The sequence below is a fragment of the Somniosus microcephalus genome, chromosome 2 (genome assembly GCF_052327205.1).
Source record: "Somniosus microcephalus isolate GS21.2 chromosome 2, FLI_Smic_1.0, whole genome shotgun sequence".
Taxonomy (NCBI): domain Eukaryota; kingdom Metazoa; phylum Chordata; class Chondrichthyes; order Squaliformes; family Somniosidae; genus Somniosus; species Somniosus microcephalus.
In genome coordinates, this window is record NC_140988.1 from 203,231,272 (window position 1) to 203,303,360 (window position 72,089).

Below are 72,089 nucleotides of genomic sequence, written 5' to 3' on the forward strand. Positions count from 1 at the left end.
TTAAGTCCTCATTGTTTGCAGGTAGTTTGGGTCTGAAACTTCAGGCAGCAATTTAGTAGTTTCCAAATTTCTGTTCCCAATAATTGGTATAATCGAATGGTTTTGTATCTAAATTGTATTTCCTCTATTTTCTGAAGGAAATTTCAGCATTAGTTTCCAGAGTAGAGCAATGCACCAGTTTGGAATCTTATCACGGTGGTGCGGCAGGGAGGTTATGATGGCTGCAAATAGTTTGTGATAACATTGTGTTATTTCAATCAAGGGACAGCTACTTTGTAACAGTTTGAGTATTTTCATACTCTCCATTGTGTTAGGTAAGTTTCCATTGTGGAAATTGACATTGGCCCAGAAATTCGGGTCGGGGGCTTCCCGCGGGTGCAAGCCCCCGACCTACACTTACCTAGCGCGCCGGCAGTTGAGCTCTGGGTCTGCGTAGAATTCCTCTCCGGGGCCTGGCCCAGAGGCCGGCGCGCTGTGCTGGCATGTCCCAGGGGCGTAGTTAGTGCGATGTGTCCCCTGGGATCACGTGAGCCATGGGCAGCCAATCGGAGGAGGGAAAAGCCCATTCATAAGATTGACAGAAAGACCTGTCAAAACGTATGAATGCTGAGGGCCCAAAACCTTCAAATAATTTCTTTTTAAATCACATTTTTTAAATAAACTATAAATTACATTAAATAACTATTTTAAACAATACTTTCAATTTTTGAAAAAAATAATTTTATAAAAAAACAGGGCTAAAAATAAACTTACTTTGCTTTAAAGTATTTAAAAATAACAAACCTGTGGAAAAAATGTTTTAATTTTAATTAATTGACCACTTACCTTTTAAAATGCAGTCCTTATGCCTGGTTTTTACATTTCTAAAATCTAAAGACTTACCCTCACGGAAAAAGCTGTAAAAAAACATAAGTTCAAAGTGCACGCGCAGACTCCTGCATGCACACGTTCGACCTCTGAACCCCTTCGTTCAGAGGATCAGAAGTGCCGGTTTTCCGCGCATGCGTACTGCATGCAAGGAACCGGCACTTCCATCGGGTCCACGCGTGAGTACCCCGTGCGTACTCACGGGTTGGGACCCGAATTTCTGGGCCATTCTACTTAGCATGCTGGGTAGAATAAAATGGCCAATTAAAAGAACAAACTTGCTTAGGTTGTAGCTAAAGCAAGAAAATGTAAATGTGTCACAATGTGTCCAGGACCAAGAGATCTTTCATAATACCCACCCACATTGAGGATGTGATAACAGCTATAATTGACTCACTAGCACAAGGGAGGCATAAGGCTATAGAATAGATAAACTATTAATGATTGTCACTAGACAAAGAAGCAAAACTATTGAGTAAGCTAATCATCTTGGTAACAAGATGATTAGACATGAGTAAGTAAATCATTTTGGTAACAAGATTCAGACAGAACATCCTGACAGAATATATGATTAACTAACCTTGCCTGGAGATATTTCTGTCCTGCTGACCTTTTGATTGTCCTTATGCAAATTCTTAATTTGTTTAAAATGATACAATACCATTACACGTGATTTGTGGAACGCTTGCTTGTTTGAGTGTATAAATATGCTGCATTCGCTGATGTTCTTTAGAGATGTTGGCCTAGCCTTTGTCCAGGCAGCTCTCTCCTTGTGCAAGTAAAAATTAAACTAACAATCTGACGGTACTGCTTGTGTTTTAGAGTCTTACTCGGAGTCGAGATTTCGACAGTAAAACTTGGAGGATCCACCGAGATCGCTTACTACCTACTGGTGAGTAAACGGACAAAAACACGATGACTCTCTAAGAACGGACCCTAACTGGCCAGTTATCAGTGGCACTTAGTCACCAAAGGGGTTCCTCCTTGGACAAATACAGTAGTGTAGTCTGTTTGTCTCGGCGGGAGTACTGCGATCTGTTAAGACTCATTTCAGGGTTGAGTTGGAAATTTTTGTTATCACTTCCTCTTTCAGCTTGACAGAAAAGGGAGTCAGATTTCGAAAACCTGAACCATGAAAACAGGCCGGGCAGATTGTTGAAAGAAAGGTAAGAAGAGACGTCTGTAGAGGTCCCTGTTTCTTGAAGGAAAGAAACGATTACCCTTGAAAGAAAGGGAGAGAAACCTTGAAATAGAGGAAAAGTAAAAAAAAAAGGACGCTCGTCCTTGAAAGATAGGACTTATCCTTGAAAGACAGGATTTTAAAGTAATAAGTTTTACTGTTAAGGACTCAGTCTGTAAGGGCGTACAACGCAGACTGAGAATTGACTATTTGTTTAGTTAGAGTATAAGAATTTTGATCTGTATACCCCTCTGGGTTTTTGCAATTTTTGTCATCTCTGTAATTTTTTTTAGCTTTGTATTATTGTGCTACTATTGTCTGTGAGCTCTTGGAAAAACATAACAGGGGATTCAACAGGGGAGGTTGGGTCTTAGGAACACTTAAATTGGTAAAGAGTAAAAAGTGATCAGGGGATCGCAACCAATAAAAATGGGAGCCAGAGCAAGTAAAACACCAGAAAAAGGCACACCTGCCTGTTACATGCTCCAGAATTGTGGTCAGACATCAATAGATGACTTACCCAAATGGGTAAAATGGACCAAAAAGGGGAAAAGGCCATTCCCACCGGATGGTACATTTAATCTAGACCGAATAACGTGTCTCGAGGGGTGTCTCTTAGAAAGGGACCCAGGGAGAAGTGGTAGAAAGAAAGGCAAAACTGGCAATTACAACAAAATGGGGGACAAGGTAATAAATTTACTGAGGGAAACGGTTCTACCCAAGCACAGGCTCACACCTGCCCTGAAGCAAATTTTTCAGTCCACAACCAGTGGGGAGCACAAAATGCTACCCAGAATCAAAGTGGACAAAGTTTAAATTTACCCTATTCAACATAACGCCTGGGACCTGACCCACAGATTGCCCAAAAGCTATTACCCCTAGTACGATTGCCTGCAGTTTCAAGCAATATGACAGAAGAGCCCACCTTAATAATAAATATGGAAGGAAAAGAAATTCCTTTTCTGGTAGATACGGAAGCCACCAATTCAGTGTTGACAAAACAATATGCAGAAGGAATTCCGTGTACAGCCAGTAGTGCCAGTTGCATAGGATTGTCAGGAGTTACTCAGACCATGACTTGGTCAGAACCCCTCAATGTGCAAGTAGATAATTACAGGAATCATCATACTTTTTTACTGTCTCATGAAGTACCAGTGAATTTATTAGGAAGAGAGACTTATTATGCAAAATGAAGGCAACGATTGTTTGCTCTGAAAAAGGACTTGAAGTCCATGTTCCCGTAGACAGATGTGGTATGCACCCACTACAGATCAAATTGTCCCCGGTCCTATACGCATGGCAGATTTGTGAAGATGGTCTTAACAAAACATTGTCAACTATTATGGGCTCCCTCCAATTTGTCCTTAGATCGGTGTCTGAATACCAGAAAGAATTGCATTTGGGCCATTGGCATACAGAGCCCCACTGCACAGCCTTTTATGATGAGACAGGAATGGACAAATACCACAAAAGATATTATAAGCCCATTCTACAACACAGATATTTGCTGAAAATTCAGAAAATTTTAATTGGTCCCGAAGGCATAACCGCCGCTGTTCTTTTACCCATGGAAGCATGGGACCTGTTTGAAGAAAAAGACAGTAAACCACATTGCACCCTAACGGTGGCACAAGGACATGCACCAAGGGACTTGGAACCAATGGTTAAAAGAATGGGAGGACTAGGAATAGAAAAAGAGTGGCAAGTGCCTCAGGGTACCTTGGTCCAGTATGAAGAAAAGCAGGGATACGGGGTGGAATTGCAGACAAGCCTGCTGTTCGAAGGCAAATTTGAGGCAAGGGTGTTGGACATCCATAACTTCCCGCTCCTGCCAGAAGTCGAGAAACTTCTGAGTCAAATCCCCAAGCAAGTATGGTCTAGCCACCCCAATGTGGTCGGAAAGGTGTTAACTGCACAACCCATCAAGGTTACGCTCAATCCTGCAGTCCCACTCCCAAGAAAGGCACAATATCCTCTCTCCCAAGCAGCAGAACAAGGCATTGAACCAGTAATCAAGTCGTTACTTGACCAGGGCATTATAATACCAACAAGAAGTTGGTCTGCCGGGATGCCTGCCTGCACTCGCCGCTGCTTACTATGCTGTACAACAAGCACAAACTGTGACTCTAAATCATCATACAGTACTACATGTCCCACACTCTGTCGAGGTGCTGTTAACTAAATGCGCCACTCAGCACCTAACATCAGCACATACCATTAGGTACGAGGTAGAATTACTGTCCAATTCAAACTTGACCATAAAGCGATGCGCAACCCTAAATCCAGCTACGCTCCTCCCGACCATTGAGGATGGCACACCCCACTGCTGTGAGACGGTAACCCAGCTGGTCACCAAACCCCGAGTGGACTTAAGTGAAACACAGCTAGAAAATCCAGATTTAATATATTTTGTCGACGGCTCAGCCCTCCGAGGTGACAAAGGTACTTCCCGCACTGTCTACGCCATCACGACGGACGATTCAACTGTAGAGGCAATGTCGTTACCAAACTCCTTTTCAGCACAACAAGCAGAACTATTCGCGCTCACAAGAGCATGTATCTTGGCCACAGACAAAACTGTTAATATTTATACAGATTCAAGGTATGCCTTTGGAGTTGGCCATGATTATGGACAGATCTGGAAATTTAGGGGTTACTTGACCTCCGCAGGCTCAACGATCAAGAATGCAGAACATGTTTACAATCTTTTACGTGCTGTCCAGTGTCCACGTAAAATTGCTATTATTAAATGTCAAGCACACACAGGCAATCAGGACCAAATTGCATTGGGCAATGACAGGGCTGACAGGGCTGCAAAAGGTGCTGCTTTGTCAAATACAGGTTCCCAGGTGTCAGCCTATGTTCTTAAAAACACAAAACCCGTTGATTTGCCGCCCACATTGGATGATGTATTGGCCTTTCAGTCAAAGGCCAGTACTGAGGCGGTGTTAGCCTGGGCACAAGATCAATGTGATAAAACACCTAAGGGAGTGTGGGTTCACCATGATGGCCGCGTGGTGGCACCCTGATCTTTGCTCCCATGGATTGCCCGCTGTGTTCATACTTTCACACATGCAGGCAAAGAGGGGATGGCAGACTATATCGCACAGACATGGTATGCACCGGGTATTTTGGCAATTGCAAAACAAATTAGTGAAAAGTGTACTACCTGTCAGACGATGAATCCGGGAAAAACGGAGAAGGTACAGTCTGCCTCCCACCTAAATCCAACAGGACCTTTTGTGAATTTGCAAATGGATTTTATTTAATTACCCGCATGTATGGGTTTTAAGTATGTATTAGTTATTATAGATGTGTTTTCTAAATGGGTTGAAGCTTTTCCATGTAAAAAGAATGACGCTGTTACCATCGCTAAACATTTGTTAAAGGAAATTGTACCACGATTTGGTATACCTGTACAACTCTCGAGTGACAATGGGTCACATTTTACTGGGACAATTATGCAAGAGATGTGTAAGGCTTTGCAAATCAATCTGCATTTTCACTGCAGCTATCATCCACAGTCAGCTGGGCTGGTGGAGCAATATAATGAAATGTTGAAAAATAAGTTAGCTAAGCTATGTGATGAGACTGGACTCAAATGGGTTGAACTGTTATCCCTAGCATTGATGGTAATGCGGTCAGCAACAAACAGAACAACAGGGTTATCACCACATGAAATCATCATGGGACGTCCCCAACGATTGCATTTTTCCGCACCGTTTACTGCTAAACAAATGGACATTCACAAAATGGAAGAAAATATGCTAAACTATTGCATTGCTCTAACAAAATGTATTTCTAGTTTCCATTCACAGGTAAAAGAAGCCCAAGTTGATGCCGAAGGAAGATACCATAGCTTGGAGTCCAGCAAGTTCGTCTACGTAAAGGTGTTCAAGAGAAAGAGTAGCCTTCACCCAAGATTTGAGGGTCTGTTCCAGATCCTGTTAACCACCAACACTGCTGTAAAGGTGAAAGAGAGACCAACATGGATCCACGCCTCGCACTGCAAAAGAGCCCCAGAACCCGAGGAAGAGGAATCGCCAAACCCATCAGTAAATGGAAATGGACATTAGGACTATGTTTCCTTGTGACACTTATAATACCTGTAATGCCCGATTTGCATGTAAACACCTTTTTGTATGTGTCTTACACTTATGCTAGGGGAACTAATGCCTCCAGTTGTTGGGTATGCACACAGGTGTCCATCCATACGAAGGGAGGAATTCCATTAAGACGTATCCCCTTTAATTTCAATAAAATTGCACATTGGCTGTTTCAACAAAATTCAGAAAAGGCAGAAGCCATGGAGTTGGAAAGGCTCCGAAGAATACAGATCTGATTAGATTATTGTCCTAGTTAGGACAAAAGGGGGGAATGTGGAAATTGACATTATACTTAGCATGCTGGGTAGAATAAAATGGCCAAGTAAAAGAACAAACTTGCTTAGGTTGTAGCTAAAGCAAGAAAAAGAAAATGTGTCACGACGTGTCCAGGACCAAGAGATCTTTCATAATACCTGTTGTGTATGTACCTTTAAGGGAATAACTGGTCTCAGACTACAGTACCGGCAGTGACCACCCCTGTATAAAAGGCCCTAGCAGGCTTCTGTAGTTTCAGTTTCCAGGTTGTCTCCATTCAGTAAAGACTTGTTTTAATCAACTCCTGCCATCCGTGTCTCAATTATACACGGACATAATACTGGCGATGAGTAAGAAACGAACTTACCTGCAACTCAGCAGCACCTCAGATGACGTTATTGAAGGTCGAAGCCAAAAGGAAAAAAAAAAAAATAGTCCAAAGAAACTCGAGAAAAGGGCGTTGACCGTGGGCAACCGATCTCCAAATCATCGAATTGAAAAGTGCAGGAGAGACTGTCGAGAGCCAGGCTTGCTTCTCCAGTCTGTGGTTTCCCAGCTAATCGGGCTGGTGGCAGGTAGTGCACTGATCCTTCCTGGGCTGCAGCGGGCTAGAGCTCGATCGGGTGGCTCTGCAACGGGGCCGGGCAGCGAGTCGGGAAGCAAAGAGAGAGAGAGAGGGTGGAGCACACAGGGCGCGGCTGGTGCTTCACAGCCGGGCAGCGTTCGGACCTAAGAAGAGGGAGGGAAGTGTCCCAGAGGGTCCGCTCCACGACAGGAATGGTTCTTCAATTAACGGAGCAAATATTGAAGCGCGATAAAAAAATAAAAATACCGCGGAGCGCGGCGTTGGCAGCAGCGATCGGGGAGGTGCGAAGACCATAGGGCGTCACCATTACAGGATAGTAAAATAAATATAATCGCCAGCAACAGCGTTGGCAGCAGCGGCAGCGGCGGGAAAGCGCGGGAGGCGCCATCTTAACTCGGCAGGGAAGAAGGAAAAGCGCGGGAGGCGCCATTTTGATCCATCGGGGATGAAGGCAAAGCACGGGAGGTGCCATCTTAGATTTTCAAGATGCCAAAGATTGGCGATATCACTGCCTTCGATAATGCAATAGAAGACTGGAACACGTATGTGGAAAGAGTCGAGGTATATTGCGAGGCAAACGAAATAGCCGATGAGAAAAAGGCATCGGTATTGCTAAATTTAATGGGCGCAAGAACGTACGGCCTATTGTGGGACCTGATTACTCCAGCCAAACCGAAGGCGAAGAGTTTTAACGAAATTGTTGTTATCCTACAGGAACACCTAAATCCTACACCGCTGCTGATAGCAGAAAGATTTAAATTCCACAGGAGAAATCAGCATAAAAATGAGAGCAATGCTGATTACCTTACGGAACTACGCAAGCTATCAAAGCACTGCCAGTTCGGAGCAGGACTGGCAGATACCTTACGGGACAAATTTGTCTGTGGACTCCTGAGTGAAGGGACCCAGAAGAGGTTACTCTCAGAGAAAGAGCTGACGCTAGATAAGGCTTTCAGCGTGGCAGTATTGTACGAAGCAGCAGCAAGGGGAGCTGCGGAAATACAACAAAAGCCACAGGAATAAGGCACCCACGAAATGACACGGGGATTTTCAAAATGTTATCGCTGCGGCAGAACAAACCATGACCAGAAGGACTGCTGGTCCAAGGACAAAATATGCAGGCAATGCGGAAAGATGGGACACATTGCATGAGTTTGCAGGTCTGGGAAGAAGACCAACGACAACAAAAAGTCTACTAAGGAACCGTACAGGAAAGTACAAAAGATGACGGACAGTAGTTCCGAAGACCAGATGCGCGATAGTGAATCCGGGAACAAGAGACTAAGCTGTCTCAAACTTCACAACGTAATCGCAAAAGAGGATCTCCGAACCATTTGGGTCACCCTCACGATAGCAGGGTCCCAAATCAAAATGGAATTGGATACAGGATCAGCCCTAACCGTCATGAATCGATGAGACTATGAGTGGCTATTCTCACACATACCCTTGAGAGAGACATCCATTGTCTTGAGGACGTATACGGGGCAAATAGTATACCCCAGAGGAAAAATAATGGTGCCTGTCGAATACAACGGCAAGAAAATACGGAAATTGTATCTCTACATTCTGCAAGATGGTGGACCACCGTTATTGGGACGTGAATGGATCAGAAAGATAAGTTTTGACTGGCACTCCATTCAGGCACTGACGGTGGCTGGTAAAAAGGATGACGACGTCACTCCTGGACGATTGTCAACAATCTTAGCTGACGCCAAAGAGGTATTTCAACAAGAACTGGGCACTCTTAAAGGCGTAACCACCTCGATAAAAATAGAGGAGAATGCAATTCCCAAGTTTTTCAAAGCAAGACCAGTACCATATGCAATTCGCCCAGCCTTCGAGGCAGAGCTGGAGAATCTGGAGAATGCAGGCGTGTTATCTAAAGTAGACTGGAGCGAGTGGGCGACACCCATCGTTCCTGTCATGAAGAAAACGTTAAACAATAAGTCTGAGGAGCCAAGGAATGTTCGCATCTGTGGGGACTTCAAGGTGACGGTGAACCCAGTCCTTCACACAGTACAATATCCTCTTCCAAGGATAGAAGATATCTTCACCTCACTATCTGGATGGAAGCATTTTACAAAAATTGACCTAGCACAAGCATATTTGCAGATGGAGGTTGAAGAATCCTCTAGGAAGTATCTCACGATAAACACTCACAAAGGTCTTTACCAGTATAATCGACTGGTATTCGGAGTAGCATCAGCTCCGGCGATATGGCAAAGAGCGATGGAACAAGTCCTGCAAGGGATTCCGGGGACTCAGTGTAACTTAGACGACATCCTAGTGCCAGGTGAAGATGAAAGTGAACACCTTGCCAACCTAGAGCAGGTGCTCACTAGAGTACGCGAACATGGGCTACGAGCCAATTGCCCCAAGTGCGAGTTTTTTAAGAAACAGATGTCGTATTGTGGCCACGTGATTGATGAAGAGGGGTTGCATGAGTCCCCTGACAAAATTGAAGCGGTAGTTAAGGCTCCAGCGCCTGAAAATGTGTCACAACTGAGGTCATTCCTCGGATTGGTGAATTACTACCATAAGTTTTTGCCGAATTTGTCCACAATTCTGCATCCACTGAACGCCCTACTACGAACGGGAGTAGCATGGAAATGGAGCGATGAATGTAAGCGGGCCTTTCAGAAGAGTAAGGACCTACCTAATCACTTCAAGAGAAGTATTGGCTCACTACAACCCATCACTACCGATAAGACTGGCGTGTGATGCATCTCCCTACGGCATTGGGGCGGTACTGTCACATAAATTCCTTGATGGTTCAGAGAGGCCGAAAGCTTTTGCGCCACGCTCGTTAAATTCAGCCGAGCGTAACTACGCCCAGATTGACAGAGAGGCCCTCAGCCTGTTGTGGGGGGTGAAGAAGTTCAATCACTACCTGCACGGTCAGAAATTTACTCTACTAACTGATCATCAACCTCTCGTCTCCATTTTCAACCCTCAGAAGGGCGTACCGATAATGACGGCACAACGGCTACAGAGGTGGTCCCTTTTCCTAGGGGCACACCAATATGACATCGAGTACAAAGGAACTAAACAGCATGGGAATGCTGATGGATTGTCGCGCCTACCGTTGCCGATGGTGGAAGAAGAACTGGCAGTGGATCCAGTGGCGTTATTCCACTCGACTATAGTCGAATGTCTCCTTGTGACGAATGCAAACATAGAAAAGGAAACATGAAATGACCCGACACTCTCCTGGGCCTATGATTTAACGGTGAAGGGATGGCCAGCACATGGCGAACCACTGCTGCCAGCATTCTCGCCGAGAAGAGAACAGCTGTCAGTGTGCAGAGGAACCTTGATGTGTGGATCCAGAGTAGTAATTCCACCCAAATTGAAGGATAGAATGCTCAATGAGCTTCATGAGGGTCATCTGGGAGGGGTAAAAATGAAAAACTTAGCCAGAGCATTTGTGTGGTGGCCAGGAATCGACAGAGAAATTGAAGAGATGACCAAGAGCTGTACAGGATGCCAGGAGGTCCAAAATGTCCCACCACAAGCCCCTCTACATCCATGGGAGTGGCCCTCATCTCCATGGCAAAGGGTGCACATTGATTTTGCTGGTCCCTTTATGGACTCGATGTTTTTAATTGCGGTGGATGCACATTCAAAGTGGCCAGAGGTAATAAAAATGTCTTCACCCACCACAGAAAAAGCTATCACAGTCTTACGAACCATATTCGCCAGGAATGGGCTGCCTGAACAGATTTGCTCTGACAATGGACCACAGTTTGTGTCTGAAGAGTTCCGGAGGTTCTTAAAGAACAATGGTGTTAAGCATTACACATCCGTCCCATATCATCCAGCCACTAATGGATTGGCTGAGAGGTTTGTTCAAACATTCAAGAAGGCTATCAAGGCAATGTGTAATGAAGATATACCCCTACAACACAAGGTGGATAACTTCTTTTTTGCCTACCGGAATGCGACACATGCGGTTACCAACCAAACTCCAGCCATGATGTTCTTCAATCGAAGACTACGATGCCACTTGGATTTGGTTAAGCCAACCATCAGAAGAGATGTGCAGAACAGGCAGTTTCAGAATATGAATGAAAGGCCGACCAGGAGTTTTAAGATAGGTCAACCAGTTTTGGCCCGGGACTACCGCACAGAGAAATGGCAGCCAGGAACGATCTGTACATGGCAAGGACCTCTAATGTATACTGTGGACGTTGGAGAGAGCATTGTAAGACGCCATGCTTACCAGATTCTAGAGTCACTGGAAAACGTCAACTCCACACCACGATCTGATACACCTGGCGATGAAACCGAAGTACCAATTGCATCTACCGCAGAATCGGTGATATTGGAATCAGACGAACCAAACAACGACATTGATCCCGACTCAACCTTGCCAGAAGAACCTGATATCCCAAAGAGGCGTTATCCAGACAGAATCAGGAAGCCTCCTCAAAGACTGAACTTATAATTGCTTAACTTCAACCAATGTATCTAGCAACTGTAATTGTAATTGTAATTAGTTATTATTTAGTTGTTAAATGAATGTTATGTACTGTTTATCTAAATAGGGGAGGAATTGTTGTGTATGTACCTTTAAGGGAATAACTGGTCTCAGACTGCAGTACCGGCAGTGACCACCCCTGTATAAAAGGCCCTAGCAGGCTTCTGTAGTTTCAGTTTCCAGGTTGTCTCCATTCAGTAAAGACTTGTTATAATCAACTCCTGCAGTCCGTGTCTCAATTATACACGGACATAATAATACCCACCCACATTGAGGATGTGATAACAGCTATAATTGACTCACTAGCACAAGGGAGGCATAAGGCTATAGAATAGATAAACTATTAATGATTGTTGCTAGACAAAGAAGCAAAACTATTGAGTAAGCTAATCATCCTGGTAACAAGATGATTAGACATGAGTAAGTAATCATTTTGGTAACAAGATTCAGACAGAACCTCCTGACAGAATATATGGTTAACAAACCTTATCTGGAGATAGTTCTGTCCTGCTGACCTTTTGATTGTCCTTATGCAAACTCTTAATTTGTTTAAAATGATACAATACCATTACACGTGATTTATGGAACGCTTGCTTGTTTGAGTGTATAAATATGCTGCATTCGCTGATGTCCTTTAGAGATGTTGGCCTAGCCTTTGTCCAGGCAGCTCTCTCCTTGTGCAAGTAAAAATTAAACTAACAATCTGACGGTACTGCTTGTGTTTTAGAGTCTTACTCGGAGTCGAGATTTCGACACCATCTGTAAAATCCCCTCAAGGTGGCTGAAGTGCTAAATTTGCTGGTCAGTTTAGCTTTTAATACTCATTTTTCACAAGCAAACTATGGAGTTAGTAAGAATATTTACTGCCCATTGCACTACACAAAATCAAAGGATAACAATTGAACATCTTGCCAAATTCTTTATCAGCTGCAGCATGCAAAGTAACATCATTCTTCATGCTTTTGTTCCTATGCTGAAAGTGGGATACTACCATCTGAATATGGCAGATTTATGTTTTGGAGGTTGGAGAGGATGATAGTTCCAATTTCAATGTTATCAGACTATGTAATACATTTTATGTCACAGGAATGGGTTAGTATTTCTTTATTAACAACATTCATCAAAATAGTTGTGTAATCCTATTTAAATAAACTTTGATGTTTCATTGTTAAATAAAAGTAAATATCAGGATAAATATACTTGACCCATCACATTAAACTACATTCAAAATATAGGTGTCATCCAATGTAAACCTTGGCTTATCCATACCTGGACATTGGAAATCACAGAAATGAGCCAATAATTGAATTTTATTCTACTTTACTGAAAGCTACAGATAAACACAAAAGGGGTGATTTTAACCCTACCCGTTGGTGGCAACTGGGCAAGCAGGCAGTTAAAATTACCTGGGAGCCTTACCCGCCAATGACTTGCTCCATTCCTACAGTCTTCTATTTGAAACTGTTCTTCTGAGCAGGAGGCACAAAACTGCTTGAAACCACGGAATCCTTCTTTAAATACATAGATTGGAGTCCGACGACATCATTGGGCACTGACCGCAATTTAAACTGCTGGCCTGAGAGGGGAAACCATTGTGGCTTACCCACTAGGTAAAGCTAGCAGGAAGAGTAGATGGGGCCAGAAGAGACCCAAACAGGTAAGTTTCTTTCTTTACTTTACTAAAAATCTTTCCTTGTGTGCCAAGAGGATCTTCCTCTGCCCAGGGATACCCATTCCCAATCATGAGACCCTCCCAAAACTGCTCCCTGTTCCTCCAGCTTCCTCATAGATAAATGCAAGTCTTTCTTTCCTTTTCTTTTTCAAGACCACGACCAGGGTGAGGATGGTGCTGTGGAGCTTGGGGACCTTGGTCAGGTCTAGGGTCCGGCAGCAAAGAGGGTCATTGAGGTAGCAGTTCAGGGAGCTGCGGATGCTGATGAGCAACGAGAACATTCTTATAGCACTACCACACTATGGTTAGTAGACTCCATCTTCTATTGCCAGCAGCACACAACCATGCCTAGAATTAACCAATAGCTGCAAACTATACTCGAATGCTGCTGGCCAGGCTGTGGGCATGCTGCAGGTGAGCGAAGGAGGGAAGCGGAATTGTACTGACTGGCTGTCTGGTGTAAGGTATCAGCAGTGGGCCCTGCGGCTGCTGGCACTGGGTCAGTAACAACAATCCACAGGCTGTGCATGTCTGCACAGAGAAGCAACACGTGGGAAAGATTTACTTGGCCTCGTCCTCACCAATCTAACTGTCACAGATGCATCTGCCCATGATCGTATTGGTAGCAGTGACTACCGCACAGTCATTGTGGAGACAAAGTCCTGTCTTCACACTGAGGACACTCTCCATCGTGTTCTGTGGCACTACCACCATGCTAAATAGGATAGATTCAGAACAGATTTAGCAGCTCAAAACTGGGCATCCATGAGGTGCTGTGGGCCATCAGCAGCAGCAGATTCCACCACAATCTGTAACCTCATGGCCCCGCATATCCCTCACTCTACCATTAACCAGGGGACCAACCCTGGTTCAATGAGGAGTGCAGAAGAGTATGCCAGGAGCAGCGCCAGGTGTACCTATAAATGAGGTGCCAACCTAGGGAAACTGCAACATGCATGCTAAACAGCGGAAGCAGCATGCTATAGACGGAGCTAAGTGATCCCACAATCAACAGATCATATCAAAGCTCTGCAGTCCTGCCATATTCAGTTGTGAATGGTGGTGGACAATTAAACAACTGACAGGAGGAGGAGGCTCCATGAATATCCCCATCCTCAATGATGGCACAGCCCAGCACACAAGTGCAAAAGACAAGGCTGCAGCATTTGCAACCATCAAAATATGGCTGAGTTCACTAGATACAGCAAAGGCTATGGGCCCCGACAATATCCCGGCTGTCATGCTGAAGACTTGTGCTCCAGAACTAGCCGCGCCTTTAGCCAAGCTGTTCCAGTACATCTATGACACTGGCATCTGTCTGACAATGTGGAAAACTGCCCAGGTATGTCCAGTCCACAAAAAACAGGACAAATCCAGCCCGGCCAATTACCGCCCCATCAGTCTACTCTCAATCATCAGCAAAGTGATGGAAGGTGTAGTCGAAAGTGCTATCAAGTGGCACTTACTCACCAATAACCTGCTCACTGATGTTCAGTTTGGGTTCCACTCGGTTCCAGAGCTCATTACAGGCTTGGTCCAAACATGGACAAGAGAGCTGAATTCCCTAAACAGAAGTGAGGTGAGAGCGACTGCCCTTTTCAAGGCAGCATTTGACCGAGTGTGGCATCAAGGAGCCCTAGTAAAACTGAAGTCAATGGGAATCACCACCACGCCTCACCACCACCTTCTCAAGGGCAATTAGGGATGGGCAATAAATGCTGGCCATGCGAGTGATGTCCACATCTCATGAATGAGTAAAAACATAGAGTACAAAAGCAAGGAAGTTATGCTAAACTTTTATAAAACTCTAGTTAGGCCTCAGCAAGGAGTATTGTGACTAATTCTGGGTGTGGGAACAAGGATTCACACTATTTGGGTACGTCGGTATTCTTTCTGTGCCGTCTGTGAGACCAGCACATGATGAGTTAAAAGTTAAAACAGTTTTCTGCTGAGCATGGGTTGTAAATTGTGTAAGGAGATTTTAAAGCAAAAAGTATCTCCACAGATCAGAGGGCTGACCTGTCTGCCTATTCCAGGGATCAGATCACTTCTGTTTATGGAATGGAAAGTTTATTACAGAAATTAAACAATTAGAAGAGTTGAGTGTATGCTTGTTTAGTTTGTGTTGTTATTCTGTGGCATTTGTATGTATCTTTGATGTACTATGATTTATTGGTATTGTGCATGGAATGTAGTGATCAAAGGTAAAAATTAGTAGAAGAAATGTAAGGAAACATTGTTTAGCAGCTCACACTGGAATCGTGGAAAGTGTGATGGCTCAACAGCAGCTTGTGCTCACACTGGAATTCGATAGTGTGATGCCTCAGCAGCTCTCATACTGGCTTTGTATAGTGTGAAAATACTTGTGCACGCACACTGATTGTGGATACTATGAGGTTTCAATAAAGACCTGATCCTGCATTACTACAACTGAACGTGTGTGTAATCTGGCGTTTAAAGCAACAAAACGAAAAAGAATAAGAAAGCAGTCCAATATCGGGCACACACTTTAGTAACAATGCCAAGGCTTTTGCGAGCATTCAGAGAAGTTTTGCAAGAATTGTACTGGAGATGCGGGGCTTCAGTTATGTGGAGAGAATAGAGAAGCTGGAGTGTTCTCCTCAGAGCAGAGAAGTTTAAGGGAAGGTTCGATAAAAATGTTTTGATAGAGTAAATTAGGAGAAACTGTTTCCAGTGGCCGAAGGGTCAGTAACCAAAGGACACTGATTTAATTGGCAAAAGAACAAGAGGTGACATGAGAAAAAAAAAATTATGCAGCGACTTGTTATGATCTGGAATGTACTGCCTGAAAGGGTGGTGGAAGCAGATTCAATAGTAACTTTCAAAAGGGAATTGGATAAATACTTGGGGAAAAATTTGCAGGGCTACGGGGAAAGAGCTGGGGAGTAGTTCTTTCAAAGAGCTGGCACAGGCACGATGAGTCGAATAGCGTCCTTCTATACTGTATCATTCTATGAAAACTGAGCACAATACTTCAAATGTGGTTTGAGTGGAGTGAGGTAAACTGACTAAAAGCAGATGAATCCTTTTCTTTTGTGTCTCATCATGTGATTCCTCCTATTTCTCCAGCATTAAAGCTAAGAATTATAAAAACAAACATATTAGGACAATTCTTATTGTGGCACAACAGCATTAAAATAGTTTGTAACACTGGCCTTCTGTGAGAAGGGAGCTGGGACCAGATTTGGAATTCTTGAAGTACAAAATAATTATTTAAAATTTATAATTTGAAGAAAGATTTGTATTTAACCTTCTCATTAGAAAACAAATAATATCCATGTTTATCCAATTAAAAAAGGTAGCTGGCATTTGGAACTTTTCTTTCTGATCCCTATGTAATCAAACGGCATTGGGTTGCAATGGGCTATGAACAACATTAGTGCCCATTTCAATAAAATTGTATATGGCATCTTTTGTCCAGGATGAAGGTATGTTTCATGTGAGAATAGCAATAGCAATCCAAGTAATTGTAAAGATAAAAACAGTAGATTTATATGGAGAATGGCATAAATATTAAAAATTGACATTTAGTATGAGTGAGATAATTATAGTCATTAATATGAATGTAGTCCATTATCATTCTGGTAAATCCCTGCATTTAAATATGCCTTTCTAATGTCTAAGATAATGTCCCCTTTAGTTATTGTCAATTTCCAAGAAGCAAATTGAAACGGACATAGTGAAACTGAAGTGTTGTGAACATATATAAAGGTTATATACACAAGAGGATAGCGAATGCAAAATAGACAGTGTTTGATCAGGATAATTGGCATAGTTTCTGTTGCTGTGTATGTAGCATTAATATCATCAAGACTAACATTTTAAAGACAGAAAATTTTATCTGAGTTTTAAAATGCACTTTTTTGATTTCTAGGCTGAACCCCCCTTGCAGTACTAAGGGCGTGCTGCACTGTCGGAGGTGCTGTCTTTTGGATGAGGCGTTAAATTGAGGTCCCGTCTGCCCTCTCAGATGGATGTAAAAGATCTCTTGGCACTATTTCAAAGAAGAGCAGGGGAGTTCTCCCCAGTGTCCTGGGCAACATTTATCCCTCAACCAAAATCACAAAAAAAAAAAGATCTGGTCATTATCTCGTTGATGTTTGCAGGTCCTTGCTGCGTGCAAATTAGCTGCCGCGTTTCCATTACAATTGTGACTACACGTCAAAAGTACTTCATTGGTTGTAAAGCATTTTGGGACATCCTGAGGTTGTGAAAGGCACAGTATAAATGTAATTTTTTTCTTAAGTTTTTTCTTTATTCTTACATTGCAATTTTCTCGACTTCCTCCTCTCATGAAGCTGTTGTCTGCTTTACTGAGTTTTGATTCCACAAGCGGTGGTGGTCCACTGGTGCCTCACTCATGTGGAATTATTGTGTAAGTCTTGACAGTGATTTCAGCAAACCATCCAATTGTGGAGGACATCACATTCAAGCCTAATAATGTCCTCAGCCCAGATCTAGATATGCACACTTTCAGTGAAGCTTACAATATAGCAATCAAAACCAAGGTTTATTACAATGCAAAAAATCTAGGGATTGTGCATACTTAAGAAAAGTTGCATATTTCGCCCCAAAACAGGCATGCAGCTAATAAGAAGTGTAGGTAGCATTGACTGCACGCCTGACTCATGATCACCTTCCACCACATGAACAGGCAGATGCAACTCTTTAACCACCCCATGCATGCCCGTTTTTAGGTGTGATCGAATTTATAGGCCGGGATGTTTTCTGCTGAAAGTTAATGCTCCATTTTATGAACTAAGATCTGATTTTTTTTTTGTTGCTGTGTGACATTTACAAGAAGGTCAGAAGAATTATATACCAATTTACAATGGTGTCCATAATTTATGTTTGCGTTCAGTTTTATGTTGCAATTAAAATATTAATAGGAATGTGATATTTTACTCTTGTTTTAAAACTTTTTTTTAAAATTCAGCTCATTATTCTCCATTGATTCTGCTTTTAATTTATTCACTGCTTTTCTTTTTGTAGTTAAAATTCCTCTCCACTCCCACCAATATTCTCCAAATAGATTCCCTATGTTTAAACTGTACCCCTCTGTTCAGGATGTGAAATGGTCCAGTCCACAGGCATTTAATGGAGGCTATCAATTCAGTTTTGCTCCCTTCCCCAGATAGCCCAACCAACTAATAAGCTTCTCTTGTTGGAGAAACCCAAGTATGAATCCTTGTCAATTCTGGGATTTCACCTTGAACCACCTATTGAGGGTCAGAAGCTTTAGCTACACTTGTTGAAAATCTTTATTGGCTTAGTCTCCATAGTACTTTATTTAAAATGAATGGAATATTTTGAGTTACCTTTTATTCGTACTTTTGACGGTTAATGTATTTCCAAAATAATTAGTAGTTGTGGATAATAGCCGAGATAGTTTGAGGGGAACAAGTTACTGAAAGCTGAGGATAGATATAACATACTTAGAAGATGCTAATATAATTGGGAGTATTGTACTCGTGCTAAAATAAAGTTTGAGAACGCATAAGTGGGAGAAACTGTAGTCGAGAAATGTCAGCATTAAAGATAAGAGATACAGAAGGATTTAAAAACGCTGCAAAGCAGTCTGAGTTTTGAATCCATCTGTAATTTTAGAAATACATTGTTCTAGCCATGCTAAATTTAATCATAAGTATGATCAGAGATTGTTCTTCCATGGAACAGCTTTAATTGGCACTTGTCACAGAAAGTCTTAGGGGGAAAAATTTGGTTGCTTTGCGCCTCTCGTTAGAAATTCAGCGGGAGGTTAGCAGTGGTGGTAACCGGTAGCGCCCTTTGGCGCTGCGCTGCCGGCGGTGACATCATCGTCGTGCACAGCGCCCCACTCGCACCCCAACTGCGATTTTCGGTAGCGCCCCCTGACTTACCACCGGACGCTATGTCCAACGGGGTCAGGGGGGCCTACCTGCGACCGGGGATGTGCTATTTAAAGGCGAGGTGCGGGGCGGCCATTTTTGTTGCTGGCCGCTGCCAGTACCTGCCTCCGCTCCCATCCCCGGCCTCCTTATCCGCCCCGGGCGTCTCGCTGCACAAGACCCCTCCCCTTTAAGAAGGCCTGCAATGCAGCAGCGCAACGTGCCGCAGCGCTGCGATAGTCCTTCACAGCATCCCAAGAGGGAGGCGGGGTGCTTCCAGTAGCGCCCCACTTCCATCTTGGGGCGCTACCAATCAATTTCCATTGATGGAGCGCTAATTTTTCCGGGGCGCTAAAAGTAGTGCCCCGGCGATGTTAGCGCCCCAATTTTAGCTCTTATTAGTGTAGAATCTGTAGACTGATTTTGATAAAGAGAAAGCTTACTGTTAAGGAATAAAAGTGTAATTATCAAACCAGAATACAGAAGTCTGTTCTCTCAATCAGTTTTAAACTGTGTTGGCCCCAATTTGAAGGGCACATCCCCAGTGGGAATGGAGCGGTGGTGCCCTGAAAATCGTGGCACAAAACATACTGGCCAAGAAATTCAGTGGGCTTTGCGCCCAGTTACTGCCCAAATAGGGTTTCTGCGCCAGTGTAAGAGGGTGCGCTGATATTCAGCGCTGCGGTAATGGCGGCGGCAGCCGGTAGCGCTGCGCCGACACCGATGACGTCATCGGTGTGCACAGTGCCCCGGATCCGCCCCGCTTCCGGCCCAAACCCCATATTTAGTTGCGGTCGCCTCTTCTGCAGCGGCCGCAAACAGCGATTGAAAAACGGGGCCGTACTGCTGCGCTACTGGGGCGCTTTAAGGTGGAGGTGCGGCCGGCCGCTTTTTCGGCGGCCACCTGCCCGCACCTCCTTCCCCGGCCTTCTCCACCACCCCCCCCGTGGCATTGCCGGCTGCTTTCCGCGAGCCCGGCACTTCTCCGTGGTGCCGGGCTCATTTGCCGGCACAATCCAGCGGTGATCTCCCCGTTGCAGGCACCTCCACCTTAAGAGAAGGAGGAGGCCTGCATTACCGCAGCCTGCCGCACCGCATCGGGTGGCGCAGCGGCACTTAGAGCGCTGATATTCAGTTTCAGCGCCCCAAGCGGTGGCGGGCACACCCTGGAATAGCGCCCGGTTCCGACTTGGGGCGCGAAAAGTGAATATTTGACGGTCGCACATGGCTCCGCGCCCAGCGCTAACTTTTGGCCGTTAGCCAGCTGGCGGGGCCATAGTGAATTTCTAGGCCACTGCCTCTGAACTCGAAATCACCCCCGCCATATAATTAAGTAAATGCATCTAAACTTATTTGATGTAGTATATAATATATGTCTACATAAGGACACATGTTCATGCTGAAATACTTGACTGTTGACAAACTACAGTTTAGATTTTCAATGAAGTAAAAGTGGAGCCTACTATTTTACACTGGAGTAGAACATGTCACCTGGGGTGGCAGTGGAATCCCTTCAGCACTCCCAGACTAAGAAAGAACAAGTCAGCTAAAGTTGCTGCTTCTGATTTCTATATCAGAACCCTTGTTAGCTGTGTGTACATTGAATGAGAAATTATTAGAACTGCTTCTGATGATACCCATGGTCAGCTAGCCTACTGTCTAGGTTTACATATGAATAATAGTCACTCAGGCAAAGTATCAGAGAGCTCTTGTCACCTATGGCCATGTATGACAATATGAATTGCCACCCTCCAGAAGAGAGGGACAACAGGAGCAAACCTAAGGGGGGGTGTAGGGGGTTTCTCTTGCTCGTTCTGGTCTCCTGCCAGGCTTTGTGCAATAATTACCCTTGAGTGGTTCGACCCACTCTCCCCTACAGTTCTAGACCTTGGACTTCGATGCAGAGAACTGTAGTGCAGAGAAAGGACTCAATAGACCAGGTTGAATAGCACGAAATGGATGCTTTTATTTTTAAACAGTTTGAAGCATTACAAAATACATGTCATAGGCACAGATTAAAGTAACTACAATCATGCACAAATTTATGAACTTGACTCTATGGAAATGGGGAACACACGGCACATCGTAAAAGGGGAAACACATTACGATTTAACCTTACTCCCTCCCCTAAATACCTAAACTAAGTTTCGATTTGAGGAACTCGGGATCATGCTCACCACTATCAGAATCGCAAAAAGGGGTTCGCAATCTTTTAGCACAGCTTTCCGTCGTCACGTGGATCTGGAAACTTCTGGCGCAGTCGATATTCTCTCTCTCTCGATGCGGCGGGGTAGACACAGCCTCGATGAGCGCTCGTCAAGGTTGAGATCCATTATTGTGGATTTGGGTTCATGGAGCAGTCCCTGCCACCAATGTGATATTGAAGAAATGGATGCACGTGTCGAGGCCTTGCCTGGCTAGGCTCGGAATGTCCTTTTTATCCGACCTGGATCGTCGGTTTTTCCCGAGGGTGTCTTCTCCTTCGGCCTGGGTCGTCGATGATCTCCCGACAACAGCACCCAGGCCACCCTCGTCGTCTTCCCGTCGTGGCCAAGCCTTGTCTGGCTGAACGCCGATCGTGTCCCGAAATCGAAGTGCTGCCTTGCACTGAAAAGTCCGTCCGAAGCGTCCTCGAAAAGAAGAAACGTCTTGGTCGAATTCCGAAGAAGTGAAACGTGAACTTGATCCTGGATCTGTGTAACCGTCACTTTGATGGACTTTCAATCCATAGTTATACCCTTTTGGGACAGTCTTATCTCCCGCCAAATCATAGTCCTGTCTTTGTATTAATTTTGGCGGGCAGAAATCTCTGCAGGGGCGCTTTGTCTTGTAACGGGAGCCGGTGATAACTTAACAGGCCTTCCTGGCCGATAATGTCTTTTAATGTCTTTTACATTGTCACCGTGACTCGGTTCGCATATTGATCGGTCTGGAGATTTCCCTTGATGGCTGTTAAACGGTTTCTCCTTTGTACATTAAATGGGTATAAGTGTTCATGCATTGTCCGCCCATATCCTGATGGGCCCCATCCTGTTTGCCTGAAACCGTCCTGTACTTAGAATCCATTGAATATGTATGCTGTTTCCCTGAGTTTCGGTTTCCCGATACTGGCTTTCGCGGGCTTACTGTTTTCAATCCACAAGCCTGTCTGGCTTGCAGTAACAGAAATCAAATGGTCCAGAAACTGATCACGAGGCCCAGCGGCCATTTTGTATGCCCTTTTATCAAAGGTTTTTCTGTGCAAGCTTACTTTGGTCAATAAACTGTCTTATTTTATCCTGTTTTCTTGCGTGATTATTGCTGAAAATTTCGAATCTTACAGGCCCCCCTGTGATACTGATAGCTTGCTAGAGGTATCAATGATCCTTGGTGAGCAAATTTTCCCTGATTCCCCACATCCAAACATTCCTGGCACTTAACTATCTATGACCCTCACGACACATGCAGTTCCCATTTCCGAAAAAACGAAAATTACTTTGTGCACATTTGGACAATCATAGGCAGCACTTCTTAAACTATAACACATTCATCTGTCAGATGTGCAGGGGTTGATACCCTCTTGCACCACCTGCATACACCTTTTGTTCATCCAAAAACTTAAGAACGACTAATAACATAACAATATTCATATGCTTAAAACAAAAACACGCAAATGGCCAAAATCTAAAAATGGAGGGACGCCTAACCTTCAATACAAGCAACTTAAAGTGGGGTGTCTTCTTCCCCCATTCGCACATAGCGTTCTCTCCATTCTCCTGTGTTCTCGTGCCTCTGGAGGCGTTTGCCTCTTTTGCAATGCACAAATAGCAAAAATATCACAATTAAAACCTAACACACTACTTGGATGTGGGATGCTATTCTAATCCAGGCTGGGACCTCTATGTTAGTGAACAAGTCCCACCATGGTGGGATGACTATGTCCAATATGTCTTTTCCTATCTCTAAAGTCTTCTGCTCCAGTGTGTAAAAATGTTTCTGTGAAACTATAACGGCTTTTAAAATCTTGGTGAGGTGTTCGGGAAGAGGGGGAATGACATAACCAAAATGTGCAACGAATCGTTGCAAGTCCGTGAAATTCTCTTTGACAGTGAGGTGAACGGTGGAGGGTGCAGGAATGGGAACAATTCGTTGTTGTGCCACTTGAACCTTGGCCCTGGGTTTGAAACAGAAACTGCTATCACTGATCGAACACCACTCGTGTTGTCCGTAGCGGTAGTGAGGCGCTGCAGTGGTGACGCAGTATGTCCCACCCCCGATATATGCTACCTGCGGGGGCACATGGTCCTCTGCCATTGCCTCCATGGTGCAATTTATCGGCTTCGCGCTAGCAGTTCTGAACCCGCACTGTGGTTTCAAAAAGGCATTCAAGTGCTGGGGACACAGGATGATGTGTGCTCCCCGGCTCCGACACCCCGAGAGGTCGGTGCCTGTCATCGTACGCTCCCATCTGATGACGGAAGGCGGGACCACTGCGTAACGAATGTGTGCGCCCCCCTGAATGACTCCAATGTTCTCCACCCTGTATACCGGGGCGGGCTTTGCTGCGGGACCCAACACCGGCATTCTTACCACTATTCCCATGATAGTATGATTCAAACGTCCGCAGTCCACTGGGACTGGGTACGCTTCTGCAGCTAGTCTGAGCTGGCACGGGCTTAATGCATTCTCAAAAGGGTGGAGCGCTTGCAAGTGCTTGTTGCTGATCCAGGACGGGACCAAACCCTGTTTTAAATCCTCAAGATTACTGCGGCCCTCGCCCAGTAACCACGCCCCGTATAGCACACAGGCCTCGCTTTGCGCAGCTTGATCGGACGCATTCCGATCCTCCTTAATGAGCGCATTTACCGTTCTCGTGTGTTTCTCCAGCTCAGCTATTATTTCCTTAAAGTGTAGTGTCATGGCCTGGTCCTCATGTAACTCCGAACCCACTACCTTATTTTCGTCTGTCAGTATGTTCCTTAACTGGGCTTTTAAACCGTTGATCTGTGTCTGCAGCTCCACGTTATCTAGAGCGTTGACGACAGATGTCCCGGTATTAAAAGCAGTGAATATGTCATTTACTGTACCCCTTCTTTGCCTCCCGACTCGATCCAAAACTTCTGGTGGTGTGGTGTATAATTTGTCTTTGTCGATGTCGGCAAAGTCAAACTCGTAAAACTGTCTAAACATTCGGGTTAACAGGACCTGGTATAATTGTTCCGTTTCTTTGGGACACCACTCCGGCAATCGCACCTCAGTGAGGTTTAAAATCACTGAGGCCACCCGTATTGTACCCCTTGGTACAGCACCTGACCGGTGGGTACCAATACTAAACCGTTCCCGGGTCCCTTGGTGGTGGTTGGGCACCCTTCTTTCTGGGCTAGTGCTACCGGAAGCATGGGCAGGGGCTTGCGTGGGCGGGTGATGAGTTCAGTGGCGTTTACCGGAATAGGGGAGTATGGGGCTCCGCACGCTCGAGTGCTGACATCCCATCTCATCCCCTTTCCTTCATCCTGCCACTGCCTCTGGAAGAAGATGGATACGCCCTTGGGGCAAACGCGTTTTGAACCCCACATACAGACATATATTCCTTCCTCTGGTTCCCACCATTTGTCCCAACACACACGTAATTGTCCGTGAGTCCCCGTAATAGTCCGATGGGTATTATTACCCAGTCGCTCCCACTCGACCGTAGAGTTCTTCATGTCCTTTCCCAGCTTTCGCAGCCACCACCATCGCCTTAGTGGTACGTTCCCATTGCACACCAGACAGATCCTCTTTCCCACGGTAACGCTGACTCTGGGTGCAAGGATCCTCACCCGAGGGCACGTTAACGAAGTCTCTTGGTAGGCAAAACCGAAATTGCTGGAGTATTCCGTGGAATTCGTCCCCAGCCAACCTGGCCATCTCCCCTGGTGGAAGTAGGTGGCGGTTTCCTCAACCTCTCGCTCCCCCGTCCCATCCGTTGCGATGGGGGCCGTGTCCCCGGAACACCCGAAGATGATGACGTCCTTGGTGCGGCCTCGGTAGGCCCACCCGCACCCGATCGCCACGAACACGATGAGAATCTTTTCCATCATATCCCAGGTTTCTGTAACCAATAAAATGATGTAGCCGGGCTCCCAATAGGTGCTGGCCTAATTAAATGGACGCGCGGGTTCCTGGACCCCGCTCCCAAACAAGCACACATACCGGGCAGACTTCAAAATTGTACTCTTAACATTTCTCAACACCGTAAAATTTATATTCCTTAAACTATCATCATAATTACCTAACTTAACTTATGTACAGCGCCGCCCTCCGCCGGGCGGCCTACTGAATTCCTGTGAGGGCTGCAGCGTGCCACACCCTGTGGTGGGGCTGCACTGGCCTTCAGCTTTGATCCCCCGCAGCCTGTCGCTGTTGAACGGGAACCATGCCTTTCTGGGGCTGCTCTAAACCGAGGTTGGGAAAAATGGGGAGAATCTGGCCAAAACTTTCTGGGCTGGGGCGCTCGAGTCGACCTACGAGGGGCTGCTTTGGGTGAGGCTCCCGGGGCTGATGGACCGGGGGTTGGGACTGTCACTGTCACAGCCTGTGGTTCCACCACAGCTGCCGGCTCCAGCTCCCCTCCCTCAGGCTCCGCCCCCCCGGGGCCGGGATTTGTGGCTTCCGACTCCACCTCACCTGCCCCTACAGGTAGTGAGTCTCCGCCCCCATTCCCTACCTCCCCCAAGCTTGAGTCGAGGGCGGGATCGTCGTCCTCTGACTCTTCCTCCTCCGTGATTGGGTCTAAGGCGAGGTCGAGCTGTTCGGGCTCTTCCTCGTCCGAATCCCAAATTAGAGGGGAGACCTCCCACTCCGATGGGGTGGCCCCTCCCTTCACGCAGGCTACTGTTCCAGCCTGTGTGGTCTGTGACTCTGTTACAGGCTGAGGATTTTTGTTCTCAGACCTGGTCCCTTTTGTTGGCCCTTGTGCACCCGACTTAAACAGTTTACACTGGTTAATGTGAAACCATTTGGTATGTCGGGGCACCTTCACTGCATAAACCATGGGGCTGGCCTTGTCTACAATGCTGTAAGGCCCCATGTACAATGGTTCAAAACTCCCTACCCTGGCGTAGTTTCGGACCATGACCTGGTCTCCGACTACCCACTCTTGTTGCTTACGAGGTTCCAGTAACAGTCTATTTCCCTGGTGCTGTCTTCCCATGTTCCCAGCCGCCTGCCCATAAATCTGTTTCAGGTGCTCCAAAAGGGTTTGGACGAATTTGTCTCGCTTCACCTCTCGGAGCTGGCCCTCAGTGAGCACCGGGGCTAGTACATGGGTGGGTGCTCGCATGATCCTTCCAGTCATTAATTCGTGCGGGGAGTATCCCGTACTTTTGGACTGGCTGGCTCGGATCCCCATGAGGACTAAAGGCAGGACCTCCGCCCATTTCTGGGGCGAGCCCATTGTCTCTTTACTCAGCTTTTCCTTGAGGGTCCGATTCATGCGTTCAACAATCCCGGATGACTGGGGATTGTATGCTACGTGCCACTTCCCCTCAATGCCCAAGAGCATGAGGGCGTTCTGCATTACTTGACTGGTGAACTGACTCCCTTGGTCGGACTCTACATAACGGGGGAGTCCCCACCGTGAGAACACTTCCCGAATCAAGATCTTAGCAGTGCCCAGTGCTGTTGCTGTTCTGGACGGGAAAGCTTCTACCCATTTGGTGAACACATCTACCAGGACAAGGCAGTACTTATATCCTCCCTGGGCGGAGGGCAGGGGCCCTATGTAGTCGACCTGAATCGACTGCCATGGTCCCTCTACCCTCCTGATGTGCCCCATGGGCACCTTCCTTTTGTGGGGGTCTGGGTTGTTTGCAGCGCACACAAGACAGCTTGTGCAGAATTCGCGGACATCGTCCCGAAGTCCCGGCCACCAGCCCGCCTGCTCTACCCGCTGCCAGGTAACCTCAGGCCCGGGGTGTCCCACCCCTGGACCCTCGTGGGCCAATTGCAGGAATTCCCTCCGGTGCTGCTGCGACACAACCCACTGCTCCTCTCGGAACAGCATGCCTTCTTTGACTGAGAGGGCTGCCGTACCGTACGGACCCTCTACCTGCTTGCCTTCTGTGATGGCTTTTAGGACTGTTTTTAGGGCGGGATCCAGGGTTTGGACGGTCTTTAGGTCTGGGGGCGGTGTCACCCCAGTGTTCCCTGGAATTCCCTCCCTGCCTTGGATCGCCGCCACAGGTCCGGGTCCATAGGGGTCCCAGAGAATGCCGTTGCGGGCACCCTCCCTGGCTAGCGCATCCGCCTGCTGGTTGCCCTGACTGCGAGGTTCTGTGGTGGAATGAGCCTTCACCTTATGGATGAACACCTCCCCTTCCTCTCCCACAGCTGCCAGGATCTTTTCCAGCAAGGGCTTAACTGTTAAAGGCCGCCCGTCCGCGGAGGTATATCCGTGGCGGGACCAGATGGCGAGGTACTCCGTACACGAATTGCATGTGAACATGCTGTCTGAGCAAATCGTGTATGGGGTTGGGAAAATCTCGGGGTGGGTAACCACGTACGCCACCGCGGACAGTTCAGCCTGCTGTGCGCTCATAGTGCTGGGGAGCTTAATTGCCAGGGCAATGTTTGCCGCAGGGTCATAAACTCCACACCCTGTGAGTCGTTCGCCAGCAGATACAGTGCTAGAACCGTCTACGTAGATTTCGCGGCCTGTGGGGTGTATCCCGGCCCGTAAACCTATGTTGACCTCCCATACCCCTTCTACGGAACACCGATGGGCTGTTCCAGGATATACCATGTTGGCTGCGAGCTTTGGCTCGCAGAGGCCTTTAACTTTGAGATCCATCTGGGAAAGGAGGAGGGTCCAGCGCGCAATCCGAGCGCTGCTTACGGTCCCATCCTTAATCCTTCCATCCAGAAGCATCTTTGTGGGGGTGTGATGGGTGAGGAGCGTGATGGGAGAGGTTCCTGTGAAGATCACTGATCTGTTCACAGCCCAATGCGTGGCCAGGAGTTGCCGTTCGCAATTGGAGAAACTCCTCTCTACATCCGTGAGCACCCTGGAGGAATAAACTACCGGTCTCAGCTTGCCGTGCCGCTCCTGGAGCAACACGGCGCTCAGGCTGTCCCCACTAGCGGCTACCTCCAGGAAGAGCTCCTCTCCCCCATCTATGGCCCCTAGGGCTGGCGCGGTCTGCAGATCTCTTTTCAACTTCTCGAATGCCGCCTGGCACCCCTCATCCCAAGACCACTCGACTCCCTTGTGTAAGAGTCGGAGTAGCGGGGCTGCTGTGGCAGCATAGTCCTCGATGAAATCTCTGCAGTACCCGGTCAATCCCAAAAAGGACCTTACACCCGTTACTGTGTTGGGGATCGGCAGATCTTGTACTGATTCCCTTCTGGCCTTATCTATGGCTCTTTCTCCAGCGCGGATGGCCAGACCCAGGAATTTGACTTCCTGCTGGCCGATCTGTGCTTTCTTTGGGTTTACTTTGAAACCCTTCCTTTCTAACAGTTCCAATAATTCGGCTAATAGTGGGCCGTGCTCCTCCCTTGTGTCCGTGAACAGGAGTAGGTCATCCACATACTGTACTATCTGGTTGGGCTGGCTAAACTCTTTTAAACTCCCCGCCATGCATTGATGGAAAATGCTGGGGCTGTTGTGAAAACCCTGTGGCAAGCAGTTCCAAGTGTACTGTTGCCCTTTGAAAGTAAAGGCAAACTTGTACTGATCCTCCCGCCGCAGCGGAATGGACCAGAAACCGTTCGAGATGTCCAGCACCGTGAACGTGGTCGCCGATGCTGGAATACTCCCTATTAGGTCTGCAACTGCTGCTACCATGGGCGCGCAGGCTGGGATGTTACTATTGAGGACGCTGTAGTCCACCGTGGCTCTCCACGAATTGTCCGGCTTCTTTACCGGCCATAATGGGGAGTTCAAGTGAGTGGCTATTGGTCTCAATACGCCCTGCTGCACCAATGAAGATATTGCGGTCTCCATGTCGGGTTCTGCCTCCTTGGGGAAATTATACTGCTTTTGGGGTCGGATCATGGGGTCCCCATCTACGCTGACTTCAAACCCAGTGACTCTCCCACAGTCGTGCTTGTGGGTGGCAAACGCGGTCAGATTTTCCGACACACACGCCTGCAAGTCCGTTGGGATGTTCGCTACCATGAGCTCGAGATCGTAACCTCCTGACGGCTTCATGGTGCACAGGGCCCCCTTTTTTTCCCTCCCTGGGATTACGACTACCTTACCTAAACCGCTCTCGGCTCCCCAGAGACAGTGATTTCTCAGGTCCACGAGGATCCCGTGTTCCACCAAGAAATCAGTCCCGAGGATGCCTTTTCCACCCCCCTCACTCCACTTCAATAGGATACACGTCCATGTGGTGTGGAGTGCTCACAAATGAATGGAGAGCGGGATGGAGTACGTGCCAGCCTGTTCTCTGCCTGTGAAACCCGCTACTGAGAATGGAGCCTGGGTGGACAGAGGTGAGGCAAAAGGTCTAGCTGTGTGGATCACAGTACACGAAGCTCCCGTATCCAACAGGTAACTACCCTTTTCCCTTTCCACCTCCATTCCCACCACAGGTCTTCTCCAGGCGTCATAGCGGAGCGGACACAAGTAGACGGGCTGCGCAGGCGTCAGTCATTTAGGTGCTTCGGTTGGGGTCTCGGGAGCGATAGGGCTGTTGGCGACCGCTACCTTCCCCTGCGAGGTCATCAGAGACCGCATAGTCTCCAAGATTGACTCAATCGTAGCGGGATCCACAACCGCACCACCTCCTGTTGTTGGGGCAGGGGCTACGGTTGGGTTCTGGGCTGGTGCTGGGGCAGCGGTCTGGGCTTGGGCTTGGACTGGTGCTGGGGCAACGGTCTGGGCTTGGGCTCGGGCTTGGGCTGCGGTGAACATTCTCTCTCTCTTATCCTTCCATGGATTTCTACAGTCCTTGCGCCAATGACCCTCCTTCCCACACCCGTAACAACTGCTGTTGGCTTGGGGAGGGCGATTCCCCTCCTGATGCCATTCCTTTTTAGCAGAAGCTGCGGGCCTTGCCTCATGTACCTTTCTTTTTAAAACAGGCGTTTTCCTACCCTTGTTGTTCCTGTAACTGATCGTGAGCTGATCAAGTACTAGTTCCTCCGTGGAGCGGGCGTTAGTGGGGTCAAACCATGCTTTGGCCTGCTCCCTCACTATTGGCAAGCAACCTGCTACCAGGCACCAGAGCCAATGAGCCCTTTGTTCATCATTTAGCGCGTTCCGTTCCGGTCCTCCCGGGCAGCTGCGCCGATACACGGGCCACAACCTTCCGGCAAAAACCCGTGGGGGTTCTCCCTCTAGCTGCACTGTCTTTTCTAAACGGAGGAACGGAGTTCCGTCACCCTCTCCTATAATCTCCAGGATCTCGTCCCGTAACAACTCATATTCCCTGTGCCCTCTCTTGCTCTCGTCAGGGAGACACTGGAGGAGCGAGCTGTCCAGGGAGAACAGCAGCATCTTAGACTGTTCAGCCCCGTCGCAGTCATTAACTGCTGCGGTCTGCTCCACGTCCCTAAAATGGACGGAGGGATCTCCTGACTCGGAGAGTTTTGGGATGTGACTTATCATTGCCCTCAGCTGTTGTGCGCTGTGGGGCATTATGATCTGATTCACAAGGGGTCCGTCCTCGCCATTGTCTTCATTCGGAGCGAGCCTCCGGTGTCGAGTTGGACACATCGGCGCCGGCCCCGACTCTACTATCTGGTGTTGCTCTACCTCAAGAATCTCTTCATCTACCGTCTCCGTTTCCTTCCCCGGAGTCCAAGACTCATCATAAGCAGGAGGCGCAGAGGGTTCGGGGGCTGGTTCCTGAACTATCTCTTGTGGAATCGGTCTTTTGGATTCCTTGGCTAGCAATAGCTGGCTCGCTGGTGGGTTTATGAGACACACCACCCCGTTCGCCTTGGCTAGGGCCGTTCTCAGGTCCTCTTGCTCCCGGCGGCAAGCGCTGTGGTCGGTGCTCTCAGATCTATCCTCCATGGCCATCTTATATGCTGCCCTGGTTACCAGAAGTTTTTCCTCTTGGGTCTCTATTTGCTTAGCTAGACGGAAACACCTCTCTCTCATTCTACCTTCACAGGCCTTGGCTTCAATGACCTGACATTTTAAATACTCTACCCGGGTTTCGTGGCAGCGAGTTGTGGAGTGGCGTTCCTGATTCAGCGCGTTAAGCGATTCAATCAGTTTTTGACCTCCCGCAACCTTTTCCTCTACGTCTGTAAGCAACCCTTTGATCTGGGCTGTTTGTGCTGCAACGACTTGGTCCAAAAGCTGGACTTGCTTCTTGTAGCACATCAGCCAGACCGCCTTTTCTACAGATTTCTTATGCTCTTTACCCTCTGTCCACTTGATGGCTGCGTCTAGCGGGTGCCTATCCCTTAATAGGTCAGATATCCATTGTTTTGTGAGGTAGACTTTTCAAAAAACATAATCCGCTATTCTTTCATCCATCACATTTTGTTTATTCAGACCTTGATCTAACACACTACTTTCCTGCTGCCAAGGTCCTGCCGCGGTCGCCATTTCTGTAGGGGTTTTCTCTTGCTCGTTCTGGTCTCCTGCCAGGCTTTGTGCAATAATTACCCTTGAGTGGTTCGACCCACTCTCCCCTATGGTTCTAGACCTTGGACTTAGATGCAGAGAACTGTAGTGCAGAGAAAGGACTCAATAGACCAGGTTGAATAGCACGAAATGGATGCTTTTATTTTTAAACAGTTTGAAGCATTACAAAATACATGTCATAGGCACAGATTAAAGTAACTACAATCATGCACAAATTTATGAACTTGACTCTATGGAAATGGGGAACACACGGCATGTCGTAAAAGGGGAAACACATTACGATTTAACCTTACTCCCTCCCCTAAATACCTAAACTAAGTTTCGATTTGAGGAACTCGGGATCATGCTCACCACTATCAGAATCGCAAAAAGGGGTTCGCAATCTTTTAGCACAGCTTTCCGTCGTCACGTGGATCTGGAAACTTCTGGCGCAGTTGATATTCTCTCTCTCTCTCGAGGCGGCGGGGTAGACACAGCCTCGATGAGCGCTCGTCAAGGTTGAGATCCACTATTGTGGATTTGGGTTCATGGAGCAGTCCCTGCCACCAATGTGATATTGAAGAAATGGATGCATGTGTCGAGGCCTTGCCTGGCTAGGCTCGGAATGTCCTTTTTATCTGACCTGGATTGTCGGTTTTTCCCGAGGGTGTCTTCTCCTTCGGCCTGGGTCGTCGATGATCTCCCGACAACAGCACCCGGGCCACCCTCGTCGTCTTCCCGTCGTGGCCGAGCCTTGTCTGGCTGAACACCGATCGTGTCCCGAAATCGAAGTGCTGCCTTGCACTGAAAAGTCCGTCCGAAGCGTCCTCGAAAAGAAGAAACGTCTTGGTCGAATTCCGAAGAAGTGAAGCGTGAACTTGATCCTGGATCTGCGTAACCGTCACTTTGATGGACTTTCAATCCATATTTATACCCTTTTGGGACAGTCTTATCTCCCGCCAAATCATAGTCCTGTCTTTGTATTAATTTTGGCGGGCAGAAATCTCTGCAGGGGCGCTTTGTCTTGTAACGGGAGCCGGTGATAACTTAACTGGCCTTCCTGGCCGATAATGTCTTTTAATGTCTTTTACACTGTCACCGTGACTCGGTTCGCATATTGATCGGTCTGGAGATTTCCCTTGATGGCTGTTAAACGGTTTCTCCTTTGTACATTAAATGGGTATAAGTGTTCATGCATTGTCCGCCCATATCTTGATGGGCCCCATCCTGTTTGCCTGCAACCGTCCTGTACTTAGAATCCATTGAATATGTATGCTGTTTCCCTGAGTTTCGGTTTCCCGATACTGGCTTTCGCGGGCTTACTGTTTTCTATCCACAAGCCTGTCTGGCTTGCAGTAACAGAAATCAAATGGTCCAGAAACTGATCACGAGGCCCGGCGGCCATTTTGTATGCCCTTTTATCAAAGGTTTTTCTGTGGAAGCTTACTTTGGTCAATAAACTGTCCTATTTTATCCTGTTTTCTTGCGTGATTATTGCTGAAAATTTCGAATCTTACAGGGGTGAAAGAAAAAGTCCATTGCAGATTTAGCAAGCAAACAACTTAGCTTGTAGTACCCAGTATAATTCTATTTCTATAGTCCTTGGGAATAGCCATAAAAATCATCATATGATCAAATTGTATAAATATTGGAAAGGTAAGTATAGCACCTATATCATAATATTACACTGATTGGTTTAGATTGAACAAGCTTAGTTCTGATTTTATGCATCCCTTAGGAACAAAGTTGAACTCTGCAGACAGGCAACCATAGCACTATTTGAGTTTAAATAAAGGTATCACTCATCGTTACATTCATTTAAAAATACCATGGGCAATATACCTTAGGGTAAGGAATGTTTCATTAACTTTGACCATAAGAACGACTTACAGGAAGTGTATTAACACCTCCCAATTTATCATGATCATTCTACTGATCCATTATCCATCATCATGAAAACCTGGCATAAAGCAAAAAGAGTTGGTGACAACACATTATTAAAGGTTTATTTTCTTTGTCAGTACTGAAGAAACTCTTCCTTTCCTCACCTTAGTCACCATAGCAGACATTTTAGGAATTTTGCCATCACCATGCTTCAGTACAGTTCTGAACCATCATGCTTTCTTTAGGAGCTCACAGCCACTTATGCACATGAATTGAAGTTGCTTTTAGTGTCAGACATTCCTCGTTGCTACCAGATTATATTGGCTTGCCTACTTTTCTCAAAAAATTGTCAATGAAGATTGCTGGGCATTAGCCCACTAAGATGTTTTAGCTTTCTCAGGTAGTTTCAGGGAGTTTGTAAAATGGTAACTTTTTATTTTTGTTTCTGAAGACATTTAAGTATGTCTTGATAATTGGGAAAAAGAAATTGCTATTTCAATTAAAGACCCTTCAAAATTAGTTTACTAGTGGCTTATTTTTTCCCCCTAGTATTGTTATAACCTTAATGTATTCTACCTTGAGGCAAACACTAAGAGCTGCAGTGACTATTGTCTTGTATTTAATGCATAGGAACACTACTTTGCATTGTATAATGTGCATGAATAAAATATATTCCAATCCCTTTTAAAGGATGACTGACGTAGTGCATTGTACCAAGCATTTTTTCAGCATTTTGATGTATTCTTTGTTCCATCGATTTACCTGACAGACTGAGAGCTCTTAAAAGTTCAAATTAATTCATCTTCTGGCAGAAAGCCAAGTTCCAAGTGGCTACTTTAGCCATCTTTATCGAAGCAGCATATTATTTATATGAAATCACTGATGAGTACATGGATTCCTTTTTTACATAGAACAGAAATGTTAATTAATTAACTTCCCCATTTCTTCATCACAAAAACCTGCTGATTGGAGCGAAGCATAAGATTATGACATGAGGTTGGTCTTCTGTTGATTAACTCATTCATTTCATTGCTTTTGGAACAGTAAAATTCAGCCTGCGCAAAAGTATCCAAATGTGTTTTTGTGAAAGAACATAGATAAGACCAATGCTATGGAGTACTTTTCCCAAGTATATCAATAACTCCAATAACTCTAATGACACCAGTGCACCTATTGTACTTGCTGATAATTATTCAATTCTTCATTGTAGTGCACGACCAGCATGCTTTTGCACAGTTTTCCTTACATTCCTGAGGGGGCAGTGGGGTAAAAGCTGCATTGCAGGATGAATGATAGTCATAAGAAATGCTGCCAAGTTATAAGTTACAAATCACAGAGGAGTATAGTATTGTGTCCCATGGCAGTTCCAGGAGGCACATTCCTTTAAGGCAACAGCATAGTTGCAGTGCCACCATGAGGGTCTATTTTTTATGGCATACTGCAAACAAAATGTGCCATGGCAAATGGGGACGGTAGTTAGAATAGCTACACTTTTTGCATCATGGGAAAATATATTTGTAAAATATTGTGCAAATGGACTTTATTCACAGCACCAATATAATAAAGTTAGGCAGAAAGAAATGCTAATCTGTAATTTGTCTAAATGCAACATATGTCTGTATCAATACTGTTTGTATTAGATTGCTTCAAACAGCAGTAAGTAGGAAATAATATGAGTTACCTTTCATTGTTTGCAGGTGTACAACTGAGAAGGATGACCTACAGAGCTGTTCTACTTGGAACTATGCTAGTGAGACAATCCAAAACAACAGATCGAGGATATGGATAGGGATTATTAATGATATTAAATTGCAGATCACAACTTTTGCAATAGCAGTTCACAGATTATCCCAACGAAGTGTGATCAGTGTTTTCACACAAATACTTCAAAACAACACACATAGTCTAAGCTGAATCTAGAGCATCCCTTCTCCAAAGCCTTTACTGGTAATCTCCCTACTTTCACCTTTACAAACTTCAGCTCATCCAGAACGCCACACGCATGTCCTCTCTTACACAATATTCCGCATACGCATCACTGTGGTCCTCAGTATACTCCATTTACTCCATCATCTTCATCTTCAAATTTCTCCCTGGCCTCACTCCACCCTATGGGCTCGATTTTAACTCAGTTGCGGACTGTTGTCGTATTATCCGAATTTCGTGTTTCTCACACGAATCTAAATGGATGTGGGAGATTGATGCAATTTTAACTCAATTGGCCAATTGATTTCCAGCATGTGGGAAGCCTTTGCAAAGGGGTTTTTCATGACTGAAAGTCCCCTCCGATGACATCATCATTGCTGCTGAATTTAAGGTCCACAGCAAGCCTTGCTTCTTCTGCAGGCTTCCAAGCTTCCTCCATTTGGTGTCAGAGGGACCTGCAGGAAAGATGACAAGCGGGAGGGCAAGAGCAGCTCCTCACTTTGACGAGGTGGCACTGCAGGTATTGGTGGATGGGGCTAGGGCCAACAGGGAGGTCCTGTTCCCTTCATCAGGGAGGAAGAGGCCTCCCACTCAGACCAAGGCTGTGTGGATGCAGGTGGCTGAGGAGGTCAACTCCTTGGGAGTCACCCACAGAACCTGGATACAGTGCAGGAAAAGATTTCATGACCTTCAGTGCACTGAGGGAGGGGAGGAGTGTCTGAGGGAGGGGAGGGGTGTCTGAGGGAGGGGTGTCTGAGGGAGGGGAGGGGTGTCTGAGGGAGGGGAGGGGTGTCTGGGGGAGGGGAGGGGTGTCTGGGGGAGGGGACGGGTGTCTGGGGGAGGGGATGGGGTGTCTGGGGGAGGGGATGGGGTGTCTGAGACAGGGGAGGGGTGTCTGAGGGAGGGGAGGGGTGTCTGGGGGAGGGGAGGGGTGTCTGATGTGAGGGGAGGGGTGTCTGGGGGAGGGGAGGGGTGTCTGGGGAAGTGGAGTGGTGTCTGGGGGTGGGGAGGGGTGTCTGGGGGATCTGATCCCCATTGCCTTTCCTCACCAACACTCAGCTTTAGCAATGTCTTCCTCCACATCCCACTTGACACTGACATCCATGCACCCTTACCCATTCCCTCTCTCCCTATGCTCACATTCACGTAACTAATCGACCATGTAGCCTTCACACTCCCTATCACTCTGATGCTTTGAACACAACTGACAACACACAGGGAGGGCCCTTGGTCTTGCAACCTCACTCCATCTTTGTCTCCTTCTAAGTATCTATGCTATGCAATCTCTACACTCACTCCTTCATTCTCACTCAACCTCCACTTGTCTCCCTCATTGCAGGAAAAGAGAGCTCACAACAAAAGAGAGCGAGCCAGGACAGGAGGAGGTCCACCCTCAATAGCCCACCTGAACCCCTGGGAGGAGGCCGTCCTGGAAATCATGGGCATTGAGGATGAGTCGTGCATGGGGGAATGGACAGACGGGTGCAACACAGCAAGCTGGTGACAGAAAAGTTTCGCATCTCTCTCTTTTACATTGCATGAGTTGCTGATAATGATTGTGAAGCTGTAACAGATGCACTTATGAGCATCTGCAAAAAGCTATGTGCATGTAGCCTTTGCATCACATCTCTGACTCTTTCCTTTATTTCCCACAGGACCAAGACAAGCATCCGTCCCCCCTAGCCAGGAAGAAGAGGCTGAGCAGCCAGACTCTTCAGAGGAGTCAGCAGAATTCAGCACACCCAGCAGCAGTGCAGACACTCACACCTCGGTGGGACATTCGGGACAAAGAGTAGTGTTGTCAACTGGTGTATCACAGCTCATAAGTGAGCATCAGCAGATTGTGGAGACAGGGACAGCAGTGGAGATTCCTAGTGGGAGTGCGCAGGATTCTGCCAGCTTGGCTCAGCAGCATGTCGACCCTTTACCTCTGGGTCCATCCATAAGATCAAAGGCGATGGAACTCCAAGCACAGGTGCAGGAGTCTCTGGCAGGTTTTGCCTCTAGGGTCACTGCGAGTGTGGAGTGAATGGAGGAGTACATAGCGAACATGAGCAGAGCCTTATTGGAGTCATTGGCGCATGAAGACATCACCACGGAAAGGATGGCTACCGCCGTGGAAATGATTGCTAACTCCATGGTAAGGCTGGCTACCATACAGGAGAGGATGGCTACGGTACAGGAGAGGAGGGCTACAGCCATGGAGGAGCTTAGTCGCCAGGGTATGGAAAACATGGTCATTGTTCAGAATAGAATGACATCTCTTGAGGAGCGATGGGCATCTATTGAACAGAGAAACCAGACCTTCATGGAAGTCCTTCTGAGTAGGACAGCCATTGCAGATGCCGGTCCCCATGGCCCCCCTGATATGCAACAAGATGCTCTCCAGCCACTTGCAGGCGCAGAGGGGGACCTGACCCATGAGAGGGAGGTTGGTGGCAGAACTCAAGGAAGTGGGGGTTCCTCTCCAAGCGCTCACACTTCCATGCCACTGCAGAGCCCTCGGTCAGAGCCCCACCAGAGTCCACACCCAAGTGAGATAGATGTCTCAACCCCTGCACAGCCGCAGGAGCAGCAGACTATTGACGAGCACTGACAGGCTCGCAACCCCAGAGGACGCCCGCCAAAGGGGTCAAGACAGGAGCAGCAGGAAAGTGAGCAAGGGGCCTCCACATCTGCTGAAGTCATAGGGGAAGCACTACGTAGGAGCACGCATAAGAGGAAGATAAAGCACAAGTAGTGTAAGGGGGGCATCTTTTAACTGGTTTATGGTAATTTACCTGGCCAGCAGCCTTTGCCTCTGAGCTCTGACCAATTCCAACCTTTTACCTGGTTTACGGTAATTCACCTGGTCAGCAGCCTGAGCCAGGGTCGCAGCCCTAGTTGGCTGGGAACCTTCTCCCCCATGTCCAAAACCTGTTACCAGCTCCCCTGCAAGAGGAATTGCTATCCCTGCCCCCCCAGGGTCCCACTTCATAGGGAGAACCATTCTAGAGGCTGGCTGGGAAGCTGGGCCCTTTAAACAGGCGACTGCCCTGCGCGAATCTCCTCCCCTGAGTCCCGCGGCAGAGGCTGTGAAGCCTCTGTATACAAGCATCGGCCGCGCCTGCGCAAACCTCCTCCTCTTTGTCCCACGGCAGAGGCTGTGAAGCCTCTGGCTTCAAACAGGCGATCGCGCCTGCGCGGGAAAACAGAAGAGGGGCCGCTAGGGTTCCCCAGGCAACCGCGCCTGCACATCCGATTTGTTTAAAGGGCTGGGGAACTGCTACACTAGCGCAGGCAACCGCGCCTGCGCATCCGGTCTCTTTAAAAAAGGTTGGAAGAACCGTTGGGTCTTCCAAGCAGGCTTCAGCGCCTGCACGTTTATTCTGGGCAGCTGGGATCGTTAAATTGCCAACTGCGCCTGCGCGCTCGGCCTCATTGTGAGCAAGAGTCGCTGGGGATTCCGGGTTCACGACTGCGCCTGTGCGAACCCGACGTTGGGGAACCTCTTCCCTCAGCCGCGCGGCTGCACCTGCGCGGGAAAACTGTGTAAGAGCCTCTCGGAGTTTCGGCTCCGCGCCTGCGTGAACCCGGTGTTGGGGAACCTTTTCCCTCAGGCGCTCGACTGCGCCTGTGTGGGAAAAGTTAAGAAAATCTGCTGGGTGTACGGGCTGTGGAACCGTGCTTGCGTGAACCTGATCCTGGCAAAACTCTCCCCTCAGGCGCACGACTGCACCTGCGCGAACCTTCTGTTCAGAAGACTGGGGGATTCCCGTCTCCAGACCAGCGACTGTGCATGCGCGGGCAGTCTCCAAGCGATCTGTGAATGGATGGGCAGCAGCCTGCTGATTTCTGATCCGAGGCTGCTGTTTCTCCATTTCTAAGCCACATAACCTTTCCAAATTTAAACTTTGGTTTGAATTTAAGCTTTTGCCAAAATTTAGGCCCCACTGGGGTGGGGAAGTGTCCCAATTTGTGGGCAGGACAACCTGTCCCTGGAAGCAAGCCACATTGCCTGTCTTTGTAGGCTGTGAACTTGAACTTGCAAGGACAGCAAACTCATGTTCCCTCACCCAGGTGGCTTTAAATGGGGAATTTTGGACCTGCCTTTTGTCTGGGGCCAAAACTATCCACTGTGTGCCTCCCTTGTCCTGGATTTCTGCTACTGGACCTGCTCTACATGGGCCATGATCTACTTCCTCAATCCTTAGGTCCCAGGCCAGCTTATAAGCTGCTTTTACCTCCCTAACCTTCTCCTCCTGCTCTGTTACTTCTGAGGTGAGGCAGGCATTCTCTTCCCGCAGTCTCATTTCGCTCCTCTTTACTCCTATTATTTGGCACTTTAGGAATTCTATCTCGTTCCTTGCATGGCTTTTTCCCTCGCTAGCTTCTTGGGTGAGGTGTGCGATTTCATCCTGTAGCCTCATCTCACAGTCCCTTGCAGATGGGCAGCATGGTGGCATAGTGGTTAGCACTGTTGCCTCACAGCGCCAGGGACCCGGGTTCAAATCTGGCCTCGCGTGACTGTCTGTGTGGAGTTTGCACATTCTCCCCGTGTTTGCATGGGTTTTCTCCGGGTGCTCCGGTTTCCTCCCACAGTCCAAAGATGTGCAGGTTAGGTTGATTGGCCATGATAAAAATTGGCCCTTAGTGTTAGGGGGGATTAAATATGTGGGGTTACGGGGTTACGGGGATAGGGCTTGGGTGGGATGGCTGTCGGTGTAGGGACCGGGTGCTAGGGTTTGGATGATCAGCCATGATCTCATTGAATGGCGGAGCAGGGCCGAATGGCCTACTCCTGCTCCTATCTTCTATGTTTCTATGTTTGCCTCTGTGACTTCCTGCATAAGGCGCTCTATAAATGCCTGGCATTTCGTGACCTCTAGTGTGAGGCGTGCATTCTCCCGCACCCTCATTCCACTAGCTCTGGCCTCATACACCTCTCTGAGGCATTCTACCTCCGCCTGGCATTTTTCAAGCTGGGACTCCCGATTCTTAGCCTCTTCAACCTCCTCCTGCACCCTCTTTTCACCCTTCTTAACCCAGCCACCTATACCATGATAGGTCAGCCTACATGCTGCTGCTAACATCCGCAGGGCTACCCACATATTGAAAACAATGAGAGAAACAAGAGCTGATGCTTTCTCCAGATCCAGACCACTTATTAAATCAAAAACTGCCTCCACTCCTACCTGGCTTGCCATTTGTAAGGGGGGCATCTTTTAACTGGTTTATGGTAATTTACCTGGCCAGCAGCCTTTGCCACTGAGCTCTGACCAATTCCAACCCTTTACCTGGTTTACGGTAATTCACCTGGTCAGCAGCCTTTTTGGTGCTGCACTCTAAACCAATTTACAAACAGCGGTTTTGAATCGCTACCCCTCCTTCAGTTCTGAGTGGAGGAACTTATAATTAATGATATTAAAATGGACAAGTGGTTTGGATGAGAGAAAAAAATCAAGTTTTATTACCTAAATAAACTACAATCAAATGATAAACTATACCACACAAACACAGTAATTACAGTAAAACTATATAACAGGGGGTTGCAGACAGCAAAGATGAGGGATAAAATGGCTCCAATGTTACATAAACAATCTGAGCAATTACCCTTAAATCACCACCCCCTAACTCCTGCTATGTTGCCTTACTGAGGAGTCAGAACACCCTGCTCACCTCTGGTCCCAGGAAGTAAAAAAGCGATAGCTTCTCAGGAGCTATCATATATACCTTGTGAGCCCCCTCCCCCCTCTGCTGTTTGCCTGTCTGGGAAATTTGCGCCCAAAAAGTTCCAATTCACAAGAGAAAAGCTGTGTTTGGCTAACTCAAAGTGGTTGGACTGGGTCAGTGTCTGCACTGTGGGGCCAAAATGATCCCGCCCACATCTGGAGTTCACCTGGACTAAAACAAAAGAGAATGCAACAGCCCTATTGTCCAGAATGCTAAGTGATTTAAACACATTCAATGCTTAAACGGTTCCTATTCAAGATCCGGTTCTGCAGTTTCAATGCCTCATTGACTGAGAGAGCTCTTTGAATGCTGTGTAAACATAGCAGTTACAAATCGATTGTCTTGCGGTCAGTTCTCAAGTGGGCAATTGCTTAAGTCAATAAACAAACCTTGCCTCTGAAGAGAAAGGGGAACCTCCCTGTTTTGATTGACAGGTCTTTCACACAGACACATTACAAGCTGTACAGGCTTTCCAAACCCCACGGTTCTTGACCAATGCTTTCTGTGGCCATTTTAAAACCTTTGTGATTGCCCAAACTCCAGGGAACGATTTTATTAAGCTGTACTGTCTCAAGGTGTGTGAATATTTTCCACAGAATTCCTCGACTCCTGTGTTGTCCAGGTTCTTTCCATCTCAGAGCAGTCTTTTTGCGGTTGTAGGCACATTTTAAAACATTGTAGACAAGTCACATCACCCAATTCTTCGTCCACGATGTGGACCAATCTTCTCAATCTTCAGGGAAAAATAGAGGAAATTTTTGCAACCGCTTCTTCCCCCCTTTTGATACTCCCAACTTGCTTGTTATATCAACTCGAAGGAGTGAGCAAAATTTCCAGACCCCCTCACAAACAACCATCCCCTGTATTTACCGAACAGCTATCTGCCACTGATCCCCCGAACCGTCCTTTCCCCTAAAATTCAAGAAAAACTGTGGTATGGTAGGCATCTTACAGATACATCAGTTTACAATAAGGGGTCTCATACCCCTACACGCTTGTAAAATTATACAATGTAATCCAAATTTACAAACACCTTTTGAATTATAACTTATTACAAAATGTTGTAATCTCAGTTATACAATGTAATCAAAATGATCCCAAGCACGGAGAGGGTCCAATGCCTCTGCTCGACTTGGAACTATAAAGCAAAATACAAAGAAAATCATTAAACATTTGAAACAACATGCTTAAATAAACCCTGACCATCATGTGCCAATGATGGGTCGTGAAATTCGAGTGGGTATTGCTCCTCCCACCTGGGCAGTAAAAGTAACTTCCACCCCCCTATGATTGTCTTAAACTTTAAAACAGGCAGAATGGATTTTACAGACCAGCCTGCTCTGCCAGCCCTGTGCTGTTCCCTTGTCCCTTTGTGGAGGCGGGGTACCCCTCATGTTTAAAATTCCCTTGGCACAGACCGAGATCGGGGAGTATGGGACCGTAACTCCCAGTCCCTCCCCCTCCCGTCTTCCCTCGACTGGCTGCAGAAAATGATGGGTGCCTGTGTGCCAGCTCTCCCTGGCCCCACACTCAACCTTGGATCCCAGATCCGGCCACCCACTCATCCTCCCCAGCCATACTTCCACTCTAACTTTGCCTGTGGGCCCCCAGGTGAGTTCCTCCCTTCCCCGAACACACTCACATGACTCTTGGGTCTCCCCCTCCTCTATACAATCTTTCCCGGGCCAACACCACCCACTTCCGGGGAACGCGTCCCTATGACCAGGCGCCCGCGCTTCCCCACCATGACTCCTCAACAGCGAGGTCTCCCACAAGTGAAAATTCGGTCAGGATAGTGCTGGGTTGGGGGCCGTGCCCCACCCAGCTGGGGCCATCTCCTCCCCGTAGGAGGAGTAGGCAAGTTCCTCCAGACACTGTCCGGTTTTTCCCGAAGATCGCTGCGGGGTCTCCTGGATTCGTCCAGTGGCGAGGTGATCCCCAACATTCTGTCTTCATATCTTCATTCGGTGCCCAGCTCGGGCTGGGCGAAAGGGCCGCTTCTTGGTCCAATCTCCTGCAAAACTTAATAGGACATGCAGCCAGGTCTCAGTGACCTGCTGCCTTAGGTGGAGACATGGTCGGGTCCCTTAACCTCGGACCAAAATACAAACATTTGGCACACATGTAAACTTAAACTTTTTAAACTTAAACTTAAAACTAGTTATTTCAACAAAACTTAAAATACGCCTTAAAAGCATGCTATATTCACACCAAAGCAATAACACAAATGCCGCCCGTCTCCGGACGGCCAGGCCAATCTCTGGCACTGTCGGAGATTGCTGCTGGCTGCAGCGAAGCTGGACTTCCTCCTGTCTCTGGTCCCTCGCACCTTATGGCTGTTGGGTGGGGACCCCTGCCATTTGGCATCTCCCCGGTTTGGGAGATTGCTGTTTGTGGCAGGTACCCTGGTGACCAGCTTTTCTTGGGCTTGCGGGCCCGCTGAGCCCTTCTGAGGGGCGTCTCAGTGTGGGAAACTTTGGCTGGCGGACCCTGAACCAGGGTCGCAGCCCTAGTTGGCTGGGAACCTTCTCCCCCATGTCCAAAACCTGTTACCAGCTCCCCTGCAAGAGGAATTGCTATCCCTGCCCCCCCAGGGTCCCACATCATATGGAGAACCATTCTAGAGGCTGGCTGGGAAGCTGGGCCCTTTAAACAGGCGACTGCCCTGCGCGAATCTCCTCCCCTGAGTCCCGCGGCAGAGGCTGTGAAGCCTCTGTATACAAGCAGGCGGCCGCGCCTGCGCAAACCTCCTCCTCTTTGTCCCACGGCAGAGGCTGTGAAGCCTCTGGCTTCAAACAGGCGATCGCGCCTGCGCGGGAAAACAGAAGAGGGGCCGCTAGGGTTCCCCATGCAACCGCGCCTGCACATCCAATTTGTTTAAAGGGCTGGGGGCATCTTTTAACTGATTTATGGTAATTTACCTGGCCAGCAGCCTTTGCCTCTGAGCTCTGACCAATTCCAACCTTTTACCTGGTTTACGGTAATTCACCTGGTCAGCAGCCTTTTGCTGCTGCACTCTAAACCAATTTACAAACAGCGGTTTTGGATCGCTACCCCTCCTTCAGTTCTGAGTGGAGGAACTTATAATTAATGATATTAAAATGGACAAGTGGTTTGAATGAGAGAAAAAAATCAAGTTTTATTACCTAAATAAACTACAATCAAATGATAAACTATACCACACGAACACAGTAATTACAGTAAAACTATATAACCGGGTGTTGCAGATGGTGAAAATTAGGGATAAAATGGCTCCAATGTTACTTAAACAATCTGAGCAATTACCCTTAAATCACCACCCCCTAACTCCTGCTAGGTTGCCTTGCCGAGGAGTCAGAACACCCTGCTCACCTCTGGTCCCAGGAAGTAAAAAGCGATAGCTTCTCAGGAGCTATCATATATACCTTGTGAGCCCCCTCCCCCCTCTGCTGTTTGCCTGTCTGGGAAATTCGCGCCCAAAAAGTTCCAATTCACAAAAGAAAAGCTGTGATTGGCTAACTGAAAGTGGTTGGACTGGGTTAGTGTCTGCACTGTAGGGCCAAAATGATCCTGCCCACATCCGGAGTTCACCTGGGCAAAAACAAAAGAGAATGCAACAGCATTCTAGGTAATATAAACACATTCAATGCTTAAATGGTTCCCATTCAAGATCCGGTTCCGCAGTTTCAATGTCTCATTGACTGAGAGAGCTCCTTGAATGCTGTGTAAACATAACAGTTACAAATCGATTGTCTTGCGGTCAGTTCTCAAGTGGGCAATTGCTTAAGTCAATAAACAAACCTTGCCTCTGAAGAGAAAGGGGAACCTCCCTGTTTTGATTGACAGGTCTTTCACACAGACACATTACAAGCTGTACAGGCTTTCCAAACCCCACAGTTCTTGGCCAATGCTTTCTGTGGCCATTTTAAAACCTTTGTGATTGCCCAAACTCCAGGGAATGATTTTATTAAGATGTACTGTCTCAAGGTGTGTGAATATTTTCCACAGAATTCCTCGACTCCTGTGCTGTCCAGGTTCTTTCCATCTCAGAGCAGTCTTTTTGCGGTTGTAGGCACATTTTAAAACATTGTAGACAAGTCACATCACCCAATTCTTCGCCCACGATGTGGGCCAATCTTTTCAATCTTCAGGGGAAAATAGAGGAAATTTTGCAACCCCTACAGTAGTCACAATGGTAGTCACTTGGGTGGAATTTTGTGTTTAGTGTAAAAATGCCATCATGTCGTAATTATGCATAAAAATTCTGATGGCAAATGTTGCAGCTGTCGCGTCTGTCATTTCGCTATTGGGACTTCCACAGTGAGGCCTTAGGAATACTTGCAACTGTCAGTATGGTGGTCAGTTGCTAGGAATCCACTGGTTCTTGAACATTTTCAATGATCAGGTAAGAAGCTGCAAGGCAAAAGTGTTTGATTGACTAGGCTAAGCAAATCTGGCCAGGATGAGTGCGTTCCTTGCATCCCGGGTAGCAATGTTCTCGTGTCATGCTGCCGCTGGTTGAAGGGCCTCTGCAGGATGTTCATTTTCTCCCTCCTCCTCCTCCTCATCCTCCTCCTCCTCGTCCTTCTCCTCCTCCTCATCTGAGGAGGATATGTGAGGAGCCACTTGCACCTCAGTAATTTGCAAGCCAAGACGCTGTGCCATGTTGTGAAGTGCACAGCAATCCACGATGATTCTGGAGACCCTGGCTGCTGAGTACTGCAGGGCTCCACCTGATCTATCCAGGCATCTGAAGTGCATCTTCAGCAAACTGATGGTTTTTTCGATAATGGATCTGGTGGAAATGTGGCTGGAGTTGTAGCGCTCCTCAGCTTCGTCGGGTGGCCTCCTCAATGGCGTCATTAGCCACGTCCTCAGAGGATAGCCCTTGTCTCCATGTAGCCATCCGTTAAGTTGGTCTGGCGGACTGAATAGCAGAGGCACACTACACTGGCGCAGTATGAAGGAGTCATGGCAACTGCCAGGTTACATAGCACAAACATGTAAAATCTCCTTCTTGTGGTCACACACCAGCTGAACGTTAAGGGAGTGGAAGCCTTGCGGTTGACAAAAATACATGGATTGTGATGGGGTGCCCTAAGGCCACATGTGTGCAGTCAACGATGCCCTGCACCCTTGGAAAGTCTGCCAGATGAGCTAATCCAAATGCTCGCGCCGTGACACTTGCTCGATCCTTGGTGAAATGGATGTGATTGTGCGCGAGGGCAAAGAGCGCATTGGTTACCTGCATGATGCAAGTATATGCAGCCGCCTGGGAGATGCCGCTGATGTCTGCTGCTGATCCCTGGAATGAGCCTGAGGCAAAAGAGTTGAGTGCGGTGGTGACTTTGATGGCCACTGGTACAGCTTGTCCACCTGGTCCCCTGGGCAGCAGGTCTTGCGCAGATGTCAGTCGCTACCTCTCGCGAAAGTCGGAGCTGCCTTTGGCACTGCTGCTCAGACATGTTGAGAGAGGTGACCCTGCATCTGTAGACCCTGTTTAGGGGGTATCTCCTGCGCCAACAGGCTTCCAGGCGCTGGCCCCTTCTGGTCTGTGCAGCCTCAGGTGGGTGAGCAGCAGCCTGGCGCTCCTGCTGCTGCTGCTGTTGCTAGTGCTGCCGTCGTTCCTGGTTCTGCTGCTGCCGCAGCTGGTGCTCAAGCTCCTCTAATGCCCAGATGGGTAGGAAATAAATGGCTCCCATGCTTCTGCTATATGCGTCAGTTGAGGAAGCGCTGAGTGATGGTGGCGAGAGGGGTTTCCCAGGAGGCCACGCTAGAGATGGGTGTGAGGCTCCAACCTTCCACCTGTGTTTAAGCCTTGTAAAAGTTGCCCCAGACCTGAGAGCACTAAGTCCTGCCACCTGCAAATGATGGCTGATCAAACCTCTTTAATGGTTGACCTGCAGTTAATAGTCAGCACTCCAATAGTGCTCCCGCCAGGTTTCACATTCGTGATTCCCACCAGGTGTGTTATACGTGGGAAAAGGGTTAAAGTTGCAAGGGCCTGTTAAAATAGGATTATAGAGGCCATTTAGTGGTAATTAAGGGCCTTAAAGACCAGTCCCGCCTGTTGGATGCGGGACGGAGTTGGGACTATCAGACGCGCCTGAGTTAAAATTCCTCAGAGTCGGGAACCAGGTGGGGCCCACCCGTCCGCCAGTTTCTGCAATTTTAACCCCCGCACGCCTCCAAGCCTGACTCCACGGCTCAATGAAAATCGAGGCCTACGTCTCTCTTTCTCTACACACTTTGGTCCTTTCATTCTGAATTACTATTTGTTCCCCATCTCTCCATCAGAGATCAATCAACAACAACAGCTTTTTATATAGCACCTTTAATGTAGAAAAATGTCCCAAGGCACTTTACAGAGGTGTAATCAGACAAAAATGGATGCCAAGCCAAAGAAAGAGGTATCATGAGGGGTGACTAAAGGCTTTGTTAAAAAAGTGGGTTTTAAGGAGACCATTAAAGGAGCAGAGGGAGATGGAGAGGGGTTTAGGGAAATAATCCCAGAGCATGTGACATAGCCGCCTGAAAGCACAGATGCCAATGCACAAGAGGCCAGAGTTGGAGGGACAAAGAATTCTGGGGGTCTTGTAGAGTTGGAGGAGAAATAAGGAAGGGAAAAGTCATGAAGGCATTTAAACACAAGGATGAGAATTTTCAATTGGCGGCATTGGGGACACGGGAGTCAACGTAGGTCAGCAAGGATGGGGGTGATGAGTAAGCGGGACTTGGTGTGGGATAGAATAACAACAGCAGAGTTTTGGATCAGCTGAAGTTTATGGAGTGTGGAAGATGAGAGGAATTGGAATAGTTGCGTTTAGAGGTGACAGAGGCATGGATGAGGATTTCAGCAGTAGATGGGCTGAGATGGGGGCGGAGGGAAATGATGTTATAGAGATGAAAGTAGGCGGTCTTGTGATAGAGAGGAAGCTCAGCTCAGGGTTGAATAGGACACCGAGGTTGCAAATAGTCTGGTTCAACCTGAGACAGTGGCATGGGAGGGTGCATAGTTCACAGCAGGAGCTGAAGGAGATGGCTGTGGTCTTGCTAATGTTTAACTGAAGGAAATTATGGCTCATCCAATGTCAGATAAGAAGCCAGACAACACAGGGACAGTGGATTGGTTGAGAGAGGTGATGCAGAGGCAGAGCTGGGTATAGTCAGTGTAAAGTAACCCCATGTCTTTGGATAATGTCACCAAAGGCAACATGTAGCTGACGAAGAATGGAGGGCCAATGTTAGATCCTTGGGGATTTCATGGGTAACATTGTGGGGGTAGGAAGAGAGGACATTGCTGGAGATACTCTACCTATGACTGGATAGGTAAGTGTGGAATAAAGCAAGGACAGTCCCATTGTTCTGAACAGAGGACAGAGTTGAGGTCCTGCAGTCTGAGCTTAAGGAGCTAGGGAGGAAATTAAACAGCAGGACCTCAACGGTCTGGATTACTCCCAGTGCTATGCCCTAGAGAGAGTAGAAATAGGAAAATATGGCAGGTTAATGCGTGGCTATACCTATTTCTTATCTACATGCTGCCCCTCAGTGATACCTTCCAAAAACACATCAGGTTCCATATGTACACTGGTGACACTCAGCTCGATCTCACCACCACCACTCTTGACCCCTCTACTTACTCTGCTTTGTCATACTGCTTGTGTTGAAGGATGAGCAGAAATTTCCTCCAACTAAATATTGGGAAGACTGAAGCCATTGTCTTTGGTCCCCACCGCAAACTCCATTTCCTGACCACCGCTTCCATCCCTGGCAACTGTCTGAAGCTGAGCTAGACCATTTGCAACCTCGGTGTTGCGTTTGACCCCAAGTTGAGCTTCCAACCACATCTGCTCCATCACCAAGATTGTCTACTTCCACCTCGGTAACATCGCCCGACCCTGACCCTGCCTCAGGTCATTTGCGGCTGAAACACTTATCCATGCCTTTGTTACCTCTAGACTTAACTAGACCAATGCTCTCCTGGCCAGCCTCCCATATTCCACCCGACATAAACTTGTGCTTATCCAAAACTCTGCTGCCAGTATCTTAACTCACAGCAAGTCTCATTCACCCATCAACGCTGTGCTTGCTGACCTACACTGCCTCCAGGTCTGACATCATCTTAATATTAAAATCTTGATGCTTGTTTTAAAATCGCTCCATGGCCTTGCCCCTCTCTATCTCTGTAACCTCCTCCAGCCCTACAAGCCTTCAAGATCTCAGCATCCTCCAATTCTAGCCTCTTACGCATCGTCCATTTAACTCGCTCCACCATTGGCAGCCCTGCTTTCAGCTGTCAGGGCCCTAAGCTCTGTATTCCCTCCTTAAACCTCTCGACCGCTCTCTCCTACTTTAAGATGCTCCTTAAAAACTACCTTTTTGACCAAGCTTTTGGTCATCTGTCCTGACATCTCCTTCTGTGGCTCGGTGTCAAAAATATTTTTATTGATAATGCTCATGTTAAGCACCTTGGGACACTTTGTTACGTTAAAGATGCTATTTAAATGAAAGTTGTTGTGGTTTTTGTTGTAGAGACTGTAATGTATATACCTTTATTAAGGGGGGAACTACTTTTTACAGCTCATGTATACTGTAGTACCGGCAGTGACCACACCTGTATATAGCACTGAGTAGATACCTGCACAGTCAGTTCCAGTGTGAGCCACGTTTAGTAAACACCTGTTGTACCGTTTCTCCTGCAGTCTGTGTCTTATTATACACGGACACAACATTGGCGACAAGGCAAGTTCGAACCTACCTGCAACTCTGCATCACCTCCCGGGGATTCGTTCCTGGAGATCAGTGGATTGGACGGCAAGGCCAGAGACTCGGGCGTCGACCACGGGCAACCGCCCAGTCATCCAGCAGAGACTCGAGAATTGCGGGGGAGGCTGTCGAGAGCCAGGCTTGGCTTTCCAGTCGAGGTGGTCCAGCGAAACGGGCTGGCAACAGGTAGTGCGCAGACCCTTCCCAGACAGCGGCGGGCTAGAGCCCGACCGAGCGGCACAGCAAAGGGCCGAGCAGCGTCGATGGGGGAGAGAGAGAGAGGGCAGAGCGCACAGGGCGCAGCCGGTGTTCAGGGGCCGAGCAGCGTCGAAGAGAGGGAGAGAGAGATGCGCAGAAACCCGCGAGGTGCCGCCATTGCCACGAGGACTGCCGAGAGCGGCGTTGGCAGCAGTGCAGGAGAAGCGCATGAAACCTACAGGGCGCTGCCATTGCCACGAGAACCGCCGGGAGCGGTGTTGGCAGCAGTGGGGGAGGAAGGAAAGCGCGGGAGACGCCATTTTAAGCCATTGGGAGACGCCATTTTAAACCACACCCAAAATGCCAAAGAGTGGCAGTATCACCGCATTTGACAATGAAGTCGAAGATTGGACTACATATGTCGAACGAATAGAGGTGTACTGCAAGGCAAATGAGGTGTCAGATGACAAGAAAGCGCCGGTGTTGTTAAATTTAATGGGTGCAAAGACATATGGTTTATTACAAAATCTAGTAACCCCAACGAAGCCAATGGAAAAGAGTTTTGAAGACATAGTAACGATACTACAGGGACATTTAAACCCCACAACGCTGCTGATAGCAGAAAGATTCCAGTTTCACAAATGGAACCAGCATAAGGATGAAAGCAATGCTGAATATTTAACAGAACTGCGCAAACTATCAAAGCACTGCCAGTTTGGAGCAGGACTGGCAGATACCTTAAGGGACAAGTTTGTGTGTGGGCTTCAAAGTAAAAGAACCCAGAAACGGCTTTTATCTGAAAAGGACCTTACGCTGAAAAAGGCTTTCAGCATTGCGGTATCATATGAAGCAGCAGCACGGGACGCTGCAGAGATACAACAGAGACTGCAAGAATATGGCACAAACGAAATGTCATATGGAACAGAGAAGTGCTATCGCTGCGGCAGAACAACACATGATCAGAATGATTGCTGGTTCAAAGACAATGTGTGCAGACAGTGTGGAAAAGTAGGACACATAGCACGAGTCTGCAGGTCGGGAAAGAAAACCAGCAATAAGAAACCGACCAAAGGAAAGTACAAGAAGGTACATAAGATGACGGAGAATAGTTCAGACGAACAAAAGAGTGATAATGACTCCGAAAGCAGGGAACTGAGTTGTCTGAAACTACATAATGTGATCACAACGGAGGATCACCGAACCATTTGGGTCACTCTCAAGATAGCAGGAGTCCAGGTAAAGATGGAATTGGACACAGGATCAGCCCTAACAGTTAGAAACCGACGGGACTATGAGCGGCTATTCTCACACATACCCTTGAGAGACTCAAAAATTATTTTGAAGACGTACATGGAGCAAAAAGTCTACCCCAAAGGAAAAATAAGGGTGACCGTTATATGTAACGATAAGGAAACACCAAAACTAGACCTGTATGTATTGCAAGATGGAGGACCACCATTACTGGGACGTGAATGGATCCGGAAAATACAACTGGATTGGCATTCCATACAGGCACTGACTGTGGCTGACAAAAAGGATGAAGACGTCACACCTGGGCGACTGTCAAAGATCCTAACTGATGTGAAAGAAGTGTTCCAGCAAGGACTCGGAACAATTAAAGGCATGACAGCGACGATTAAAATTGAAGAAAACGCAAGTCCAAAATTTTTAAGGCCAGACCGGTACCTTATGCGACCCGCCCAGCCGTCGAAGCAGAGCTGGAGAGTCTGGAACGTTCAGGTGCACTGACCAAAGTAGACTGGAGCGAGTGGGCTACACCCAGCGTCCCTGTGATGAAAAAGTCATTGAGCAGCACGCCTGGGGAACCAAGGAAGGTTCGCATCTGTGGGGACTTTAAGGTAACAGTGAACCCGGTCCTTCACACCGTACAATATCCACTTCCGCGGATTGAAGATATTTTCGCCTCGCTATCTGGAGGGAAACGCTTCACTAAGGTTGATCTGGCCCAGGCGTATCTGCAAATGGAGGTAGAAGAAGAATCAAAAAAATACCTCACAATCAACACCCATAAAGGTCTCTACCAATACAACCGGCTGGTGTTCGGGGTAGCATCAGCTCCGGCTATTTGGCAGAGGGCAATGGAACAAGTCCTGCAAGGGATCCGAGGGACCCAGTGTTATTTGGACGACATCCTGGTCACGGGCGAAAATGACAGTGATCACCTTGCCAACCTGGAGCAGGTGCGCACTAGATTGCAGGAATATGGGCTCCGAGCTAACTGCCACAAATGCGAGTTTTTTAGAAAACAGATCTCGTATTGTGGCCACGTTATCGATAAAGAGGGGTTACATAAGTCCCCAGAGAAGATTGAGGCAGTAGTCAAGGCTCCAGCACCGGAAAATTTGTCACAACTGAGGTCGTTCCTCGGGTTGGTAAACTACTACCATAAATTCTTGCCAAATTTGTCTACAATACTACACCCACTGAACACCCTACTGCAAACTGGGGTGCCATGGAAGTGGAGTGACGAATGTAGACGAGCTTTCCAGAAGAGCAAAATACTAAACACATCGAAAGAGGTATTGGCCCATTACAACCCAGCATTACCAATTCGGTTGGCATGTGATGCGTCACCCTACGGCATTGGAGCGGTGCTGTCGCACAAATTCTCGGATGGCTCAGAGAGGCCAATAGCCTTTGCGTCACGATCACTAAACTCAGCCGAGCGTAACTACGCCCAGATTGACAGGGAGGCCCTCAGCCTAGTGTGGGGAGTGAAAAAGTTCAATCACTATCTGCACGGGCAGAAATTCACCTTGCTGACTGATCACCAGCCTCTTGTCTCCATTTTTAATCCGAAGAAGGGCGTTCCGGTGATGACTGCGCAACGACAACAAAGGTGGTCACTTTTTCTAGGGGCGCACCACTATGAGATTGAATATAAGGGCACGAAACAGCATGGAAATGCTGATGGGCTATCATGCCTGCCACTGCCTACTGCGGAGGAAGCAGCAGCAGTGGATCCTGTCGAAATATTCCATTCGACTATAGTTGAATACCTACCGGTAACTAACGCTTGTATCGAAAAGGAAACCCGAAATGATCCGACATTTTCTCGGGTATATGATTTGACGGTGAAGGGATGGCCAGCACATGGCGACTCACTGTTGCCAGCATTCTCACCAAGGAGAGAACAGCTGTCAGTGTGCCGGGGGACCTTGATGTGTGGATCCCGAGTGGTATTTCCACCCAAGTTAAGGTATAGAGTGCTCAATGAGCTTCATGAGGGTCATCTGGGAGGGGTAAAAATGAAAAGCCTAGCCAGAGCTTATGTGTGGTGGACGGGAATCCATAAACAAATCGAGGACCTGACCAAGAGCTGCTCAGGATGCCAGAAAGTCCAAAATGCACCACCACAGGCCCCTCTACACCCATGGGAGTGGCCCTCATCTCCATGGCAATGGGTGCATATTGATTTTGCTGGTCCATTCATGGACTCAATGTTATTAATAGCCGTGGATGCGCACTCGAAATGGCCTGAGGTCATCAAAATGTCCTCCACCACCACGGAGAATACTATTGCAGTCCTATGGACCATTTTTGTCAGGAATGGCTTGCCAGAACAGATTTGCTCCGACAACGGACCACAGTTTGTGTCCAAAGAGTTCCGGAGGTTCTTGAAAAAGAATGGGGTAAGGCATTACACATCCGCCCCGTATCATCCAGCCACAAATGGATTGGCTGAGAGGTTCGTACAAACCTTTAAGAAGGCAATAAAAGCTATGTACAATGACAACATTCCACTGCAGCACAAGGTAGACAATTTCCTGTTCGCTTACCGGAATGTGACACATGCAGTCACCAACCAGGCCCCAGCCATGATGTTCTTTAACCGAAGGTTAAGATCTCGCCTGGATTTACTCAGACCAAACATACGAAGAGATGTTGAGAGTAAGCAATTCCAGCACATCGATGAGAAGCCAACAAGGAGCTTCAATGTAGGGCAACCAGTCTTGGCCCGCGACTACCAAACAGAAAAATGGCAGCCAGGTATGACATGCACACGGCAGGGCCCACTAATGTACACAGTGGATGTTGGGGAGAGCATCGTGAGACACCATGCTGACCAGATCCTAGAGTCACAGGAACAAGTCAACCCCATGCCTCGCCCATACGTACCTGGTGATGAACCCGACGTACAGGTAGCATCTACCCCAGAAACAGTAGCATCGGAAGCTGATGAACCAACCGACGACAGGGGGCCAGAATCGCCTCCGCACCAAGAGCAAGGCTCTCAGGAAAGGCGCTATCCAGAAAGGATCAGGAAGCCTCCCAAAGACTGAATATATAAATGGACTATTTTCAGCTAATGTTGCATATTAAAAGTGTTAATTGTAATTAGTTTGATATTTAATTGTTAAATGAGTGTTATGGTACTTTTAATCCAAAAGGGGAGGAATTGTAATGTATATACCTTTAAGGGGGGAACTACTTTTTACAGCTCATGTATACTGTAGTACCGGCAGTGACCACACCTGTATATGGCACTGCGTAGTAATCTGTACAGTCAGTTCCAATGTGAGCCACTTTTAGTAAACACCTGTTGTACCGTTTCTCCTGCAGTCTGTGTCTTATTATACACAGACACAACAGAGACATGGTGCAGGAGAGAAGGCTTCAGATTCCTGAGACACTGGGACCAGCTCTGTGGCAGGAGGGACCTGTTCAAGATGAATAGGTTGCACCTGAACAGAGCTGGGATCAATAGTCTTGCAGGTAGGTTAACAAGTGCTGTGGGAGAGTGTTTAAACTTATTCGGCAGGGGGCTGGACACCAGGATGTAGTATTAAAAAGTAGAAACAAGGTGCACAGAGGACTGGAAGTACGAGTTAGAAATAATATAGAATTAGGTGGGATCATAGAAAATACGAAGAAGTCCAAGTTAGGTTTGGAGTGCATGTATGTAAATACACAAACTGTGGTTAATAAGGTTGGTGAGCTGCAGGTGCAAAAAGCCATGTGGGAATATGATGTAGCAACAATAACTGAGACTTAGCTCAAAAAAGGGGAGGATTGGGTGCTTAATAATCCTGGTTACAAGGTATTCAGGAAAATACAGAAGGAAAAAAATGCAGAGGGGTAGTAGTTTTGATTAAGGAAAATATTACAATGCTAGAGAGAGAGAATGCCCTGAAGGGGTCAAAGACAGAGGGGGAAACATTTGTGCACACCAAGAGAATTGCCGGTGTTACTGGCAACTCGAGTTAACGATGGCTAAAAATGGCCGCAGCAATACTGTTGAAAGATTCGCACTGGGAGTTGGGATGTGTAGCGCAGTGTCAACTTACCATGCAACACCCTCCTGGTGGTGTTAATGCAGACCTCCGACCTGAAGTTCCCGTCCACAGTCAGCGTCGCAGCTTCTTACAGCCTGTGGGAGCGAAGCTGTGGAGTTTGCAAGGCATTGTGGGCAATTAACGGGGCTATGAATTAAAGGGGCAATGCATTCAGAACTAATAAAAATTACAATGCAGTGAAAAATGCAAATTTCAGCCCTTACTGCATTCCAATAAAAATTACCATTAAAAAGAAATCCCAAAAGGGAATCTTCAGCACTTAAAACTGAATTCCCTTCCGAACCTCAAAAAAGGGGAAAAGTGCTTCAGCACTAACACAAATGACTCAGCAAGCCAGGGAAGGGACACCCAGGATCTTGCAACCAGCACTCCAGCTTTGTGAAGTGGGTCAACACTGTAAAAGAGGTCCTCTACCCACAGGGGCCAGGAGGCCCTCCAGAAAGAAAAACGTGGGACCACATCACCGAGGCCATCACCAGTACCGCCCCAACCACCTGGCTCCAGTGCCCAAAGAAGCTTCATGACCTCAGATAACTCGTCAAGGTCTGTAACTGCATCTTCAAAAGCCATCTCCTACCAACTGCTTCACTAGCCTCACACACTTCTCAATGCACAACTCCCCCACAATCACTCATCTAACAACAATCTGTACAAATCATGAGCCATAGCCCCCATTCTGAGCCTCACCTCACCCCTTTGGAGGAGACGGTGCTGGCCACTCTTGGCAGGGGCATGGCTGAGCCCTTGGCCAGCGGTGGGGCTGAAAGGATACAAGATGCTGGTATCCTCATATGTTATCCTCCTTCTTGCATGCACCTCTTGTTTCCCCACCCACCCTGGGGTATAGCTATTCTCATTTACACCCCCTTTAGACCCATCTTTTGTTTCTTTATTTGTCCCATTACCATTCCCTTTTGCTTTGTACAATCATTCCTTTTGTCATTTAAATCTCTCCTGCCTTCCACCCTATCACAGACCTTCCCTTTTGTTTTTTCCTCCCCTCCCTCCTTTCCCTGCCTCTGCACTTGCTTAAAGCCTGTTATATCTCTAACTTTTTTCAGTTCTGATGAAAGGTCATCGACCTGAAATGTTAACTCTGTTTCTCTCTCCACAGATGCTGCCTGACCAACTGAGTATTTCAAGCATTTTCTGTTTTTATTTCAGATTTCCAGCATCCACAGTATTTTGATATTGTACAGTGTCAGCTAGCATGGGGCCCAGGAAGGAAAATTGGATGTTCAGCAATTTAGTGGGAATGGAGCCAAGAGCCAGGAGTTGGGTCTCATGGGCAGGATGAGCTTGGAGAGGGCATGAGAGGAGATGGGAGAAAAGCTAGAGAAAGATGTGGTTTCAAGGCAAGGGGGCCCTGAGCTGAGGATAGCTGGTCTCATTGCTAGTGGCAAAAGAGCTCCTCACTCTTGATGTTAGACATGAGAGTGGAGGGTGCAAGGGAGAGGGAATTAAGGAGATGATTCAGAGTGGAGAGAAAAAGCTGGGGTCATCTTTGCTCGCCAGGCTGATCTTGTAGTAATGAGTGCTTTTGGTAGAAGAATTTGAAGCCTGTTAGGACTTGATGTAGTCCAGCCAAATCTGGTGATGGATACATAAACAAGTTGTGCGCCAGGTGTGCTAAGGTCTGTGCCCCTTGGACTTGAGCAAGCAAAGATGGGGCCATTCCAGTGGCCCCCACTATCAACATCCTGGGGGGTCACCATTGACCAGAAACTTAATTGAACCAGCCACATAAATACTGTGGCAACAAGAGCCGGTCAGATGCTAAGTATTCTGCGGCTAGTGTCTCACCTTCTGACTCCCCAAAGCCTTTCCACCATCTACAAGGCACAAGTAAGGAGTGTGATGGAATACTCTCACTTACCTGGATGAGTGCAGCTCCAACAACACTCAAGAAGCTCGACACCATCCAGGACAAAGCAGCCCGCTTGATTGGCACCCCATCCACCACCTTAAACATTCACTCCCTCCACGACTGGTGTACCATGCTGCAGTGTGTACCATCTACAAAATGCACTGCAGCAACTCGCCGAGGCTTCTTCAGCAGCACCTCCCAAATCCGCGACATCTTCCACCTAGAAGGACAAGGGCCGCAGATGCATAGGATCACAAGTTCCCCTCCAAGTCACACACCATCCTGATTTAGAAGTATATCGCCAATCCTTCATCGTCACTGATTAAAATCCTGGAACTCCCTACCTAACAGCACTGTGGGAGTACCTTCATCACATGGACTTCAGCAGTTGAAGAAGGCGGCTCACCACCACCTTCTCAAGGGCAATTAGGGATGGGCATTAAATGCTGGCATTGCAAGCGACGCCCTCATCCCATAAACGAATAATAAAAAAAAGACACAAGTCAGGAATGTGATGGAATATTCTCCATTTGTCTGGATGAGTGCAGCTCCCAACAACACTCAAGAAGCTCGACACCATCCAGGACAAAGCAGCCTGCTTGATTGGCACCCCATCCACCACCTTAAATATTCACTCCCTCCATCAGCGGCGTACCGTGGCTGCAGTGTGTACCAGCTACCTGATGCATTGCAGCAACTCGCCAAGGCTTCTTCGGCAGCACCTCCCAAACCCGCGACCTCTTCCACCTAGAAGGACAAAGGTAGCAGGCACATAGGAACACCACCACCTCCAAGATCCCCTCCAAATCACACACCATCCTGACTTAGAAACATATCGCCGATCCTTCATCATCGCTGGGTCAAAATCCTGGAACTCCCTCCCTAACAGCACTGTGAGAGTACCTTCACCACATGGACCTCAGCGGTTCAAGAAGGCAGCTCACCACCACCTTCTCAAGGGCAATTAGGGATGGGCAATAAATACTGGCCTTGCCAGCGACGCCCACATCCCGTGAATGAATTAAGAAAAGGGATGCTTAGTTTATGAACAGACTGGTTTGGCCGAAGATAGTAATGATGAGGGGGCTAGAATCAGTGGCAAGGGTATGGGGCCTATGGTAGGCATCAAAGAATATTGCTTCAGTCTTCACCACTTCCTGGCACAATTTGGCTGAAAATAAGCCTTTCAAAGTTTAACATATTTGCATTTTTTGTTTACACAACTAAGGGAACAAAACTCACATTTTTGGGTGGAGGTAGGCTTACTGACATGGATAACAGCAGTAAATTTACCATCACCTGCCCAGGAGAAATTGTACCTTAGATAGTTGCATTTTTGGCAGTACAGTTGAATATAATCAACCAATTATTGAATTAACTGAAGAAGAACAGCTGGACCAGTCTATGGTGTCTTCTTGTGTATTCTGTGATATAATAAATAATAATATAGAAGAGAGCCTTAGAGAGATCAACAACAACAGCATCAACTTGCATTCATATAGCATCTTTAATGTAGTAAAACATCCCAAGGTGCTTCACAAGAGCGTTACCAAAAAAAAATTGACACCGAGCTGTTGTGTATGTAATATGTGTGCTACTTTGAACCTATGGACAGGACTGCACTACTTGTTGGGCGTAGTGATACGCAGTACCACTCCTGGCCATAGGGGTATAAATAGTACTGTGGGTACTGATCCCCCTCAGTTCCCGCCTGTGGACATGAAGTAAAGACCTATGTATAGTCCCTACCTCCAACCAGTAAAGACCTGTTTGAGTTATACGTTTAAGTCTTTGTGTTAATTGTTCAATACAATACACATACTTAACACTGGCGACGAGTCGGTTCGAACCCTGCGGCAGTTATTCCACAGCGGCTTCGTCCAAAGACAGGACGTTGAAGAGAGGTTCCAATACTCTCAACACCCCACTGAAAACTGAAGGGCAGCAGAAATCCTGACAGCTTCCAGCGACTGGAAGCGACAGGCATTAGGACCCTGAAGCCTCCATAACCTCGTGGGTAAGCCAGAGCCCGGGAGGGCGCGAGCGGGTAAGCCAGAGCCCGGGAGGGAGCGAGCAAGAGCCGCCGAGCGGGTGAGCCAGAGGCCGGGAGCCGCTTCAAGCGGGAGGCGCTTAGCGGGCCAGCGATCGCACCGGTGATAAGGGCTGAGAACCGTTTCGGGCGGGCGGCGCACCAGCGATCGCACAGGAGATAAGAGCCACAGTCGGGCTGAAAGTCAGCGACGAGAAGCGCGGGAAAACCGCCATTGAAGTGGGCGGGGAGAGCGAGAAGTGCGGGAAAGCCGCCATTTTTCGCGGGAAAACCGCTGGGGAAGAAGGCAGAAGCGGGAAAACCACCATTTTGTGGGCGGAGGACGACGGCAAGAGCGGGAAGCCGCCATCTTGGATAACAGTAAAAAAAAAAAAATCTGAGAAATTGCAAATCTGATAAAGTACGACAATGCCTAAACACGGGAATATTAGCAACTTTGATAGTGACATCGAAGATTGGGCCATATATGTTGAACGAGTTCAAAATTATTGTAAGGCCAATAAAATTCGTGAGGCTGATAAAGCACTAACATTATTAAATTTAATGGGTGCGAAGACATACGGGCAATTGAAACACCTGTTATCACCAGATGAACCGGCGGATAAGACGTTCGATGAGATTGTTACTGTCCTGAAAGATCATCTAAACCCCACGCCGCTGATGCTAGCGGAACGATTTAAATTTTACAACAGAAGGCAGCTACAGCACGAAAGCAATGCTGATTATTTGCTGGAATTGCGTAAATTAGCGAAATATTGCCAGTTTGGAACGGGACTGACAGAGGCACTTCGAGACAAATTTGTGTGTGGTTTATTTAAACAGGATACACAAAAGCGACTGCTCGAGGAGAATGAGCTGACGCTTGAGAAGGCGGTCACTATGGCAGCAGCACACGAAGCCGCAGCGAGAGGCACGGCAGTAATGCAGCTACGGTCACTGGAGCTCAGTGCACACAAATTGGGTGTGAGTTCTGGCAAATGTTATCGTTGTGGAAAGACAACGCATGATCAGAACCAGTGTTGGTTTAAAAACCAAGAATGTAGAACTTGTGGTAGGCTTGGACATATAGCTACAGTATGCAGGTCAGGGAAGAAGACCAGCAACAAGAAGTCACCGCAAGGAAAATACGCAAAGGTACACAAGGTGACCGAACAGGAGTCCGATTCAGACGCTAGCAGTAATGAACTGGCTAGCTTAAGCTGTAATGAACTGGCTAGCTTAAGAGTACTCAACGCTGGTAAGGGTGCAGACCTCCAGACAATTTGGGTCACTCTTCAGATAGAAGGAGTCCAAGTAAAACTGGAATTGGACACTGGATCGGCATTGACGGTCATAAATAAGAAAGATTACGGAAAGTTATTCCAACATATTCCCCTACAGGATACGGGGATTATATTGAAAACATACACGGGGCAAAGAGTGTACCCCATCGGGAAAATAGAGGTTGCAGTGGTCCACAAGGGCGAAGACAGTCAAATAATGGACTTATATGTGATATCTGAAGGAGGTCCTCCACTACTAGGACGGGAGTGGATTAGGAAAATGAATATGGACTGGCATTTCCTACAAACAATAACGAGTGAGAACTCGGTGAAGATAGTCGGCCCAGACTCTGGAACGGATGATGGTAAGCCCAACTCAGGTGCAAAAGACAAAGTTTCAGCACAGAATTCCACTGAGCAACAACAACACAGTTTAACTGTGGATTCTGAGTCTGGCAAGTCTACTGATGTGCCCATTTCTGAGGGACACCGGGCTCGAACTCAACTCCATTTCAAACTACAACAGCAATTAGAACAAATGCTTCGCCGTTTTGAGCAAGAGTTGAATGCAACGAAAGAGTTCTTTGATATAGAGTTGGAGAATCTGGAAAGACAACAGAAGCAGCTGATGGAGAAAATGGAGCAGGAGCACACAAAACGTCTGATGTCAGAGGAGTTAACGGTCAGCCAACTCCTGCATATGCTGAAGGACAGGACTCTGAAATGGGAAAAACTTGAACATGAACTTCAATATTCAAACGAAAGGGGTTCGGAGCTCTCAAAGGTTATTGGAAGAGCTGAGGTGGCAACACAGACTGAGATGACTGCAACAGAGCAGCCCTTGGATGCCAAAAGTACGCTGACTCACGTCAACGTAGAACAATAGACCGCTGAAACAGCTGCTCCGGTAGAGGGATTGCGTAGTCCGATCAATCAATCTCCAAAGGAAGTTGAAGTATTAAAATCACAAATGAGGTCACTAGTAAACGACTTGCTGAAAGCCCAGAAAAAGCTGGATGCAGAGGTACACATGAAGAAGTCTCTTCAAGAAAGATGTCTGGATTTGGAACAAGAGCTGGCTAACGTCCAGCTGGGTATGGAGGAAATAGACGACCCTCTCACTGGTCTAGCTCAGGACGACACCGAATATTATGATGTCCTGTCCTGCCCAGCTTGTAACTTCGACTCCCAAAGTGCAGAAATCATGGAGGAGCACCAAAAGTCTACGGAACATCGGGAGAAGCTGGCTCTACGACGGAAACAGGAGGAAGAGAAGGAGGAACTGCGCATGCAGCTGGCAGCTGTGGCAGCTGACAATGGAGCCCAGAGAGTCTCCAAGAAGCAGAAAAGGAAAAGTAAAAACAGAAGATGACCCATCTGAACCATTATCACCTCTACCAGATCACACACGTGGTCCCTCCGAACGGAGCCAATTCAGTTCGGAAGTTCAAACTGTTAAATCCATGGAAGGACTATTGAATGAGTCACTCCAGCAACGTGAACCGACTACACCACAGAGATTGAATCTGTGAACTGTTTTCCGCAGAGACTGAATCTGTGATCTGTTTTGACATGAAGTTATCTATGTATCTACGTTATTCTGTTATGTAAACCTGAAGTTATATATGTATATATGTTATTACGTTATGTTAAATGGGGAGATGACTGTAAAGCTAGGAAGGGAGGAATGTTGTGTATGTAATATGTGTGCTACTTTGAACCTATGGACAGGACTGCACTACTTGTTGGGCGTAGTGATACGCAGTACCACTCCTGGCCATAGGGGTATAAATAGTACTGTGGGTACTGATCCCCCTCAGTTCCCGCCTGTGGACATGAAGTAAAGACCTATGTATAGTCCCTACCTCCAACCAGTAAAGACCTGTTTGAGTTATACGTTTAAGTCTTTGTGTTAATTGTTCAATACAATACACATACTTAACACGAGCCACATAAGGAGATATTAGTACAGGTGACCAAAAGCTTGGTCAAAGAGCTTTGAGGAGGACAGAGAAGTAGAGAGGCGGAGAGGTTTAGGGAGGGAATTCCAGAGCTTAGGGCCTAGGCAGCTGAAGTTACGCCTGCTAATGATGGCACAGTGAATTTAGGAGCAAATTCACAAGCATCAAGAGAGTTATTGGCTACATCTTCTGTCTGTTGTTGAAGGCAACACACAATTTATCTTCCCATTGTCTATATCTGCCTTCAGTCACTGCTTGTCAAAGTGAACTCTGTTTCCCTTCCAAAATTTTATAGACTCTAGAACAGTTCCCATGGATTGGAGGGTAGCTAATGTAACCCCACTATTTAAAAAAGGTGGTAGAGAGAAAATGGGGGATTATAGACCAGTAAGCCTGACATCGGTAGTGGGGAAAATGCTAGAGTCCATTATAAATGATGTAATAGCAGAGCACTTGGAAAACAGTGACAGGATCGGACAAAGTCAATATGGATTTACAAAAGGTAAATCATGCTTGACTAATCTACTGGAATTTTTTGAGGATATAACTAATAGGATAGATAAGGGAGAACTAGTGGATGTGATGAATTTGGACTTTCAGAAGGCTTTCGATAAGGTCCCGCATAAGAGATTAGCGTGCAAAGTTAAAGCCCTTGGAATTGGGGGTAAGGTACTGACTTGGATAGACAACTGGTTGGCAGACAGGAAGCAAAGAGTTGGAATAAATGGGTCTTTTTCCGAGTGGCAAGCAGTGACTAGTGGGGTACCGCAGGGATTGGTGCTGGGACCCCAGCTATTCACAATATATATTAATGACCTAGACGAGGGAACTAGATGTAATATTTCCAAGTTTGCAGAAGACACAAAGCTGGGTGGGCATGTGTGCTGTGAGGAAGATGCAGAGAAACCCCAGTATGATTTGGGCAGGTTGGGTGATTAGGCAGATGCATGGCAGATGCAGTATAATGTGGATAAATGCGAGGTTGACCACTTTGGTGGCAAAAACAGGAAGACAGATTATTATCTGAACGGCAATAGATTGGGAAAAGGGGAAGTGCAATGAGACCTGGGTGTCCTTGTGCACCAGTTGCTGAAGGTAAGCATGCAGGTGCAGCAGGCAGTTAAGAAGGCAAATGGCATGTTGGCCTTCATAGTGAGAGGATTCGAGTACAGGAGCAAGGATGTCTTGCTGCAGCTGTACAGGGCCTTGGTGAGACCACACCTTGAATATTGTGTGCAGTTTTGGTCACCTTATCTGAGGAAGGATGTTCTTGCCATGGAGGGAGTGCAGCGAAGATTCACCATACTGATACCTTGGATGGCAGGAATGACGTATGAAGAGAGATTGGGTCGATTAGGGTTATATTTGCTAGAGTTTAGAAGAATGAGAGGGGATCTCATTGAAACTTATAAAATTCTAACAGGACTAGACAGACTAGATGCAGGAAGGAGGTTCCTGATGGCGGGGGTCTCCAGAACCAGTGGTCACAGTCGAAGGATAAGGGGTAAGACATTAGGACTGAGTTGAGGAGGAATTTCTTCACCCAGAGAGTGGTGAACCTGTGGAATTCTTTATCACAGAAGGCAGTAGAAGCCAATTCATTAAATATATTTAAGAAGGAGTTAGATATATTTCTTAAGGCTAAAGGGATCAAGGGATATGGGGAGAAAGCAGGGACAGGGAACTGAATTTGGATGATCAAGCATGATCTCATTAAATGGTGGAACAGGCTCGAGGGGCCAAATGGCCTACTCCTGCTCCTATCTTCTATGTTTCTATGTTTCTATGTTTCTCTCGCCACAGATGCTGCCTGACCTGCTGAGTATTTCCAGCATTTTCTGTTTTTATTTAAATTAAAAATAAACTTTCCTTAGGATGACCAAGAGTGCTTCTCCAGGCTCCACAAGAAAAGTTTGGGTCTCTGCTGCCCCGGCCTTTCTCCCTCCTTTGCTGAAAGACCCTTGCAACAGCCACCCTGCCCACCCTCTCCCATTCCTCCTGTACTTACCTTGTTGCTGCCAAACTTCTCTTGGTGCCGGTGAGCAGCTTCTGGACCGCCGATCTTCGTTACCCCAGCCCACCCAAGCCAGGTGTGGCTTTCTACCTGAGACGGGTGAGCAGCTGGCCGGCAGCACTCAAATGAAACCTGACAGTTAAAATCTGCTGGGCCTGTGATGAAGGACCCCTCATGTAGAATAGCCACCACTCCTGCCAGCTTTCTGCCGGGAGTTAAAATCAGAACTCGGGTGTTCTTAATACGCTAATGTTTTAATTGAAATATTGTTTACCTGTTTGTTGTGTTCTGAAATTAGTCAATTAAAATAATTTTTGGGCAATATTCTCTCTGTCCATCTATCTGTTAGAGAAAGCTAAGTATGATCACAGGAAGGAGGTGGAGCTAAGGAGTGACTGCAAACAATTTTTATATTTTAAATCCTACACATAGTTAATAATATTATTTACTTGTGACAATTACAAGAATTATTTCTTTTGTCTCCATTTGAAAGGGGTTGGGCGGTACTGTAGGGGGCGGCGCGTGGGCCCAGTCAGTTATGCCTCTGACTGCCCGTGAGCGGTTCGAATCGCTCCCATGCCCCTGAGGTTCTCGACACCGGACTTAGGTACAGGTAGCGATACAGAAAAGACTTGAGTAGACAGGTGGTTTGGATGTAAGCAAAACTCAGGATTTTATTGAACAGGAAAAGTTAATACAGTCTTAAGAGAAATTACCAGTATATAAAATTACAGGCAAATACAAATAATTATACTTATTCAGGGAATGGGGAACACACAGCACATTGAGGGAAAACAACTATCTTAACAATCCCCTTATCCTTATCCCACCCCCTATACCTAACTAGATTAAGCTATGAGGGGCCAGAATTTATGCTCACCAATCAAAAGGGTTTGTTGGACTCAAAACAGCGGTGGGGTTCGGGGTTCGCTCTTGGTGCTCTCTGGAGCCTGCCGTCATCACGTGGTCTCCAGGCGCTACAAGAGCGTTGTCCAGGTTCGAGTACGCCAAAGTTAAAGTCTCTGTTTGGGTACTTTACCTTGCAGGGATGATTCTTCTTCTTCAGCCGACAGTTTGAGTTTGTATGAAGATAGTCGCAGGTTGGCTGAGGCTGAAGGCCTGATGATTCGAAGCCTACCCTCAGTTCATCTCCTCAGTTGGTCTTCCTCAGTTGGTCATCCTCAGTTGGTCTTCCCTCCTCCCCTCGTTGCGTCCCGCCTCGCCTGGCCTGAATTGTCCGTGTCTGCCCAATGCAGTGCCAGGGCGATTTCCAGATGGAGTGGCAAAAGGCACGGGCAAAGGCCAGGGGTTAAGCGCGGGATGGGGAAAGAGCAACAGCCATGAGGGCGAGGGGCCGAAGAGCCGAGCAGAGCAGAGAGAGAAGAGAGCGATTGCTACCCGGGGCCTTCAATTATACTCTTTTCGAAAACCCTTATCTGCACGCCAAATCAGGTTAGTTCTTTGTCTTAATCTTGGCGGGCTATTTTAAATAATGGTAGCAATCCATACTAACTGTTTCTAGATGGCCGGTAATCGCATCTACCGGCCTGAACTTGACAATTTCATTCAATTTGCCTCCAATTTCCACCCTTCCCTCACCTTCACATGGTCCATCTCTGACTCTTCCCTTCCCTTCCTCGACTTCTCCGTCTCCATCTCTGGGAATAGGTTATCGACCAATATTCACTACAAGCCCACTGACTCCCATAGCTACCTGGACTACACTTCCTCCCACCCCACTTCCTGTAAGGACTCTATTCCATTCTTCCAGTTTCTCCGTCTCCGCCGTATCTGCTCCGACGATGCCACCTTCCACACCAGTGCTTCAGACATGTCTTCCTTTTTCTGCAACCGAGGATTCCCCTCTACTGTGGTTGACACTGCCCTCGACCATGTCAGTTCTATCTCCCGCACTTCTGCCCTCACCCCTGCCCCTCCCTCCCGGAACCACGATAGGGTTCCCCTTGTCCACACCTTTCACCCCACCAGCCTCCACATTCAACGGATCATCCTCCGGCATTTCCGCTACCTCCAAAGTGATCCCACCACCAAACATATCTTCCCCTCCCCTCCCCTTTCAGCATTCCGCAGGGACCGCTCCCTCCGAGACACCCTAGTCCACTCCTCTATCACCCCAAACAGCCCTTCCCCTTCGCCTGGCACCTTCCCGTGCAAGCGGAGGAGATGTAACACCTGCCCCTATACCTCCTCCCTTCCCACTGTCCAGGGCCCCAAACACCCCTTCCAGGTGAAACAGCGATTTACTTGTACTTCTCATAAACTAGTGTACTGTATTCGCTGCTCACGATGCAGTCTTCTCTACATTGGGGAGACCAAACGCAGATTGGGTGACCGCTTTGCGGAACACCTCCGTTCAGTCCATAAGGGTGACCCCGAGCTTCTGGTCGCCTGTCATTTTAATTCACTGCTCCATTCCCACTCGGACCTCACCATCCTTGGCCTCTTGTATTGTTCCACGGAAGCTCAACGTAAACTCGAGGAACAGCACCTCATCTTCCGATTAGGCACTCTGCAGCCTTCCGGACTCAATATCGAGTTCAACAATTTCAGATCATAACCTCGGCCCCTATTTCATTTTTTCTTGTAATTTTTCCACTCCTTTCCCCCCGCCCCCCTTTCCTTTTGTTTCTTTCTCACACCTGGCAGCTATCTCTTGCCCTGCCAGTATACTTTACACCTAATCTCAGCCTATTACCATCTCGTCTAGCTTCTAATACCTTTTATTGTCTCTTTTACTTCTTTTGTTTCTTTTATTCTTTTGTCCGATTGCAGCCCTGCCTCCGATCTACCTTCTTTTCTTTCCAGTTTTGAAGAAGGGTTCGACCCGAAACGTCAACTCAAATTTCTCTCCACGGATGTTGTCTGACCTGCTGAGTTTTTCCAGCATTTTCTGTTGTTATTTCTGATAATTGGCTTGTTTTGTCATGAATGTTTCTTGATGGGCCTGTCCAGCCGCGATGGCTCTCTTAATCTGTTTCCGATTATATATGTAAACTGCTTCATGGCCGTAACTGTAGGCCTAACTGAATTTAGATTTGTCTCCAATTTGGTCTAATACATAATTCAAAGTCCTGTCTGGTTTCAAAACACAAAGTCTCTCTTCACAGAAACTGCAGCTTTGGCTTCGATCCACAAGCTGTCTGCGTTGCAGAGTCCATTTTAAAATCCCACAGGCTTTCTGCCACGAAGCACGGACACCATCTTGGGTACACTTTTTGATTTAAAATGTCCACGCAGCATCCCGTTTATTAATAGCAGCCTTTGGGGAAATGTAGAAATTTTGCAAATCCTACACTCCCCCCTGTGATGCTAAAACTTGCTTGAAGTATCATACTGTTAAGGTGAGCAAAATTTTTCTGACCCTCCATCATCACCAGGTGAGGTGAGAGTGACTGCCCTTGACATCAAAGCAGCATTTGATCAAGTGTGGCATCAAGGAGCCCAAGCAAAACTGAAGTCAATGGGAATCAAGGGGAAAACTCTCCATTGGTTGGAATCATACCTAGCACAAAAGAAGTTGGCTGTGGTTGTTGGAGGTCATTCCTCTCAATCACATGACATCACTGCAGGAGTTCCTCAGGGCAGTGTCCGAGGCCCAACCATCTTCACCTGTTTCAACAATGACCTTCCCTCCATCATAAGGTCAGAAGTGGTGATGTTCGCTGATGATTGCACACTGTTCAGTACCATTCGAGACTCGTCAGATACTGACGCAGTCCGTGTCCATATGCAGCAAGACCTGGACAACATTCAGACTTGGGCTGACAAGTGGCAAGTAACATTCGCACCACACAAGTGCCAGGCAATGACCATCTCCAACAAGCGAGACTCTCACCATCTCCCCTTGACATTCAATGGCATTACCATCGTTGAATCCTCCACTATCAACATCCTGGGGGTTACCATTGATCAGAAACTGAACTGGACCAGCCGTATAAATACTGTGGCTACAAAAGCAGGCCAGAGGCTGGAAATTCTGCGGCGAGTGTCTCACCTCCTGACTCCCCAAAGCCTTTCCACCATCTACAAGGCACAAGTCAGGAGTGTGATGGAATACTCTCCACTTGCCTGGATGAGTGCAGCTCCAACAACACTCAAGAAGCTCGACACCATTCAGGATAAAGCAGCCCGCTTGATTGGCACTCCATCCACCACCTTCAACATTCACTCCCTCCACCACCGGCGCACTGTGGCTACAGTGTGTACCATCCACAAGATGCACTGCAGCAACTCGCCAAAGCTCCTTCAACAGCACCTTCCAAACCCGCGACCTCTACCACTTAGAAGGACAAGAGCAGCAGACGCATGGGAACATCACCACCTACAAGTTCCCCTCCAAGCCACACACCATCCTGACTTGGACCTGTATCGCTCTTCCTTCACTGTCGCTGGGCCAAAATCCTGGAACTCCCTTCCTAACAGCATTGTGGGTGTACCTACACCATATGGACTGCAGCGGGTCAAGAAGGCAGCTCACCACCATCTTCTCAAGGGCAATTAGGGATGGGCACTAAATGCAGGCCTAGCCAGCCAGCGATGCCCACATCCCATTAATGAATTTTAAAAAATTAAAAAAATTTACCTATCCAATATATCCACGACACATGCACTTCCCATTCCATGAAAATGTAGTGTACATCAGCATACAGAGAGTAAAATTACAGACTTTACACTTACATCCAAGCATGGAGGGGTCCAACACCCCTGCACCACTTGGTACACATCTTTATTAAACCGCGTCGCAAAAAAAAACAACAATCTTTAATCAAAAATACAGGAAAAAAGACTTAATCCGGCGTATCTCCCTCCAACTTTACATAATGTTCCTTCTAGATCCTCTGGTTTCAGAATTCTGACCACCGACCTTTTCCCTTACACTGAATACAAACTAAGTACAACGTTATCCCTAACTGACAAACCACGAGAATGTGGGAAGCCAATCTGATCCACGACAACACTATCCCTAACTAACAAACCACGAGAATGTGCAAAGCCAGTCTGATCCATGAAGGGGCCTCTATATTATTGAAAATGTTCCACCAGGGTGGAGTCACAATATCCAATATCTTAGCCCCTATTTCTATTGTTTTCTGTTCGAGAGTGTAAAAATGTTTCTGCAAAACTATAATGGCTTTGAGTATTTTGGCATGGTGTTCAGGGAGAGGGAGAATTTCATAGCCAAAGTGCGCTACGTTCTTTTGCAAATTCGTTAAATTGTCCTTCACAGTGAGGTGAACAGTGGAGGGTTCAAGAATGGGGACAATTCGCTCCTGCGCCACTTGAACTTCTGCCTCGGGTTTAAAACAGAAGCTGCTGCCACTAACCGGACACCAGCTATGCTGTCCATGCTGGCAGTGGGACGTGCCGGTGGTGACACAATATGTCCCACCTCCTATATATGCTACCTGCGGGGGGAACATGGCCTTGTGCCATTGCCTCCATGGTACAATTTATAGGTTTCACGCCAGCAGCTCTGAATCCACACTGCAGTTTTGAATAGGCATTCAAGTGCTGGGGACACAGGATTATGTGTGCTCCCCGGCTCCGGCACCCTGAGAGGTCAGTACCTGTCATAGCGTGCTCGCACTTTATGATGTATGGCAGGACCGCTGTGAAACGAATGTGTGCACCCCCTTGAATGACTCCAATGTTCTCCACCCTGTATACCGGGGCAGGTCGGGCTGTTCTACCCATCACCGGCATCCTAACTACTACTCCCATGATTGTGTGGTTGGACCGCCCACAATCCACGGGGACTGGATAGGCTTCGGAGGCTAGCCAGAGTTGGCACGGGCTCAATGCATTCTCAAAAGGGTGGAGGGCTGCGAGGTGCTTGTTGCTAATCCAGGAGTGGACCAAACACTGTTTTAAATCCTCCAGGTTACTGCGGCCCTCGCCCAGTAACCACGCCCCGTATAACACGCACACCTCATTCTGAGCAGCCTGGTCAGAAGCATTTCTGTCCTCCCTTATGAGAGCATTTTGTTTGCTTTTCATACTCAGCTATGATCTCCTTTAAATGGACCGTCATGTCCTGGTCCTCATGCAACTCTGAGCCCACTACCTTGTTCTCATCCAGTAATATTTTCTTTAACTGTGTCTTTAAACCGTTTATCTGGGTCTGCAGCTCTATGTCATCCAAGCTGTTGATGACAGAGGACCCAGTATTAAACGCAGTAGAAACATCATTCCATACAACCCTTCTTCGCCTCCCTGCATTACCCAAAAATTCTCGGTGTGCGGTGTACAGTTCGGTCTTGTCCAAGTGTGCAAAATCGAACTCGTAAAACTTTTTGAACAAATACTTTAATAGGGCCTGGTATACCTGCTCTGTTTCTTTGGGGCACCACGCCGGTAAATGTATCTCGGTGAGATTTAAAATCATGGAGGCTACCGCGTAGTGTATCCCCTGGTACAGCATCTGATCGGTGGGGACTAGTACCATCCCATTCCCTGGTCCCTTGCTGGTGGTGGGGCAACCTTCCCTGGATAACCTCGCCACCTGCGCCATGGCCAGGGGCTTATGGGGGCGGGTTACCAGCTCAGTGGCATTGACTGGGATGTGGATGTATGGGACTGCACACACATTTAGGCTGGTATCCCACCTCATCCCATCCCCGGCGTCTTGCCACTGCAGGTGGAAAATAATGGATATGCCTGCGGGGCAGACCTTCTCTGACCCCCACATACAGATGTAAATCCCTTGATCCGGTTCCCACCACTTGTCCCAACACACGCTTAGTCCTCCAGGAGTCCCAGTAATCATCCGATGGGTGTTGTTTCCCAACTGTTCCCACTCGACTTCGGGGTTCCTCATGTCCTTGCTCAACTTTCTGAGCCACCACCACCTATCCAGTGGAATGTGTCCTTTACACGTCACACATATTCGCTTTCCAATGGTGACGCTGACCCTCGTGGTAACGACTCATACCCTGGGGCACAGGAGGGAGGCTTCCCCGTACGTGAATCCGATTTTGCTGGAGTACTGAGACGAATTGGACCCCAACCATCCTGGCCACCTTCCCTCATGGCAGTAAACAGCGGTTTCCTCCGCATCCAGTTCACCGCTCCCATCGATCGCCAGGGGCGCTCTGTCTCCTGAACACCCGTAGATGTGGGAGTCTTGGATGATGCCCCGTCTCCCTGCACTCATCCCAATCCATCCCGAAAGTCTTTCTGCAAAAAGATGTAAAAGAACATGCAGCCAGGTCCCCAAGAGATTCTTTGGCTTGGTGAAGCATGGTCGGGTCCCGCGACCTTGACCCAAATATGCACTCTTAACAGATTACTTAACTTAAAACTACCCATCACCTTATTTAACTTCAATTATAAACACCCAAACTGAAGCTAAATAATTACACTAGCATGGTGGCATAGTGGTTAGCACTGTTGCCTCACAGCGCCAGGGACCCGGGTTCGAATCCGGCCTTGGGCGACTGTCTGTGTGGAGTTTGCACATTCTCCCCATGTTTGCGTGGGTTTGCTCCGGTTTCCTCCCACAGTCCAAAGATGTGCGGGTTAGGTTGATTGGCTATGATAAAATTGACCCT